The sequence below is a fragment of the Oenanthe melanoleuca genome, chromosome 4, assembly GCF_029582105.1.
Source record: "Oenanthe melanoleuca isolate GR-GAL-2019-014 chromosome 4, OMel1.0, whole genome shotgun sequence".
NCBI lineage: Eukaryota > Metazoa > Chordata > Aves > Passeriformes > Muscicapidae > Oenanthe > Oenanthe melanoleuca.
In genome coordinates, this window is record NC_079337.1 from 35,331,882 (window position 1) to 35,403,970 (window position 72,089).

General features: G+C 36.3%; 1 protein-coding gene and 2 long non-coding RNA genes across 4 annotated transcripts; 2 read left to right on the forward strand and 1 right to left on the reverse strand.

Annotated features, from left to right (window-relative positions):
• The first annotated feature begins 6,685 nt into the window (after window positions 1-6,685).
• On the forward strand, window positions 6,686-21,232 carry LOC130251993 (uncharacterized). 2 transcript variants are annotated; one of them, XR_008840284.1, is made up of 3 exons: window positions 6,686-6,820; window positions 8,178-8,275; window positions 19,198-21,232. It is a non-coding gene; the product is annotated as an uncharacterized LOC130251993 (long non-coding RNA). The 2 variants fall into 2 exon arrangements; XR_008840283.1 differs by lacking the exon at window positions 6,686-6,820 and adding an exon at window positions 7,486-7,901.
• Window positions 21,233-21,242: 10 nt separating this feature from the next.
• LOC130251992 (uncharacterized) lies at window positions 21,243-33,033 on the forward strand. The gene is made up of 3 exons (XR_008840282.1): window positions 21,243-24,695; window positions 27,761-27,879; window positions 29,774-33,033. It is a non-coding gene; the product is annotated as an uncharacterized LOC130251992 (long non-coding RNA).
• On the reverse strand, window positions 24,936-50,732 carry HPGD (15-hydroxyprostaglandin dehydrogenase). The gene is made up of 7 exons (XM_056489069.1): window positions 50,123-50,732; window positions 49,821-49,944; window positions 45,795-45,901; window positions 34,872-34,968; window positions 29,071-29,147; window positions 26,968-27,131; window positions 24,936-25,915 (listed from the first exon to the last, which is right to left on the reverse strand). Exons 1-7 carry the CDS (start codon window positions 50,213-50,215, stop codon window positions 25,777-25,779), a joined length of 801 nt encoding a protein of 266 aa, XP_056345044.1. The 5' UTR covers window positions 50,216-50,732; the 3' UTR covers window positions 24,936-25,776.
• Window positions 50,733-72,089: the final 21,357 nt, after the last annotated feature.

Sequence of the window (72,089 nt, forward strand, 5' to 3'; positions counted from 1 at the left end):
TCTTAAATAATAAAACATGGTGATTTGAAACCATTCCCTGCATTATGCTTGGGGTTTTTTTGTGGTTTTTTTTTTTTTTGTTTTTTTTTTTTTTTTGTTTTTTTTGTGGGGTTTTTGTTTTTGTTTTTTTGGTTTGGTTTGGGTTTTTTTGGTTGTTATTTTTTGTGGGTTTTTTATTTGTTTGTTTTTGTTTTTGTTTTACTAAATGCAAGGAGTTAACTTTGTGGTATTTTTCTCTATTCAGTCTAATACAATTTTTATGTTCATGAGTGCTCCAGGTGGCTTTTACACACAGTGCTAGAGCATTTGCTGTTAAGTGATCTTATTTGTATAATGTAAGTTATTAAATTTTCTGGAATTTAAATAGACTAAGCTCCCCCCACCTGTTTTCCCAAGAACTTGAAAAGGCTGGAAAAGAATAAAGGTCAAACCACAGTCAGTGTTCCAATGTCCAAATAGGGCATTAAGTGTTGAATCTCCACTATACAATTTCTGTTGATTTCAGTTTGTACAATTATCATAGAAGTAGAAGTGATAGAAAGTTTCTTAGATTTTTTTTTTTTTTTTTGAGGAATGCACGGGTACTAGATGCTTACTACACAATGCAGTCTGTCAGTGTAACAAACTCAACTGTGTTTTAAAATCCCATTAATTTGCTGTTAAGCTAGTTTGCTCCAAGTTGAGGATAGCCAGAAATATAATAATGAAAAGCCAGAATGTGAAGACTTAGGCTTCCTACAACTTGATTAGACTGCAGCCATGGGAAAGTGGAAAAAAATGGAGGGGTTCTTCAGTAAGGAGGAATCATCTTTCATCACCATGTAAATTGAATTTGGTTTATCTCTGTTGAATACCTTGCTGTGTTGTAGCTGTTCACAAAATCTATTCCACAGTCTTGGAGGCCTAACAAGTTTATTTTTGTCCTTTTGGCCTATTTCTTATCTGGCTGGCACAGCCAAATCTGTGTGGGTTCCAGGGAAGTGTTGAGGCTTTTAGTGCTTCACACAGGTATGTTACTGATTAGCAATACAGCTGTTTTGTGGATTGTATGTCTCCACAAGCGTGGTGAGGATGGAAAGAACAACTCGACAGAGTATGGAAGATAGAATATGTTTGATTAATCCTGGCTTTGTGCAAAAATGTTTATTGTTTTTGTGCTCAGTTGGATTTGTGTTATGTTACTTAGGTTATCATACAGTTTCAATATACTTCTTCAATTTGTATCACCTTGTGGTGTTCAGGGATTTTGCTAGTTGACTGGCAATTATTGTACTGAAAAGTATTTGGCAATATGTTTGTCAGTGAAGTAATGGAAATTTACTGTACAGGTTAACTACTGATGTTTGTTTAATAGATTTCAGTACCTTGTTGAGGTCTCAGTCACTGCCTGAGGAATTTACAACCAAAGATATGCAGAGATAACAAACCACATTGAGTTTACTTGGCTGAAAATTGTTAGCCAAAAAAAACATGACACATCAAGCGTGAGAGATAGCATATAACTTGCATTCCAGCGTTAGTGAGCCAGTGAAAATAATTCAAATTTATAAATTAAATACAAGAAAAATTAAATTGTAATTAGGACCAGAGGAATACTGTGGAAAACAAGGTAGCTTTCATTCCCCAGTGAAGGCTTTAAAAGGAGCAGATTTTTATATTCAAGAATGATACAGAAGTTGGACACAGGATTATTGATTATTCAGAGCAAACTGTTTACATAGAGAAGTGGCCCAGAAAGGGCTGAGCTTCAGTATTGGGTATAAAAGTCAGGATGAGAGAATTAATGTTTAAAACCAGGAGATTTTCAGTTATTCCTCAGCATTTTGATGAAAGAACTGACACGAACTTTGTGTGGAACATTACTTTTTTGATTGCCTTCAGAACAGAACATTTTCCTGGAAGCAATTTGTTTCATTTGGTTTATTGGGTCAATGAGGCCCAGTCCTGGAGCTGAGTCACAGAGTGTGCTCAATGCCAGCCTGCTTGATTCTCAGTTTTCTCTACTTCAGAACACACTACTTCATCTCATCAGTGTCAGTGCTTCACAGAGCATTCAAGTGCAGGTCCTGCATGGTTCTGTGGGCTAAAATAAACCACTGAATTTTAATCAGACTTAAAGCTGTCCTTCTGTATTTCATCCAACACTGACACTGATGTATTTTACCACTTACAGAGAATTTCTGTACATAAATTGAATGTCTTGTCAGTAAAACCATCGTTATCTATGTCACAAAATTGTTACAGATCCATTGTCAAGGTCACCTCAATTCTCATTCAATTTTACTGAACAGATTTATATTGACTTTGTGCAGTTAGATGGAAAAGATAAACAAAATACAGCAAATAATTTGTTTCTTTATTTTCAAATTTGAAGATTAATAAGGTGGATGAATTGAGTAAATCCAAAGATTTTCATTTGTTCAGATGGCAAATGCTTCATCAGAAGAGAAAAGAAATTTGAAGGGGAAAGCTATGAGCTCTAAGGAAAGAATCTTTTTAGTCTCAAAACCTTGTAAAAGGAATTTTGCATTACAAAACCCAAACAAGTAGCTCCAGCAGCTTTGGTGACGTGAATTTCAAAGGGCAAAAGCAAACTACTTTAGACACTGGTAAGTAGAAGGAAGAGCCTTCAGAAGAGTTAGAAAAGTAGGCACTGGAACAAATTGATAAGAAGGAAGAAGGAAGGCTTACAGAGCCTTTCTGAAAAGGAGACATGGTGTTTGAGGTGGAGGAAAAATCCATCACTGTCTACAATTACCTGAAGGGAGGTTGTAGCCAGGTGGGGCTCAGTCTCTTCTCCCAGGTAGCAAGTTATAGTGCAAGAGGAAATGGCCCCAAGTTGTGCCAGGGGAGGTTTAGATTGGATATGAGTAAAAATTTCCTCACCATAAAGACTCAGTGATTGGAGCAGGCTGCCCAGGGAAATGGTTGAGTCACCATCCCCAGAGGTATTTAAGAGAGGTGTAGATGTGGTGCCTGGGGTCATGGATTAGTGGTGGACTTGGAAGTGCTGGGTTAAGGATTGGAATAGATGTTCTTAAAGGTCTTTTGTGACCTAAATGATTCTATGGTTATTCAGTGATCCAGAGCATGAGAGAATATGCATGTGGTCCTTACACAGAACAGGACACCAGACTTAATGAAGGTAATTTCTTGGGATAAAATAAAGTCTGCTTTTCACCGTGAGAGGGAAGAGGGATAATTACTAGCAATTAGGTTTATCCTCTACAATAGCTATGTTTGTGAATGTTGAGTGTAATAAGACAGGCAAACCATCAGATCTAGTAATCACACTTGATGTTAAATTCAGTAGCAAATTTTTGTCTTTTCATTTACTAAAGGAGATATGAGAAGCAGTGAAAAGTGTCTGATTCCTTTTTTTAAAAGAATTAGGAACAAGTTATTTTTTCACTTTTTCTTATCCTTTCCAGCTCCATGTCCAATAGACTAGGATTATGCTATTTTATTTAATTATTTTTCATATTCAGGTCACTTCAATTAGAAGTGCTTCCAAGGGGTTTCTGCAGTCAAAGCAAGCTCAGGAGTATGTTTTAATTCAGATGACCTTCCCAGCTTGTGGAACCACATGTTATTCTCCTCTTCAGTTTCCTAGGGGCAAAATTTAGGGCAAGAAACAGGAAAATTAAATTTCATTTCAATTTAAAAAAAACCCAATGAAAAAATCCCAACACAGAAACTATCAGCAGACCCAAGAAACCATCTCTGCAGGTGTGGGATGGTAGTTTAGAGCAGAGGCCATGTAATCATTAGAGCTGGGTAGGGGTTGTGGCTGTGTTATCTGTGCCACAGATATTTTGTACCTCTTGTACTTTGATGGGAGTCACAGCAGGAGATTTGTAACTTGAAGCTAAACAGTCCATTAAGGGATCATGCTACTGCATTTTTTGCTTCTGTGGTACCTGAAATCCTAAGCAAAGGGGTGTTTAACCAATAGGTCTAAAGAATAGTGCCCTTTATTTTGCGTGTTTCTAGTGAAGTACTTCTGGAGTTGTAAAGACTCATGTAGCAATCCTGACTTGCTCTGGATCATATCATATGTGGTACAGTAGGCTTATAGCATCATCCTTTATTACCAGGAATGCACACATTTACAATATGTCCTTCAAAATTCTGGAGAAAATGGAATGACGAAAATGATCTCTAAAGGTCACAGTGCATTTCCCCTTGTTTTTCCTAAAGCAAGAGAACAGATGATGAAGCTCCTGGTTGAAGATGTCCTGCTTGCAAGTGAATGATTTCCTTCTCTGTTTCCCTAGAACTTTGTAGGACTTTTATTTCTATTTATTTCTATTTATTTCTATTTATTTCTTAATCTCAATCACGCAACAGCATTATGTTGTTGAGAGCTAGCAAGTGCCTTGTCACGTTGTTAATCTTTTAACAAATATATTTCATATTTCTGACTTTATGTTTCCATTTTCCCATACATCCTGGCATCATACAGTGTTCACAAGCAGTATGCTGTTTGGGGTGAATCACATGTGTTATGGTACTAGTAATATGGACTGGAGTAATAATAATAATAATAATAATAATAATAATAATAATAATAATAATAATAATAATAATGAGTATGAGTCAGTGCAGGAGTGGCTAAGATTAACTCAGAGTTTCGGGGAGCCAAGAGATGATTCATCCTTTGAAATAAAGAGTAGAGCTGCTAATAAACATTGATAGACATTCAGTTTTGTTTGCAGCATAGCAGCACTCACTGTAGATACTGAGGAAGCAACATGAGGAACTGAGGATGTAATACCAGCAGCAGTTTTATGATCAATGACTTATGCATGTTGATTTGTCACTGCTGTAGATATTGGCACTCTCTACTGTCAAGATACAGCAAAAATCCTTACTGGTTTTGCTACTGTGGCAGCTTTTTTTCACAGTCCTTAGTGCTGTTCTTTTGCACTTGAGATTTGCTGGGTGTTTCCTCAAATTTCTGGATGCTAAGTGCATATCAACAACAGCTCTGCTAATTTATAGTATTTAAAGTGGCAAATGGCTCAGATAACAGGAGAATGATAACAGTATGCTCAGATAACAGTAGAATGAATTTATTCTCCATAGAGTGGATGTGTTTGCTCCTCCTCTTCACATCTCTGCCAAATCATTTCAATTGGGACCTCATGCTCTCTGCCTTCTGTGACAGTCACTCTGAACCCCCTAGTGCCCTGAAGCCATCTTCACAAAAAAATGCTGAACTTTACCCGACTGTTTTCCCCGTTCTCACAGCTCATGGAGAACTAGGTGCTCCAGGTGAAAAGCAGTGTGATGCTGGCTTTGCTCAGCTGTCAGACAATGTCTTTGACTTCCTTGCTGGTGCGGCCACTTGCAAGAGAGCTTTTGTTTTCTAGTCACTGTATGTGTTTGGGCTGGTTTTATCTGGTCAAAGGAAAGACACAGCTAGGAGTCAGACTTGACAGTGTAGTGATAAACTCCAGTTGGTATCCAGTGTGATACCAGAGAGTTTTCCAGAGAGTTTCTGCCCTCAGGAATCTCGTTCCTCCCTACCCATTGCTCAGAGTGAGAGATAGTCTGGTGTGTCACAAGCTGTCATCTTTTCCTGTTGTGTTTAATGAACATACAACTGCTGCTTTTGTTGCCTGTGCGGTGCCTCAGACCATGGTAGCCACTGCTCTTTGCCCACCCAAAAGAGTTTAATTGTGTAAACTAATAACTTATCTTTCTTTTAGAAACAGAAACAGGAGAGAAAGCACTGATGATACTTCTACTGGCCATGTTTGTTCATGTCCTTGATTTTTTGAAAATTATTTATTAATTTTTTGATAGCATCAGGCATTTAAGTTGGCCAACACTGACTGCACAAAAGAATATATGACAAGCATTCTTTGGCTTCAATGAATAACCTTTGTCCTGCAGGGAAAATATTCAAACAGTAGCTAGCACATAAGATAGCACAGTGCAATTATCGATAAAACAGATGGAATTAAGAACATATAAGTATTATTTTTAACAAAAGAAATGTAAAACAATACTTTTGTGATCAGTGGAGTGATTACTACCTTTTTGTTGTGCTGAAAGTTTTATGAAATCAATAGTTTAGTCTTGTCTAAAAACTCTTCAGAAAAGAGAGTTGTATTGTTGTAATAACATGTGTAATATTAGTGGATTTCTGTCCACCATGGACACTAGGAACCCTTCTGCCTTGGAAGCTGAACTACTTTGGACAACTACTTTATTTTTTATTTCTCACTTATTACTTATTCCATGTTATTTAAGTAGCATTCAAACAGATTAACTTTCTTTCCCTTTCAGATTGGGATGCACATGCCTAACACTTCTCTTTTTTCCAGTAGAACTGGTAAGTGTTATATAAATCAGATACATCCTAAAACTGTATGTTACTCAAGAAAACTAAGCAGTTTCCCCAGGTTGAGGCATCTTTCTCCATACCTTCTTACAAAAGAACTCAACTCTATTTAATTAGCATTGACGTGATACCCACTGACAACTGTACAGAGTGTTCAGAGACCTTTGTGTTGCAATGTGTTGCTTTTCATTGTGGGATGACTCTGCACTATTAGCCTCTATCATAACAAATTAAAGTTTAACCCATTCATGTTCTGGAAATAACGGGGTTTGCCAGGTACCACTACACTTCTGTGTAGGGGTGGAAACCTTCTTTTGTGGAAAGGTTGAATAATTTAACAGGAAAAACTGTGACCATGTTAGGATTTCTGGATAAATAGCTCTCAGACAATAATTAGCAACATCTATATACACACAACAAGGTTCACATTGTTGAACATGGTGTGGGAAATAAGTGGAAGAAAAACAGGTGAGAGAAATGAGAATCCAGTTTTCTTTATGCTGAAGATATATCAGATTCCTAGTAAGGTAGAGAAAGGATCAGAAAACAGCAAGACAATTTAATATTGAGCTCTCAGGCAGATGGAGTCTATTGTGTTTTTTTCCTACTCAAAACAGTAGACTAATAGCTTCCAATTAAATGTACATTTCAGAGTGGGAACATTCCTGTGGCCTTGTGAAAGCCAGACTTGAGGTGATTCACAGTAAGGCTCTCCTTTGTGGGAATCCTGAATTAATCAACATACTTACAGAGAAAATAATGTAGTTATCCAGCATCCTGTAAGACTGAACTGTGCTGCTCAAATTCTTTTTACGTGATCTATTTTTATTTGTCTTGTTCCACATAAAATGATACTGCCACATGAAAAGGATGTGAACATTATACTCGCCCTCCTTCTGTTGTGAAATAAGCCTTCACATTGCTCTTAGTTTGGAAATTTAAAGTACATTAGTCTGTTACTAATTATTTATTAAAGATAAGAGTTAGCACTGTCAGTTTTTTGGAAGTTTGCGTTGCTGTGCTGGTTCCCAGAGTCTCTCTCACTAACTGTGAGAAATTCTCCTTCACTTTTAGAGCACTTGGTGGCCTCTCTTCTGTCTCTTTTTTTGACACTCAGCTGTGACATGGCCTTCATCTCTGTCCTGATACTATTAGTTCAGATGCAACAATGAGGAATTATTTGGTATAATCCACAGAGCTGGAATCCAGTGCAACAGGATGAAGTCTGTAATATAAAATTCAGATTTGACTATATGAAATCTTCTTGAGAGTGAAATCTGTGAAGAAAGGGACCTTTGATAGGAGTTGTGGAAATCCCAACATGGTAGATTTTTGTAGAACAAAAAATCTTGTCTGGAAAGTCCTGTCTGTATGGAGATATGCTGGATGATCTAACCCAGCAGGGTCTGTCTGGGTTTTTTTTGGAATGGCATAGAAGGACTGGATGCAAAGGATAAGGAGAAAAGTCACCTTTGAAATCCAATGTTACTGTTCTAGTCATCTGATATGATAATACCCACCAACAAGAGGAACATAAACTGGTATTAAGGTGAACTGCTAATTAAAACTTTCTCCAGAGTTTCATTTAAATCCTTCTACTAGGCTGCTTATTTCTCACCCAGTGCAAGAACACTGTTTCACTGTAACTTTTCCTAACCTTTTTTGAAAACTGTGACTTTTTCACCAGAAATTTCATTCATGTAATATCAGATATTGGTGAATAATACTTTTGAAGCTTTTGATAGAGAAAGTTACATGAGTTTGCAAAGGATGATGTTGTTATAAAGCTTATTTATACTTATTTTATGCTTAATTTTCTTTTCAGTGGAAATATTCAACATTCACATTGAAAAAGCTCCCTTTTCAATTTTCTTTTTCAAATCACATTTGAGATTACTTTGAAGGATTCATGACTTCTTTCAGGTAAGCAGAGTACTAGGGCTGTGGAAAAAAAAAGTTGAATTGTTCTTTTGGTTGGTTTCACATTATGCCTTAAGAATTATATGCATTTTTGGAAGGTGTCAAAGACTTTTCCAAATTGTGTTGTCTGATGCTGTGAAGCAGCACCAGGTTCACTAATAAAGTAAAGAGTGTGAGGGAATCTACTTTGATTGTTAGTACATTTCCATAGAAAATGGTGTCATAATATCTAATAAATTCTGAATATTTATGATGGCCAAATACATTGCATAATTTGAACATCATTGATATATCTTGGGTGGGTGGGTGTAGAGTAGAAACCTGGTACAATTTTCAATTTTTTAGTTTCTGTATGCTGCCACTGGCAATCCTGCACTAGAAGTGTGTCTTTTGCCTGGGATAAAGAACTGTCTTCTGTCATTAGGCAATAAAATTGAGTAAGAGATGGGATCTTGTGATGTGATGGAGAAATGAGATGTTCTCTTGGAAATACTCTAGGAGCTCAAGAATTTTCATGTAACATCAAAGCCAAAGGACTAAAGAACAGGCTGCTGCTTTGTAGAGGTAGCAAGATTATTTGTATTTTTTTCCAGTTGTTTTGATGTTAGTTATCTTCTAGACATGAACCAATTTCAGAGGGTGGGAACAGCTGTCCACGTTGATAGGGATATCTTGTTAGTGTTGTTTGCTTTCTCCTGACAGTGATAGCCACTGCTATCAGAAACAGGACATGGAAGTTTGACAGTTCCTGTGTACTCTCATACATCCACTGTTTACATAAATCAGAGGGAAATACTTTCACTCTGCCCTGCTTGTAGTTTTAATGGAGAAAAGATCCAAAATGAAAAGCCTGTGTGCCAGAAAAGTCCTTCATTAAACATGCAGGAGAAGCTGCATGCATTTCAGATGTGTAACTTTTTTACTACTTTTTTTCTTTCCTCAGCCTGTAGGAGGAAGGAACACAAAAAAAAAACATTGCTGTCTCAATTTCAGGGATTTCATAATAATTTTGATCCCTGTTTTTCTGTTTAAAAAAAATCCAAACACTGTAAAATAGCTGCTGAATATTCCCAGTAATGTACTCTGCCCAGCTGTAGTCAGTTTTGGAGCTTAGGATCTGCCCTGTTTACAGTCACTGAAATTGATAGGTTTTCCAAGTTTATTGGACTTGTTTCTGTATAAATTTATCACCCTGCAGTGCATTGCATCATTGCATTGCACTTTTTTTTTTTTTTTTTTTTCAATGTGGAAGTGTTTTAGGAAAAAAGAACAAGATTAGAGTAACTACTATACAGAATGTTCCCAAAAAGCCCAGCAAACAAAAGGAAGTCAAGATTGCAACAGATAAAGAATGCCATTAGGAACATAGCTCAGGGCTATTCTGACTTGTGGCCATAAATGCAGGAAGTAATTTTCCTCCTGGATCCTTTTTAAATATAGGAACAAAATAAAAGTCTGGTGATTGCAGGTACAGTGCGTGGGAGATACTGAAAGGTCACAAATATCTGGGCAATAGAATGAAGGTCCATGTGTATGAATTCATAACTCCTAACTGGTACATTTTTTAGGATGTTACCACTAATCCACCAGCATCTGTGATAAAATTACATAATTTCTTAATAGTGCTTCCTTTCTCAGCAGTCAAATGATGTAGGATGTCCCTGTTCTTATGCTCTGAACAGTATGTTCACAAAATTGCTTAGAAAAACTCTTCAGTTCTGTTTCCATTATGGCAACTACAAGAAATACATGCAGAAGCTTTAGGCATTTTAATAATTAACTGGACAACTGTCAGGATTCATTAAAAATCTCAGAGAAACACCATGTATATGAAACAAATTAACCCTGCTGAGATAATAAATAAATACATTTAAAAAAAAATTCCAGAACACTACCTTTTTCTTTAGTACAGATCAGTGTATATGTTTCTCCCTACATGCACATTTTATATGTTTATGAGGGTTTTTTTTTTCTACAATTAAAAAGTAATTGCCAGTTTTTATTTACAGCAAAACCAAGAGTACTCTCACTGCTTTCTTATGAGCATTTGTCAGCATTTACATTTATATATTGTATATATGCACATGCCCTTTAATCTCTCTATAAATATATTCTTTAGAAGGACTTTTTTTTTGGGGCTAAAATTAAATTGCAAATCTTGCTGTTGTGTTTTTGACTCAACTACATTTTTCAGTTGTATTTCACAGTTAACTCTTGCAAATTAAAATTGGCATTATGCTCAGCAGAAAAATATATTTTATTGCTTAACTGGCCATCTCATTTTCCAGTTGCTACTTCCTGCTGTTCATTGATTTTTCATTATTTTTTTAAAAAAAATATTTTATCTGTAAGTATTTTTTCCCTTACTATTTCTTCTGCATTTAAAATTAATTATTTCCCACATATTTCTTTGTGGGAAATAATTAATTTAATAACTAAACCCTGAGGGCAAACCAATTGCCTTCATTTGAGATTCAGACAAGCATCTTCCAAAACAAACAGGAGTGAAATTCTGGTGACATAAACAGTTTACACTTTACAGGAACTCTTCCTGTAAAATTCAATCTGCAAATTGAAGTTCTTAGAACATGAAATCACAGCACTTAGAGTGAAATAGTCTTCTGTCTAGCTGGGAAGGGAGTTTTGATGGTGGTGGTAATCTTGCAGGTTGTTTCATTTCTCAGTGTTTCCCGAAGAAAGTGCTGTTTTGCTTTCCTCCACTAAATAAATGCTTGCTAGGTGCAAAGAGCAGCACTGGTTTGTATAAAAAGGACAGTTAAAATGGTTAAAGAGCTACCCAGAAGTTTGTTTTTTTTACCACCCTCCATAGCCACCAAGTGCCCTTATGAATTTGTCCATACAAAATACTATGTCCTTTAAAGAAAACTGCAAAAGCTCATAGATTTATTGAAGGTGGGGCTTAATCTTTAATGTCTTCCTGTTTCAAGTGCTCCACTGTAAATTGTAGCTATTAATTTCTGCACAATCAAGCATAGAAACTAAGAGTGTGCTTCATTCATGTGAGAATAGTTACTGTAGTAAAACATAACATAGCAGTGCAGAATGTGATTACAAGGCTGAGCTTTTCTCCAATGTATTTAATTTTGCTTAAAGTTCTCTCTATCTGGATCCCCAACAAAATTCTGAATAGTAAAAAAAAAAAAATAAATTATGAAGCAATTAGCATTCCAGAAATCATACAGTGGACTCTGGGGGAAAGCATGCAAGCAAATTAAGTAATGCATATTTCATTTCATTAGGGGTTAGAAATTGTGTAGAAAAGCTGGCAGTTAATTTTTATCTCAAGTGAAGGAAAATGTTTAAGTTGAATGGTTGAATTAAAAATTAAAATTAATATGGTCCATTCACTTAAGAGTTTGATTTGGTCATCCTTCTGGGTCCCTTCCACAGACAGTTCTGTGGTTTCATGGACACTACAAGGGTGGGAATTTTGCTCTAACTCTAGGCTGCTTTTCCTAGAAAAGGCTCACCTACATAACCCATAATCAGCAAAAACTGAAAAAGGGTTCTTGGTAAGTGTTTTCTTGCTCAGAGAAAGAGTTTTGGTTCTGTTGTGGTGTTAGTCACATAAAGGTTTAGGGGCTATGTCAAAACATGAGCTGAGTAAGAGAAGAAACCAGAAAACATTGTGTAATATTTCTGTTGTAACTTCTGTTGTTGTTTGGAATTCCAGTTTTATTTATTTTGACCTCCATTTTTCACTTTGTTTTCTAGTTAGATTTTTAAGTCCCTTTCCCAATCCCAGACAGAAGCTGCTGGTGCCAACTCCTGCAAGTTCCTCTTCTTCAGTAAGGGCATTTTGAGAAAGCAGTTTAGGATCAATACCAGTGGTTTGATAGACCCAAGGATGGAGTAAAAGGCCCCAATAAGTTCCTGGATGAAAGAGGCACTTGAGTGTGTTGTAGCAAAAAAATAGGGGAAGGAAAGAGGTTGCCTGGCCCTATAAACCATTTTTCATATTCTAGTTCTGTCTTTGGCTGAGAGAAACTTGTTGGTAGAAGACAAAGAGAGGACAGTCTGCCACTGCCTAAAGACCACATAGTACTTCAGTTTTTTCTGGTTTTCCATACACAGTCTAAGAAGGTAATTTTGGCCAATCTTAGGAAGTCAAGATTTATAATGAATGCAATTTTTCTGAAGTAAACCTTTTTTACTCAAACTAGAGCTACTGATTTTACACTGTATTATTTTCATGTCTGGGACATAGAAATGTCCCAGAAAGTAAAGAGCTCACAAGGCATTTTACTTGCAATGTTTCTCTCTTATTTTCTTTTTAGTTGGTTCATAGCTCTTTTCATATATTCTTCTGGAGCATTGGCTGGTGGAAGGTTTCTAGTGAGAGAGAGAACATTCATATTTAAAAAAACCTGGTTTCATAGTGTACCAGAAATTGCAATTTTTTTTTTTAAATTAATGATACATGAAATCCTCTGATTCAGAACATGCAAGTGCAGAGAAATGAAAGATTTTTTTTTTTTTAACAAACTAACAAGAGACAGCTAAAAGGCAGAGAAAAAAAATCCTGGAGCTAAAGGAGAAAAAAGTTATAAATGTACAATTTAATTCCCTCAAAATTTCAGCAGCCATAAATCAGCAAATGCCATCTATGTTTTGGAAATGAAATATTTAGTTAATCCAATAGGCTTTTCTCCTCTGTATGCAGAGCATGCAAGCCTGGTCATGTCCTCAGAAACATCTTTCTGCGAGATCAGGATGTGGGTTTGCCAGTCATGGCTGTGCTTCCATGACCCACACCAGTGCTGATGTCAGTGTTCCCTGGTGCTGTGAGCTGGCTCAGCCTTCTGGAAGCTGACACGTGCTGTGAGGTAAAAGGGCTGTTGCAGCACTGTGGTGCTTTGCCAGCAGCTGCCTTGTTTAGAGGAACAGCTCATTGAGGAAGCCTGTGACAGGACCAGATGGGATGAGCATCTGGCAGTGGGCAGCACGGGGATAGGCAGGCTCTTGGTTCCAGTGCCTTTTCCCTTTTAACCTGTCATCCTAAATTTCAATACTACCTGTGTATTTAAGCATGTCCTCCAAAGCTGTGGCTTTTCAATAAGCCCACTTTTGTTACTTTTTTCTTTTTTTTTTACACAGAAAAAGAAGGTGGTATACTTTTGTTGAATTTTTTCTCATAGAACCTATGTAGTAAAAGTGATTATCCATGAACTGGAAAAAATCCCCAACAAACATACACACATACTGATCTATATAAGGTTTCTTTTTGAAAAAGCTTAGGAATCACAGGTGCTACAATTTTATTACTACATATTGCCACAAATGATAGCAGAAACATAGTAATTCAGCCTTTTTATGAAGCTTCATTCATAGGAATGCAATGTGACCTTTTAAAAACCTGTCTGGCTACTTCAAGTGTTTACAAGAGAGAATGGAAGGGATGGCGTGCTCTTACACAGATGTTTTTAAATATTAATAGAAAGAAAGTATCTTTCAGCTCTATACCAAATCAGTTCCTTTCCTTCTAAAATGTATTGTACTTTGAAGCCTAATCTGTTTGCAATGTAGCATGATATCTGTATGAAAACTAGTATTAATGAAAAAAAAATGGAAATTATATTTGAGTATCAGTTACTAGTTAAAAAATAAAGTTGCTACCCCTGCACAATAGGATAGTCACAGCTCTTAGTTATGCAGGATCAAAGTGAGTTTCAGTTCCAAAGAGGTCATGGATTCTTGAGAAAAAACAATATGAGTTCAGGCCAATAATGGTAGAAATGCTTTCTATGGTGAAACAGTATACATTACCATTGAAATAGAAGAATTTTGGCCTGAGCTCCCTACCTGCAAAGGGAAGTAATTAGCAGTTGCACAGTTAGTAATTGCATCTAATGCTCCTAGTCTGAAACAGATTAAAAAAACGCAGGACTGTGTCTATCACTGGCAATAAAATTTTCATATGCAGTGATTCTGGGTTTCCCCTTAATGCTAAAAGCTTTAAAAGCCTTTTCAGCATGATGCTAGGGCAGAAAATAATATTTTCTTAGAAATCACAGGGAAATCAGAGGTATGAAAATATTTAACGAATTTAGTATTTGGTGTTTTAGTGGGAGGAATCCTGCCTTAATAGAGTAATCTCATTTAATATCTTTGCTGAAAGGATTGTTAAGTACTTAAACAGGCTTCCCAGGAGTGTGGTGGAGTCACCATTCCTGGAAGTGTTCAAAAAACATGTGGAAAAACATGTGGATATGGCATGTGAGAACATGGTTTAATGGTGAATATGGTGATGTAGCTGGGTTGACAGTTAGACCTGATGATCTTAATAGACTTTTCCAACCTTAATAATTTTATGGTTGTATAATTTGTCTTCCATTTTGAAAATTGTCTGCTTGTGCAAGGACAAAAAGTGCTATATCTCCATAAATTCTGCAAGTGTCCTCTGAGTGTAAGTTCCTTCCTTAGCCCTTCAGTTCATTTTGCCCACTTGCTTTCCAAACTTGGAAATGTGGTTCTTTGGTATGATTTACAAGCTGTTTAATTAGGACCACCTAGGGATCATTTGCTTCCTAGTCCAGATCAGCTGAACAATTCCTGCTAGTTCATGGGCCAGGAAGGGGGATGAGGAAGGCAGGTACACTAAAGTCCCCAAACCTTCTTCTGGGCAGAACTGGTGTTGAAGGGACACCCAAGAATTCAGATCATTCTATTCCATCCCTGCCTGTCATGTTTAGAGTTTCCTTAGTGTAGCAGCATATCTTGCCCTAGGAAGCCCTCTGATATATTGGATACCTCCTCCCCACAACCATTTCCAGGCCAGTGTGGGACAAACCCCCATGTTTCTCAGACTAAACTAGATGTGTTCTTTCTGTTCACCAAGGGTATTTCAGAAGCAGTGAAAACATTGTGTGTGGTGCCCTTATGCTGCTAACAGCACTGGGTTCTTCTACCATAAACAGAATTTTTCCTTCTTTCATCAGGATGTGCACATGGAAGTAGAACCTCTGCTGTTTCAGGCAGAGACTGGCCTCACAGGTGGTTTCAGGTTTCTGAGTAAATTTCCCTTACCATTACATTACAGTTAGCAGTGTTATCAGCTACTCCTTACAAGATAAAATTCTGCAGCTCATTCTTCTGTACATAATTTCTAAACCTCTGGATCTGGCCATGGAAAGTAGAACTATGCAGCCACACTCAGTGATTACAAGAGAAATCAGAAAAAAGGAGAAAAATGGATAAAACTTGATTTCTCTTTAGGGAAGAAATTCCTAGCCCTACACTGTCACTGTATGGTGGGTCTTAGTGCCATTGTTTCCCCCCATTTGACACGAGCTGCTTGTCACCAGATTAGGGATCAGACTGGTTCTGGGGTGTTATGATGGTCTGAATATGAGCAGTCCCAGAAGCACCACAGTATAGCCCATACAGAGGGTATTAAAAAAGCAATGTACAGAATTGCAGAACAGGCCAGGTTAGAAGAAACAAAATCACCTGGTCCAACCTTTAATCAGAAATGGAGCATAGGTGGGATTATCAAATACTCTAGAACACCAGAGAGCTCTTTTTCCCAGAGAGGACACCCCTAAGAAGGCTTTCCTGCAGCTTGTATGGATTCTTGCCTGTCTCTTTATCCTTTATTCCCATGACTGGTACTGGTTTAGGTTTCCTCATTAGAATTATGACACTTCACCTCTCGGGCTGTGGATTAATTATCAGCTAATGGGTGACAAATTTCAAGTTCTTCTCTGTTTAGTCATCTGATGGATGTGTTTCACCGGAATTCTAGTGAAACTTACCCAATACCAGACTGAGTCTGAAGAGCAGGATAAACACTGATTCTGTGTCTCTAAGGTGCTCCCAGGCTCTACAGAGTCTTTTTCATGATGGCTTCTCATCCTTTACCATCAGACATCCTACATCAAAATGTAAAAAGATGAAGATTTAGATGCGGAAAGGTCAAATATGAAAAATAGTGTAATTTCATTTCAGCTTGGCACTAATAGAACATGAAATTAAAAACAATGCTTGATAAGGAAGAACTTACTGCATGTAGAGTCCTCAACTATCAAATGTTCTATCTGAAACCACATCATTTAGAACAGGAAGCCCAGAAAAATATGTTTCCTCCAGATCACGTTGACGTAATGGTGTATATAATGTAATAAATATTCTGGATTTCAAACTGGCCTAATTGAATCCTCCATGGCAGAATGATATGAGAAAGCAAACAAAACATTTCCTTTCTTTTCCAGAGAAAGATAAATAGGAATATCTAAGCAAGTCCTGACAAGCCTTAAAATCTGATACGAAATTGGATTGTATTATACCACTTAAACAGGACACCAGAGTTGTTGAGAGTTGGTTGTTCCACTACATAAACCTTATTTAGGAGCAAAAAAATAACAGTTGGTGACCAGGAACTCTTTCAACCCAGAGCTAAAATGTGGTGTATCAGACTAGGAAATTTAAAGTATTTTCTAGATGTTAGAGTAAGCAAAACAAATAGTCTCTCAAAGTGTTTATTGTTTGAGCCATTTAGTTGGGAAACAACTCTCAGAGGCATAAAAACTGCATGAAAATAGCAGAACAGATCTCTGAATGGTGGAGACCAATTATTTTGCTATTGCATCCAACTGAAGCTTAAAGAGCAAACAGATGTGCTTGAAGTTTATTACCCTTTGCACTTAATTCAATTAAGTAGATGGAGAGAAAGAGAGAGAGTTGATTTCTCTCTCCACATAGATATCTGGCTATCAGTATGCAGCAGGCTGAAGTCAACAGTTCTTGTGGCAATCACAATCTTGTGATTAAATTTGCTCTTTTGGTATATCTCCCAGCTTCTGCTAAAAAATAAACTATCCTCATGGATTTTAAATCTGTTCTTTTGATTAAAAGTCTGATATAAGGCAAGAAATTTGTGTCTTAGCAGCTTCAAGTTCTTTCCTTTTCTTGGGCCGCCAAGTTAGAGGGTGGTGCAGGATGTAAAAAAAATACACTGATCTCCACTGGATTTAATGAGTTCAGTTTTAAAACTAATTTTATACAAATTTGTCACTCTATTTATTTTTTTGATATGTGAGTGGAGTTATGTATCCAATGAGAGATATGCAAACCCCTCAAAAGCTGCCAAAGAATACAAGTTATACAAGCGGGCATGTCACAGGCTGACTTGGTGACTCACATCTTGGCAGCTGCCCTATAAACAAAGCTACTGAATTGGTTGAATCTGTTTAATCATGAAACCTTTTGTGCAGCTCACTTTCAAAGATAGTAAAGAATTACTAGAGAGTGAAAATTTGATCAAAATGCATGAATTACTAATGATTTGAAAAACTAGACTAGGCTTTAAAAATTCAATTATAATAGTTGAATTTCAGGCTCTGAGTTTTAATCAGATATGAATACATATTAAATCTAAACCAAAGATTTGAAAATCAAAATGCATTCTCTTAGTAATTTACATTTCTGATTTAAGCTTCAGCCAAACACCAATGCCAGAGTTTCTGATCACCTGAAAAATTTTTGAATATCAGGTAAATATTGAGGATCCAGTAGCCATACTTGCTTTAAAGGGGATTAGAGTCCTGCTTTTATATTCTGAGTGCTTTAAATATTCAAAACCTACTGAAATGCAAGGAAGAAAAAAAGTAGAATAACTATGATTCTGCAGGTCAGGTCTTCCCTCAATGTTGTAGTACTATGGAGGTAGCCAAGTTCTAAGTCAGGGTAGTCATGCTGCTGGTTAGCAGTTATTTGCCAGTTTCTAGAAGTGTAAAATATATTTATACTCCACAGTTCAAAAACAATGAGTGTCAAGCATTAACTGTTGTTGAGGATACTCAACAACTGTTGTCCTTTGCTGGATCAAAAGTCCCCTCTAGAAAATCTCAATACTGAAAATTCAGAATGATTACTATACTATAATGCAACAGTCTTTATAGGTAGATTTCTGCTAATCTGCACATGTGACTGTAAAGTCTCATTTTTCTTTCTCTTTTCAATTCTTCTGGAATGCTGATTTTTTGACTTTCAGAACTAAGGACTCAATCACCTCTGCCTGGAAGGAAGCAAAAAGTATTTGTGGTCAATTTGGCTAGACATTAACATTTCATTTAGAAATCGAGTGAGAACTAAGTTTATGCATATTTTCAACCACTCTTAGCAAATCTTCAGTTTGTCACATGCTCTGGAGCAGGATTTCCTGTTAGATGGTTCCTAAGTCCATGTTAATTAATTTCTTCTGCATTTTTCTCCAGAACTGTGCAGCTCAGAAGCTGTAACCCAATACATACGGAGATGAATTTTAGTTTTATGGGATAGGGCAAAATGACCTTTAACTGAATGTTTCTTTGAATATCAAGAAATTAAGGGACGCTGGAAGCAAAGAGCTAACAAACCAAGACAGCTAACACAGCTCACATTGATCCAGAAGGTGGAGAACAATGCCATGCAGTAGGGAGGTCTTGGAGAGAGGCTGAAAATTCCATCTTGTTTCTTTGGAGGATTATTCCATAGTTTTCACCTTCCCTGACCACAAGGGCGGTCCAAACTTCTTAGTCTTCACAGAAAGGTTTGGCAAAGAAGGAAGACTCCATCAGGACCAATTTGCAGTTAATGCAGTGAATGCCTCAGTGCCATGCCATTAGTTTTTGTCTAGCACAGAGACTTGAACACAGATTCAGCTGACTTGTAGGCTGGCTCAGGCTCACTGAAGTTGATGACATCTAAGCATTTCCCTGAAGCTTAGCATGCAAATCCTGCTTCAGTGCTGAAGTGGCATTTAACTTGAGAACAAAAGTGCTTTATTACAAATGCAGCACCAAGGCTTGAAATTTACAGAAATTAAGCACATTTAGTTTATTTAAAATTATGATGATTGCTTTTCAAGCTGTTGCTGATTGAAGAGGCCAAAACCAATGTCTAATGTCCTTATGTCTGTTAAACAGGCTCCACAGATCGTTGTTTGCACCCTGGAGTATTTTAATTTATGCTACAAATGTGTTTTCAGGGCCGAATGTTTTAAGAAACTTTCATTGGAAATGCACTTTGAATTTCACTCCAATGTGTAGAGTGAGTACTGAATCATTTTTCTTCCTTAATCTGTTTAAATAATATTTTTTCCTAACAGTATGGTACAATGACAAATTAAGGGAAAAAAAGTGGCCAATAGGAAACCTACTACCCATACTAATATTTATACAGGCTCTTCTTTGTTCATAGGAATGAACCTTACTCTTTCAGCCACAGAGTTTGTACCATGTACATGTCATTGACAAATGTCTGTACTGCAAGATACAGCTATTTATCTTCAGTTCAGTTGAATAGAACAAGCTTTGTACTTTATAGAAACATTTTGTTCTATGTTTGTGCTTTTTTCTTGGCTTTTCTTTTTTTTTTTTTTTTTTAATGTTTGACATATTAGACATAATGGGGAATGACAAAGAATAATGGGATTACTCAGATGATATATTTGATGATTTTTCAAGGAACAGAGTCCCAGGGGTTGGCCTAGTGACCACATTTTTGGTTTGGCCACAGCGTAGCACAATTATTCTTTTTAAGCAGAGCCCACTGTGCACAACTCTGTTCAATAAATGAAATGGCAATATATGTTCTTTTATGTCTTTTTTGAGTTTTGGCATTGTTTTTTCATTTTGTTTGCCCCTTCTGCAAGTGAAAATTAATAACGTTAGCAGCATAAAAAAGGAAGGAAAACCCATATGAGAAAATGTAAATTTGCCCTGCCATAACGGTGGTTGAAATGGTCTTAAATATCTTTCCCAACCTAAGTGATTCTACAGTTCTAAAGACTCTGTCATGAAGTATTTGGGTAGCATCCCATGTATAGCATCACAAGCCTTCCAGTGACTGTGATTATCTATGATAGTACATAAAGTAAAAGAAATTATAATAGATAAGTTCATAGATTTGCCTCAGCAGGTGGCATTTGAGCAATCCATAATATGTCAAAGACTATTCATCAGTTAATGTATGATCATTTAAATAAAAGAGCAAATCAAATTTTGATATATTTCAGGAACTGAGAAGAAAAATGAAACTCTAAAATTCAGCTAGGTAAAACATTCTTAATAAAATGTAATTTATACAGATTTAAGCTTACTTCATGATCTTAAGACACCAAATTTGGGAGATAAACATCACTGAGAAATAGAGCTTCACAACTTTTATAGAAGTTACTATCTCCAGGGGCATGCAGAGATAGTGACTATTGCTCTAAACCAAAAAATTTCTATTGTATGTGTAGATTGTGAGTGTGTAGTAGGTACATATACAAAAAAATATAGATAGATAGATAGATAGATAGATAGATAGATAGATAGATAGATATGTAAAAAAATTTAAGCTGCATTTTCTTTAGTCTTCCATTAACATGTACCAGGTATAGTACCTCCCTTAAATCAAACCAACAGCAATAGTTTTGATAAGTGTCAGCTAATTTGTAAGCATTGCTGAGGGCAGTCTATTTAAACAGATTTACAAATGCAGAGAAGGATAAAAGCTCCATAAAGGAGCACTATATCTGTTTGAAGTGAAATTGCCAGAAGGATTTTGTACAAGGAAGCTCTCTCATTTTTGAAGAACTGTTCCAGATTAGGTAGTAGAGAATTCAGTATTCTCTGCCCACCTCTAGATCTTTCTTGAGAACTGCACTGTTTGTGTGTATATGCTATTTAATCCTTGTAGTGTTGATTGCTGAAATAATGCTTCAAGGTCAAATGCTGTATGAGATTTTGAAGTGTTAGTAATTTAAACTAAGTAAATCCAAATAGTTAGATTAACTAAAAATACAACTGTTTTTTCTGAAGAGTTCTATATTCCTGTATTCCAAAAATATCTTTATTTCCACTTCTGTAGGTTTTGTTTGCAGCTGTGGGAAAGTGCACTGAAAGTTATCTATGTGCTTTTTGCTCCTGCAAGCAAGCAGAAGTGTGCTTATCCTCATGTCCTATAGTAGAGTTCAAAGCTTCCTATTCTTTCTTTTCCTTCTCCTGATTGTGGATGCTGAGGAAAGGTTCCATTGCAAAGAGAAAAAGACTGCTGAGATGCCTTGAGCCATTTCTTTGATGTGGAGATTGTGAGAACAAATAAACTGGCCTTACAGTTCCTCTGAAATCAGTGAAATGAGAGATGTCCAAAGTGAATGTGTTCTTGGTGGCTGCAGAAGAAGCACAGCTGTTTTGGAATAGCTGGAGTGTAGCTCACTTCAGAAATGCTTGTGTTTAAGGTAGTGCAATGTGAAGATGAAGAGAAGGAGTTGGCAGGGTCAGGGTGAAAAATAAGGGATTAAGTAGATCTTTTTCCTTCTGCTTGGATGTCACTACCATAAATCTCTGCTTGATGAGGCTAAATTTAGAGCCTTCAACCATTCACAATTCCTGGACCAGGTGTCAGACCTGTCACCAGATGATCATCCTGTCCTGTGCAGCCTCTCTTCTGTGTGAAAGGAGGAGGGCTAGGAACCCTCTCATGCTAAAAAAGTGCAATTCTTGTAGCAAGAAATTAATGCCACCTCTGAAGTAGTAATAATCTCTGTAAAGTTTGCCCAGCAGATGCCAGCAGTGAATTAACACAGAGCTTGTGAAAAATAAAAGGACTGGAATATATAACTGTTTCAAATGCTTCACTGTTTAATGATTACTTAAAATAGTTCAAATTTTTCAATTAAGATTAATTTTTACTGTGAAGATCCTGATTTTTTCCTCTCAATCCCTGAGAGAATAGTGTGTTAGGTTGTTTTTACACAAATCAGAAAACATCCAGATTTACAATTGGGCCACAGTGCATAGTAATGGCCTTTCATTCAAAAGTGGGGTTTAAGTTACTTATTTTAAAGATGTTCCTGGTTTAGCCTCTTCATACCTTATTTTTACCTGATCTGTTCTCTTTCTGTTTACTGTCCCCATCAGAATAAGAGAATAATGCTTCTTGTTTACTGTCCTTTTCTGTTATAATTTTAAATTTTACCTGACATTAAGCTGTTCCTTTATATACTGGAGGGGAAAAAATATCTAAGTCATATGGTATTATCCTTCTCTTTCATTTCACCATCTGGATTTCTGGAGCTCGAGCTGAAACCTGTCAACATCTCTTGATGCAAAGCAAATAGACTTAGCTAAAAGGGAAGTTCAAGCTGGAGAATCACCCTGTAGAAAGTTTAGAGCAGTTCAACACTGGAGGAAGGAAATCATCATCTGTCAGAAGAGCCCCATCCTGCCGAGAAGCCATAGCTTTAGGTATCTAATGCTGTTCCTTTAATCTCATATATACTATTTCAGTAGAAATCAGACTTTGCTTTTATTGAAGTTTATTTTTGGTTTACTGTTTGCAAAGCTTATGTTTCAAACACGAAGAAAAGGTCTAGTCTTTCATATCTGGGCTTCCTCAATTTCAGAAAACTACAAGAAGGATTTGTTACTCCATGGTTCACCCCATCAATAACAAAATTGATACACATATGATTTTATGGCACTCATAATACAAGTTAATTCCAGTTCATTCTGAACTCTAAAGAATGCAATGAACAATCCACATAACTTTGTAGATTATGTATCTCTTAAATGCCTTGAATTAAGGCACTAAATAATACAAATAAACTAACACTGTCATGTAACAAAGCATTTGAAAGGCCTCATGATTTTGGCTTTTGTATGGGATCATAAGCACTGAAAAAAATGGAGCTAATTACTAATATTTATATGTTACCCCTAAGAAAATTACCACTTGAAACTCTAAGGACACACCGAAAAGTAAACTTGTGCAACAGGGGTTTGATTGTTCATTCCAAACAATGATCATTATATGAGTCTAGAATATTACTTGTTATTTTATGTTCTTGGCAATTAGTGTATCTCATTTAAAATATTTATTTTTCCTTTTGGCTGAGTTTCTGTACAACACTGGAACAGTTGTCTTTAAAATTATGGTCTCTCAGGCAAAATAAATTATGTCTTGGAAATATGTCAAGACTTTGAACTGAAGATGAGATTTCAAAACAGTTTGTGCAAAAAATTAAACTCACTTTCCCTTTCAACTCATCTTTCTACCTACTGCTTCTCTGGTGTTTCTCTCTTTAAATCAAACATATGCTCTCTTTCTTTCTGACTGGAAGTCTTCCAAAGTTTGTGGGGAAATCTAACAGGAAACCTTTCCAAAACATAGGAATCAGGACTTGTTCTTCCTGTGCAGATAAAACCCTCAGATGTGTTTAAATTCAGACTATCTAAAGCTGGAAAGCTGTAGTTGGTTTGGGGCAGTTTTTAATTAAAAGGTAGAATTTTGATGGCTATTTCTCACATTATGATTTGAATCAAGGATTTTGCTTCACAGTAAATATTTCTTCCAGTAGGTTCCAGATGTGTTAATGATTTGAGATTTATCCTAGTTTAAGTATTTGTTTGATTCTGAGGCTTCTTTATCAGATTATCAGATGGAAATCAGTGCAGTGTATGCTTTTAATGAAATTTTCTGTATGGCTTTGATTTGAAAACATCTGTCCTTTGAGTTACAAAATTAATCCAGAAGAAAAGACCTATACATGGAAGATATGATTTAAATTCTTTCCCAGTATAGGCTCAGATTTTTCTGGTGTCCTGGAGTCTAATTGCATATTTTATGAATTTAATTTTTTCTTGTGTGACTATTGATATACCACAGAAATGGAATCTTAGAATAATGCCAATTCATAGAATTAGAATTTTGTAGAAGTGTAAGATCACAAGCTAATTGAGCAATGACTAAAATGATTAGCTGTAATTAACTTTACATTTCTTTCTGGTTTTCTTCCTTCAGGGAGAATACATTGGACATTGTTACATTACTTATTCTTTCACTGATTCCCTGGGAAAGTCAACCCACCCTGTTTAGCAGAAATTTTTTGGGGATTATCAAGGAGCAGAGATGAGCAAAAGCAGACAAGCAAACAATGTACCATCAACAATATTCCTATTGTTATTTGAATGTGTTACTAAGAGGAGCTGCTGAGTTACTGTCCTAGTGTGGTATTTGGTGGTTTCATGTTTTGCATGTACAACCATTATTATTAAACCTTCCCTGTTTTCTAGACTATGTTGAATCCCTGCTCAACAAGGAGACACACAGAGGTAGATGATAATCATCTTTAGGACCTAACTAACACATGCTGAATTCAAGTTTTCCTCACATCTTTTACACTATTCTGCCATGTATTGGGAAACAGTCTGATTTTAATGAGACAGTCATAGAAACTAAAACTATCAAATCAGTTAGAAGTTTTTAATCCAGACGGATATACAGATGTTGTCAGGGATGCTAAAGCATCCTGTGTATTCAAAATGGACTTTAAAAATAGTGTGAAAATACGCAGAATTGGAGGCATTGGGAGAATGAAGAGTAATTCAAAACATGTTTCTGTTTCTTTTCTTCTCCCCACTCCCTTCCACAGAAAGTAAGTACTATTTTTCCACTCTTTCAGTAACAAAAATTAGTAAAATTAAAGTCACTACTCCTAAGAAGGGTATATATTAATTTTCCAGCTTTCCCAGGAGCTATTAAATCTTCTTATCCTATAAGCCTAAGTAAATTACCAAGGAAAAAATTATTTTTGTTAGGCATGTAACCCATGAAGTATGGAGACTTTTTGCATAAATGCAGCTGAGCATTGACCTGGATTCAGAAGGTCCAGGAGGTAGGAAACTCAGTTTTTATTTTCATTGCTACTACATGGCATACTACTTCTGAGAATATGCACAGTGAAAAGTAAAGGCACATGTATATAACATTATAAAAACCAGATTATTCAGGATTGAATTGAAATTTTACTCGATGAAGGCAAGAAATTAAAGGTTTAGAAAATAAGATTTAAAAGGCAAGCAAACATTTCAATCAATGCCAAAATATTTACCCTTGTATATACAGAGTGAGAAAATTCACATATATATCTATCAAAGAAAACAAAAATATTTCTGAAATATTTTATAAATATCTAAAATCCAAAAAGTTAAAAATCTGTACTTCCTTATATGGTATACAATATACTAAGTTGCACATATGCAACATTTCACAAAGAGAAAGTTCATTCTTAACTCCTTATGGCTACATTTGTGATCTTTATTCCTGAAGTGAATTCCTGATCTGAAGAATTCAAGATGTAAATTAGTAGGCACTACAGTGGAAAGAATTATAACAAAGTAAGTCAGATTAACTAAACTATGCTTGGAGCACATAGATCAGAACAACCAGAATGAAAATAAGTGGCCCCTACTACAAAATAATTATAAAAATAGGCTTCAGAACCACATGTTTATTCTACTAAATAAATACTGTTACTAGTGCTTATAGAATCAGAATAGAGTGGTAACATCTTCCCACAACAGATTTTTTCTCCTATCTCTTTGTTATTAGGATGCAAATGTTTGAACACTGACACTGATCTAGAAACAACACTAATCCTTTTGCCCCCAAAATTACTCTTTTCAAAAATTTTTCCATTTAAGAAAAGCTAAAAGTAATTATCATAAAACAATTATTTATCTCTTTGATGATGTAAAAGGTGTTTGGCCATATTGCTGAAAATGAATTCCTTGGGATGCTGTGATCTTCATAACTTCTCCATTTAGAGTATCATCTTCAATTATTGTTATCAGTCCCTCAGCAATTATTGATGGGCTGAAAAAAGAAAAAGTCATTTCAGAGTCATGATGTAATAGAACAAGTAAAAAAGACAAGAAACTCAATATGAATTTATATATCTGAAAATTTAAAAAATTGGCATTTGAAAAAATTTAGTTTGAGGAAAATCAGAGGTGGCGTGAATGTTTCAGGAGAGATATGTATTCTCCTCAATCAGGACATACATCTAAAGTGGCTACTTTACAAATCATTATTTGTTTGCTCTAGTTTCTGATAAATGCCTGTGGACATCCAGCTGCCACTGGGCTTCCTATCAAAGTTTTCTCTGTCAGGGAAATGGACAGAAGTAATCCTTAAATCCTCTGCAGCTCTTTACTGTTGATTTATCTTGCTTCTGTAGCAGAGCTGACATACAAATTAGCATAATTTCACATGCAGTTTGCAACAGGTGCAAAATATTTTATATAAAGAAAAGTATGGATGAAACAACATAGTTATACAATTTCCTTTGCACAGAAGCATCTTGGAAGCTAATTGTTAGAAGGTAAGAAAGTGTTAAAAAATATCACTTTATGCTTGTCATGTTCTCACAGTCTGTCCAAGCTGTCTGCTTTTGGCCTTTGTTGGCAAGACTGTAATGGGCCAGGTAACTCTTTGATCTGATCCATGGTGGTTGCTACTGTGCTCTTAATCCAATTTTGTCAGTTCCTGGTCTGATTTCCATCTTGGTTCACTTGAAAATTTTGTGAAAATTCAGTGCAAATTATATATCCTGTATCCCACAACAAGTTTGAGTAAACAAATTCATGAGGGAGCACCAAAGGCTATTAAAAATTAAAATCACTATATTTAATTTGCTAATTGGATTTGGACTTTGCCGGGAAATGGAAATGCATAAAAGCATATATCACTGTGCAGATGGTGCTCTTAAAATAGGGTTAGATAGCTGCCATTTTTTTCTTTCTATACAGATAATGCATTTCATAGTCTTTTATCTGAGGCAGCATTTCCCCTTTATATTAATTTTGCTGAAAGTTTGTTCTTCATCAACAAAGTGCAAAAACTGCACTTTATCTGACTTGACTTACTCCATCACTCCATAGAACTGCATCATATTTTTTATCTCATCCTTGTATGAAAAGTATTGTCCCATATTCTCTTCTTTATCTATTGATTGGAGAATTGGTGTGTTGACAAATCCTGGACAGATTGTGTTGAGTCTCACACCGTAGTTATCCATATTGGCAGCTAACTAGAAAAGAGAAAGGGATAGGCATTTGTCAGCAACATTTTAAGACTTTTTTTGTAATTTTGTAATTTCTGTATTGTGTAAGCAAATTTTCAAAGAATGAAATTTACCACAAAGTACTTTTCAGTGTGGCTAAGTAAGGACATTTTGTTACTACTGACCGTTTTAACAACTAAGTTCGAAGCATGTTTTCTCTAGTAATCCTACTAGATTACTAGAATAAGAAGCACATTTCATTTCTTAGGAGAACAATTCTACAAGAAATCAGAACTCTTTCCAGGAAGCTGTTTTTTATGAATACTTTTTGTTCTTAGTGCTCTTTAGCATGTCATTAACAGTATTCTAGGGCAATGATATAACTCTTCTAAGCAAAAATAAGAAAAAGTTCTCCCAAATGTATGCTTCCAATCTTATAGGAGCTATTTTTTTAATTAAAAGGAAATTCTGAAATAAATAAAATTATCTTTATGATACTGTATTTACCTTCCTCACATCAGCAGAAATACAATATGTTCTCTGTCCCTACCACTGTAATGCTAAACCTTTCTAGTGGCTGTGTAGTCCATGCCAAGGTATGAATCTATCACTGAGCATCTCCAATGGAAAGTCCCTGTGACCTGATTTTTTTTCAGGAAGCAGCTCAGGAACATGATGAAAGAAAGAAGCACAAGTTGTGCTGGGAGAGGTAGGACCCCTTGTTTGTGGTTCTACCAAAGTGTGCCTGCAGCAAAGAAGTCTGATCCACATCCAGGTACGTGTCGATTAACTTTCTTAGCAATAGCACAGAACAGAGCAACTACACATGATATATCCAAGAATAACTATAACTGTTAAACACTGCATTCTATTTATTTTCACATTTAACAGGGCCCCTATGAGGTAAGTCACATGTCATTTTCATGGTATGGTAGCCTGCCATTTTGGTCTGGGGGGACAAGAAACTGAAGCCCTAGATGTAAGGTGTCTGACTCGCCCACCATCAGGCTGTACAGCTGTAGTGTAGTTCACTATGTTTATTATTGTTCTTTTCTTTCATGGCATTCTTGTGTTCCTTAGAGACTGCATTTCCTCTTATTTACTTTTGCACTTAGATGGTGATATTTGTATTTCTAATGAGAAAACAAAAATGGAAAACTAGGCATCATGTTCTTGATGTTGTGATATGTCCAAATGGTACATGTGACACTTATCCATACTATTTTCTTTATGTTAATCAGAAAAATGAGTTGTTTTTGTGGAAATGGGGGCATAAAATATGGATAGAGTGCTCAAAGTATCATTTCAGGTGATTAGTTCCTGAAATTGGATTGGAAATCTTGCATAGATTATCTGTAAGATTAATCTATTAAAATGTAATTGTATTTTGTCCCTCCAAGTTGTTTTATTACTGTGCTTGTTCAATTTAACTAGAAAGTTTTGGAGTCAGAAGCTGAGACTTACAATATGGTCATCTTACATGCCCCATCCTGAAAGTGTGATTTTGCATTTTCAGAGTATTAAGAGCTGGCAAGAATAAATAATGATTTGTTCAAGTCACTTTTGTACAGTTCAGTGCCTATAGTCATTGACTGGGCCTTAGATCATTGACCTGAGTTAGGAAATAAGGAGACCAAAATGATAAATGACTGGGACAGGGTTCTGAAAAAATTTTTTCAAAACTTGGATTAGAATTTGGCTTTTGGACTCCTCCCACTGTCCTTAAATTACTCTGCAACATCATTCTTCCACGCTCTCCAAACTTCAAATCAGTCATAGACACACAGATGCCATACTTATTCCATCTTTGGATTCCCTTCGTGAAGGAGGGAACCTCCACTGCTCCACACACTTTGATTTCTTTCATACAATTAGTTCCAGTTGTGTGGCTATAGAGAAGGAACATGAAGAACTTAAGCATTTTCTCAAGGAGCTGCTGATACCCTTTTGGAAAATGCATACTTACTGCTATGGACCGTGTGAATCCAATCACACCATGCTTTGTAGCACAGTACACAGGCTGGAATGCAGCAGGCATGAGTCCTTTAAAATAAAAAGGTAGCTGAATGAAGATGTCAAACGTTCTTAATTTGTAATTACCTTAAACACATAGGTCTATAGTATAAAAAAAATCTCTGATGGAGAGGCAGCAAAATGGATTAGTAGACATTTGTAAGTTATATTTTCTAATCTGGGATAGGCTAGGGAAAAATGAGATGGATAAAAATGTGCAGGCAAAAGAAGAGTAATAAAAAAGCATAACTTTAAAAAAAAAAAGTTGTACCTATCAAGTAGGACTTAAAATAGAGGACACAATCTGAAAAACACTCAAGAATGAGATTTTTGAGGCATCTTCTATGAATCAGTAAAATATTTAAAGTATATTGAAGAGCAAAGTATTTTAGATAGGCTTTGATATCTAATGTGTGAACTGAACACCTGAAATCATTTACAGTGTTGTTCAGAAAGTGTGGGAATAAGAGAAGCAAAATAAGAATTAAGCCCTTATGAATAACAAACATCAGCCTGTCTGAAAGCTAGAGGATAAAATGTTTTCCTGAATGTGCCATTGTAAAACTGGACAGTAATTTTAATGCCTTAATGTTTGATTCTAATGGAAGTAATTCCAATTAATAACTCATTTATTTTTTATGTCTTTCATACTTCAGATCTTAAGGTGATACTTTCAAGAGGAGGTGTGACTTACCTCAGTGGAGATGAAGAATTCACTATCTAGCTCTAAGTATGGATTTCCCAGAGAAATTATATATGCCAGACTTGCCTGGGCTCTTTGCTCTGGAATCTATTTTGTCTGAAGGAAAGAACTTTCTAAGACAGCACAAAGCTCTAATTACCAACCTGACAGCTTCAAGGTTTTATCTTGATTTAAATGCTAACTTGATGATCCTGTGAAAGCAGCATTGTTCATTACTGGGAAATAAAGAACTTAACCTATTGCCTGGTTGTTCTTTTAAAATTGTATTAATTTGCCTAACCTGAATTAATGTCTTATGCTTCTGCTAAAGAACTCTCTTTATGAAATGGCTTTTGTACTGTCCCTTTGTGATCACAACAAATGCTTAATATTCCTCTGTTTGTTGACTTTTGATGTTCACCAAATTATTGGAAACATTGGAATATTGGCACATTAGAAATAAGACAATACTAGTTTAAAAATACCCAAACCTTCAAGTACTTTTACGTGCTTTAAATGAAAGAAATTCTAATCAGGCTGCAGCTAACAGAAATGACAGACAACGTCTACTGGGAAACACAGAAGAAGAATTTAGAAGTAATTTTACTTTTATTTTTAATCACAGTATGAAAAATTACCTTTTACTTGAGAGGGAGGAGAAACAAAGTCAAGAAATAAACAAAGGAAGGGCACAGCTCACAATAATGAAGTGGAGTAAGGTTCAAAGACTTACTTATATGCCAAAGACAGCAGGAATAACTAGGCAGGAAGAGAGGAACAAATAACTTTTTTTTTTTTTGAAAACCAGTTCTTTCCTAATTGAAACTATTTTCTTTGCTGAAGTGGAGAACCAAGAAGAAATCATCTCACTTTTGGATAAAGCATCTAAGACTAGTCCTAGCACTCCTCACATGAAACAGTAACAGTCCTGTCCCACTTTTGTTCCTGAGCTCAGTACTCAGAACCACATTGTGGGCTTTCCAGCTCTGAGTCTTTTCCCTGCCTTAGGAAGAGCTGAGCCTCTGCTGGTGTGTCCCAGGGACTCTCCTAGCAAGCATTTTATGATGAACCACTGTGTCATATTGAGTCTGCTCTGCCCACATATTTATCAGTGAGCAGAAATGAGTTCCTAATGTATAAGTTAAGGCATTCATTTGGTAGAAAATCTGGATTCTATTTGCTGCTGCCATGGATATTTAATTATCTTATGCAAAGCAGAGCAGCAGTAAAACAGACTAGAGACCACTATGCACAAAATAATGGGGGGAAGAAGAGGGTGGTGATGGTGATGGGTTAGTGTACTTCTGGAAAGTGATACATTTGGGTTTTAATCTTTCTTAGACAGGGGCAGGGAGCTGCTATGGCTAGACTTTTCTCTCTAGATATTGCTGCATGGAGAATTGCAAATGACTTTGTGATGACTCAAGATGCTCTCTGGTTTACCAAAAGCAGTTCAAGCAGACCAACAATAATCCTGTGCTCCAGTGTTAACTGTTCTATTTTATTTTTCTCAGTTCCTGACAGGCTGAGTGAGACAGTTCTTGCCCTTGCTTATACTCTAGTCTCCTTGTTGGTGACAAGATCACTCTACCATTGAAGACATGGTGTTAGGTGTCTCACTACAACTCCTTATTTATCATGGTCAATAGCTTCAATAACCACATCTTGAGAAATTAGTACTGGAGGTAGAGAATTCTATCAACAAGTTTGAATTGTATCAGTAGGTTTTGTTGAAACCAGTATTACCTTTCATTGCACTTTCATGGAACAAATAACTTTGATAGAAACAGAATTAAGCATTTTTCCCCAGTTACATTCTCCCACTGAACAGGTTGCCCTCAGAGATTTAAGTTCCTTTCTTTGAATATGATTTATTAGCCTTTTTAGTTTTAAGCTGGACTTTGGCCTTTCTGGTTTTCTCTCTGCATACCCCCATGATATCATTGCAGTCTTCCTGAGTGCCAAAACAAAGGTGAAACAGAAATCCTAGCAAAAATTCTAAGCCATTTCTGTAATTTTTTTTTTATAGTGAACTGTAGTTTGAAGGGAAGAGCTTCTAACTTTTTTTAACCTCATTCTGGCACATTCTGCTGAGCATTTTCCTTTTCACAAAGGGGAGGGACCAGAAGCTCTGTCATGATGCTGAACTCAAGGCCCCAGTGGTACAGCCATTGACACTTCTGCTCCCCTGTATCACTGTGAGAGGCTCCTTGCTTGGTGATGGAACCATATACTCAATTTTGTTCCTGTACATATAGGATTTGGTCCTAAAAAATTTGTTTGCTGACACAGGTAGTTTAAGTATTTATTGTGGCTGAAGCTTTCAGTAAAGGGAAGACAAACCAACTGTTTGCAGAATCTGGATGCTTGAAGTTTAGTGCAGTCATACCACTGATATAGCTGTGCAGCAGAAAGGTATACAGATTCATTGAACAGCAGAAAGGTATCCAGACACATTGAAGAGCCTCTCAAAAAAGTAGCATGATACTATGCTAAAAATTCTAATGTTTTTTAAGCACTCTGTGAATACTTTAACCATTTTTTGTCTGCTGAAATGCAGACAGATACAAATTCAGTTTCACAGAAAACCTTCTTTGAAATACAAAAGCCATCAAAACAAAAGTGCCTATACTTGAATTCCTTTTGCCCTTTTACCTTTTGCAAAAAGGGTACAGGTACCAGCCACCACAAGCTAAAAGACCATGCTAAGTTTAATAATTTAAACAGCTTCTTGAGATAAATTTAGTTTTTTATGCTTTCTCTGTCATGACTATTAATTGCACTTAAATGTACCATGTGTGGCTTACTACAGAAAAAAATTTTAGAACATTTTATTACTTGAATTTGAAAATTAAGTCTATTCCAATGCAAAAACCTGCAATCATTAAAATTGTTTTTTATTGAGCCAAATTTGAAGTAAAACACATTTCTCATTATCTTAGTTTAGCAGAATTACTTATTGATATGAATGCACAAATCAAATAAAATTAAATTTTGTAGCTTTGAGACATAGTTGAATGCTTGCTGCATGTGCTTACATATTTGTCTCCCTCTTTTACGTCCTGTCCAGGGTCAAAACTAAAGAAAGGAAGACTCACTACTGGATAGACAGGCTCTGGCTTTGATCCAGCTGAATTAACACTTATAAGCATCCACTTCACAGAAATCATTTCGGTAGTACCATGGGTGTTTGGAAATGTAATACTCCAAGGCTTGATTCTGTCCCTAGTCCAAATAATTGGCAAAATTTCCATGGTGATACACTGGTAGTTAACTAATGTGCAAAGGAAATACTATCAAATTTTACATAAGCACTATGTGCAACTCTTTTTGTTGCTCAGAAAGACATAGGAAGATTTGCTCTGTATCTTACAGAGAACTTGGGCAGCAGGCATCAAAGCCTCTCCAAAGTTTAATGATCAACAGAAGCTAGCTCTAAGAAAACACTTGAAGGGGATGTTAAGCAAGCCAGTGGAAGTTTGTCTTTCATATATGGAATAAACTGCAGGGCTTAGGCCTTCAGACTGGAAAGGAGAATTAGAATCATAAAGCACAAATTTACGAAAGCAGTAAATAAATAAGCAATAAAAGTTAGCTTTTAAAGTGTGTTTTTCCTTATGACCTTGGAAACAATTGTTAAACACAAGCTATGCAAAACCAAAGCAAAGCAACTGTTGTTTTAACAAACAGAACAGCCAAGCTTCTAGGTATAAAAAACAAAATAATTTTTGTTCACTTGAGACCAGTCAGAAAAGGAATCAAACCACTTGCTACCCCTACCCTTTCTTAAACACTGCCTTGGGCATCAGTATTTCTATGAAAATGTTTAATCTTTTACTTGTGTTGATGACCTCTTGCATGGCAACAGCAATTTCCTTCAGGTTAATATGGACCCAATACAATGTCCATTTCAGCCTATAGAGATAAACTTACAGTGTCAGTAGGCAAAGTGTCAGGCAGTATGACAAATGCTGACTCAAAGGTACATGGAGTCTTTTAATAAGACACCCTCACCCTTTTGACATATGTGCATGTGTTGAGTCAGATCCTCAAGATCCATATGCCTGTAGGGTGAACTGGACTTTTCATCACAAAGGCTAAGGGTTTATAGGAGAACTTAAAAGTACTCAGAACATCCACACCTATGCACAATCAGGTAACTATAGCTGGTGCTATCTTAACTGGCTTTTCATTGCTAAAACACGTAGGAATATCCTGGAATGAAATGACTAGAACTTGATAATCTGCACAGATACAAAAAAAAGCCCCTCTGACAATTCAAGTGTTGGGTAGCATATGTATTATTTTTCACAGACTGACAGTAGAAAGAGAGAGCAACCTCTACAAATGAAAAAGAGAGAATGCAAGTACTTCCCCATGATATTTTTGAGGAAGGTTGCCAAGTGACTTCATTCTCCATGTATAGTTTGCTCCTCAGCTGTGCTTTTTTGCTGGTAGCCCAGTCACTGAAACATTGAGTATATCTACAGGAAATGGTGCAGAATTCTGCACCAGTCAGAAAACCAACAACGGGGCAGCATTACTCCCAACTGATGTAGGATCCATAGAATTCTGGTTTTGTACTGATGAATTGAAATACGGTTATAGCATAGATAAGCAGTGAGCAAAGAAAGTGCTTGCTTAAGCTTGGTGAAATATGACCTTTAATTTTATGACTTCTCAAGTACAGGTAGATCACATCTGAAAGGACTTGGAACACAGAGTGGGGTGTGACAATCTCTGTTAATTAAGTACGTACAGTCTAGCCTTAGATATTGCTACATTTGTTTTCCTCTGGAATTAAATGGAGGAATTTACATCAGGCTCAAGATTTTAAATACAAGAGTGATAGGTTAGGAAAATAACTATTTTTTCTATGGAATTGTGTTTAAAAAAGCAAATTAAATTTGTGGTTGTTTGATATTCCTTCTGTTGCTACAATGAAAACCAGTTCAAAATATTTCTAAACAGGGAAGAGCCATAAAGAGAAGAAAAAATAAGACTGATCAGTATGATTAATTTACTTAAAAAGAAAACTCAGCAGAGATTGTTTATGCAGAAAATTTTCTCACCTGCCAAGGATGAGATATTAATGATTACTCCTCCATCACCTCCATTTCCTTTTCTCATGTATTCTAGGCCAAGGTAGGTTCCTCTGATCACAGATGTCTGGCATAGAGAGGAAGCAATTACTGAAGATACTCAAAGATTATTTGAAATTATTAAAAATATTTTACTGAATTATTGATGTTGGTCAAAATATCCACTGTGCTTCTACAAACTGAAACGTGCTTTTATTGTGGTGCTTAGAACCTGTATTGCTTTACCAGTGATTTTATTTATAATTTGAAGTTTTTAAGCACAGAGCCACTCCACAGTATTGCAACTCAATAACTTCAGAAGCACAATTGTAATAGATAGAAGTAATAGCAGTTTACTTATTTCTCTTAATAAGATATAAATAAACAAACTAAAATATTGAAATGCAAAATAAGAGCTGTGAAGGAAATGAAAGAGTAAGTAAATAATTCATACATGAAACACATGCCTAATTTAAAAATATAAGTGGCAGATGAACTGATCTAAATCCCATAATTTTTGTTGAGATAGCCTGTTCTATGTTATAAAAAATGTACTGACTGTGTCTGAAGACAACATTAATACTTAAAAAGGCTCAAGTCAAAAGAAATTCACACTTTTTAGGATTAAGTACCATGATATATTTCTGGTCCCAGGATATTAAAAATGTGTATTATTTTCTGGCTAAAGTTACAGGAGTTTTACCATTCCTCTCAAATGAAAATTAGCCCACACAGGCAAATACAGAGAAGATAAAAAAAGCATTCTAAGAGATGTGACATGTTGTTAGCATATTAGCTATGATTTTTACAAATATTTTTCTCTCTCTTTTTTTTTTTTTTTTTTTTTTTTTTTTTTTTTTTTTTTTTTAAGACAGAACTTTGAAGAAAAAAAATTTGGAGACCTGTATCATCTTGATTCCTTAAAAACTGTTTTTGAATGCTACTGCAATCAGAAATTCTGCTGAGATTCCTCTTACTGAGCTTCAGACTTTTAAACTGAGAGGTCCAAAGACACACCAAGCCTTGGGTTACCAACCTCCTGGGTGAATCATTAGAGCTTCTCCCAGAAAGTCACTTTACCTGAGAGTGAAACTAATAGTAAGAAAAGGGCAGCAGAGCCGGCTCCTGGTGGAAGATAATAACTTTAGAGAAATGTTCCAGTATTACTGCATTATTGATGAGCTCTGTAACTCTTTACCAATTTTTTTTTGATCCCTCTATAGTAGTTTAGTATTTGCTTTACAATTCCTACTTAAAATGGACAAATGCATTGAGACACACTTTTAGTCTTTTGGAAATATTATTTCAGCTCTTAAATGACAGCTTTGTTTGTACTTTATGACTGTTTAGTGCAATGTATTGACCCAAATAAATTAGGATGTCCAAAAGATGAAGTGTATATGATTATTTCACTATTTTTAACCAGATAGGATCTGCAGAATAATGGAGACAGAAATTTCCCATTAAAAAAACACTGAAAAATCTGTATTTGCCTAAAACCTAATGGATAGTGACTAGAGAAACAGGGAGAAAAAAAAAAAAAAAAGCTTTTAAAATCAGAATGTGAACTATTTTTCGGCCACTATGCAAATTCTCAAAGCCAAATTGAAATAATCTTGAGATGGATATTGTATTTCATTTTTATTAGCTGATATTTTTAGACATGTATGTTATAAAATATAAAGTAGCACTTATAATTAAATTTCAGTTATCCTTCACGCTTTTTGGTTTTAATAGGAATCAGATTTGGAAGAGTGCATGTTCTACTTTATTAATTAAGAGTGCATGTTCTCGTTCATTTTTCAAGTAACATGAGGCTGCACATTGACAGAGATAAAACAACCTGAGACCTCATTACCAAGTTTGCTTTGGAATCTTGATAATGACTTATCTTTTCTCATTTTCTATGGTTTCAGCATTTAATGAGATATTTTTATAATACTATGTTTTCAGAATATCTATTTCCTGGAATAGTGTAAAATCCCACAAAATATGAATATTTCAAAATCATGAAATAATAGTTAAAATTTTTCTTAAAGAAAAAAATCCCATGAATAGATTTCCTTTTCTTTCCTGAAGTCTTGTTTAACGTAACATATTTTAAAAAATGTTTTGATTAATTTAAAAAGGATGCTGTTGATTAAATGCTTTAACAGAAACTTTTCAAAGAACTGTCTTTAAGTGTCGTGACACATACCAAACCAAATCAGATTTCTCTTGCATGTTCTGGAAAGTAGCAGAACCATTATAAAGGTTAATCTATTGCTGTTTAATCTTGATTTTCATATGTAAGTTTGATTTATTAAAACCAAGATTGGTTTGTGTTGTTATAAGGTATATTTATTCTGAATGTAAACTTACTGGCACCTAAGGAAGTTAGATTTGGACCTAAGCATGGAATATGTTTTTCAATATACATATATGCATAATTGACTGTACAGAAGATATTTTAGAAAGAAAGGGGTTAATGCTGTCTTTGGAGAGCAGGTGCAGGTCCTGTCATGCCCTGGAGCAGTGGCTCAGCCTGTCAGAAAAAGACAATACCACTTAGGATGATTAGAGAAAAAAAATCAGTTGTAGAAGGAAGTAGCTTGGGCTCCTTGAAGCCATTTCTATTCCTTCTAGTTTAGAGATAACAGAGCTAGATGAGCTCTTGGCCAAACCACAAATATAAACCAAGAAAAAAGTGGTAGCTTGGCTGTCTGATCAAAATTACTGTATTGTTCTTTTTCTCCCTCTGGAATCCATTAACTTAGTATTTCTTCAAGTGGCTGAAGACATGTTCTTCTTTGAATAAAAGTATTGTGAGAGGTGGTCTTCAAGATAAATGCAGACTTCCATTTGGATGTTGCCCTTTACACCTGCTATAGGCTTGTAATCCTTACCTGTGATCCTTGCAAAAACCACACTGAATGTGGCTGACCTTGGGTGAAATGGCTAGTTATGATGTTAGGGCTGATAAAATAAAGAATTATTCTGCAGGCAAATTGAATCACATACCCAGGGTGAGAAGAACCTGTCTGCACTGTCAGCAGATGGCACTTATCATCTAAACTATCACTTGTTGGATTTCCCTTTCTCTCACAACAATCCACCTCTCTCCAATCCTCTCAAATTTATGTGTTTTCTGAACCCAGTATCTTGGTTTTAGGTTATCATGAAAATGTCTGTAATTTCCTTTCAATTAAATGAAAGGAACTAAAGGTCTTTTCAGACTGTGCAGTTCCCCAGTTGTACTTTTAAGACTAGTAATTTAATCCAATGTTCTTAACCAACAATAATTTATAGATTATCTATTAAGTAAAAATTCTGGAAAACTTAATTTAAATATTACCTAATAAAAAAAATTGTCTGACTCAGTTTAAGATGAAAATATGCTGTGAGACTTTGCACAAGAAAGTGTTTTAGAGCTGAACTTTTTATGATTCCTTTGTTTACTACTGCATTTAGCTCAAGGGATGTTGTTCATAAACATGTCAAGAACAAAGAGTATCAAAGTAGTCAGCTTTATAATTAAATGTAGGTAAACAAAAAACTGGTACAGCTGAATCTTATCTTTTTTTTTTTTTTTAAATCCTGGCTATGGAAACTTAGTATTCTTGAAGTCAGAAAATAAATTACTGTTCTTCTAGATGTTGAAAAACATATGATATCTCAGTAACACTGCTGTTTATTTTCTTACCAAAATACAGTGTTTTACTACAGCACATAATGAAGATGGGCCATTAAAGTGCACTGGAGGTCTGAGTGTGCTCTCAAGGGAGGCAATTTTACTCTTCAGCTGCCAGCAGAAAATTTAGGATTCTTTCAAATAAAGTTATAGGAGTGAGTATGAGAATATCTCCTAGCACTAATTTACATAAATTACAGATTTAAATTAGAGGAGATCAGACATGCTGAAGTATCATACAGTAATAAACCTAATATTGTATCTGACAGCATGGTAAATATTGCAAAATAATTGTGCAAATCCTCAAAATATTTGCAGTTGCTTTTGAGAATAGCATATCAGTAATCAGTAACTCATGTAATGATTTCTAAAATGACAATTTAATTGCCAGTGTCAAAATCAAAAATAAAAGAAAATCTTTGATTCTTCACATTTCTATGTATCCTTTGGCTGTATAGCTTTAATATAGCTATCATTCTAAAAGATATCATATATTCAAACTCTGATTCTAATTAGGCTGAGTCTTCAGTAATGCACTAATTAACTTTTCTACCTTTAGGAACCAATGTCAGCAAATGTGTACAATGTTTTTGTATTCAAACATTATATCTGTCAGTTTTCATACTTTGTGCTTCATTTTAGATTTATCTATTAAAAAAAAAAGTGTTTTTTGGTGATGGTGCCTAGGACATCATTAATCATCATCATTTTTGTGTGACAATTGCTTTGAAAATAACTTAGGTCAAAGTGCTTTTTTTTTCCTAGTGTTTCAGGGCAGCTGTTCCAACTGACATAGTTTCTCACACCTATTTAATAAGGTTTTGCTTGCCAACTCTTGTCTGATATATCTGGTAGTTCATGCTGAGGAAATACATCAGCATCTTCAGTGCTGAAGGTGAGCACTATATTAATATTGAGGTGATATGGTAATATGAATTCCTTTGAGAAAACAAAATAGTAATCAGTCCTAATATTTTATGTAGGTTCCTGAAATAAGATAGTTCAGTGCTAGGGGTACTGAACAAAAATGAAAGAGTCACTGACTTGTGGTTTCACAAAGCAGGTTAGCACAGAGCTGGAATTTGGCCCAAGATCATTTGCCTTTCATATAGTGATGTTGTAAATCAATGACTATCTATAAGGAAACATTTAAAAGTACTTTGTGAACTGTGTAAGATGAACTTCAAAATTCTGAAACTAAAAGTGCTGCTTGTGATATCCATGGAAAGTTTTAGCATTTTGCTGTTGGACAGGAAGAAGGGACTAATTTTTTTAAATGTAGATTTTCTAGGATGTAGACAAGTTGGAACAAGCATGCAAGTTCCTTGGCAATCCTATGTATGGGTTAGTTTGATTGCTATATGAAATGAAATTGCAAGCTCTTGAGTATGGATTTGCAAACTCAAACTGTGGAAGACAAGAAGTCTTGAGTGGGAGAGGCAGAAAGGAGAAAGGAGTATATAACAGGATTTGATAATTTGCTACAAGTCAATAGATTTTTTACAAGGTGGGAACTATGCTTCAATTTTTTATGGTGCAGATTTCTTTACTTCCCTCTCCCCCTTCAATACACCTCCACATGAATGAAGGACATAGGAATAATATTCCATTTTGATAGCTGGTCTTATGTTCTTAGTTCAAAACCTTTGCTTTTCATTATACTTCAACATTAGTTACTGTAAACATACGCAAAAAAACCATAAGCCAAAAAATTCCTTGACTTGCTATGCTATTAAGGTAAGTCATTGTATCTTTCCTAGTACAATATAAACAGAAAAAATAATTATACCCAGAGGCTTCTTTATGTACATAGAGGATGGATCCTTGTGCTACTAATTTCAAGGTAAATGTCATTTCTCATTTTTTGGCCAGGTCTCTCCCTAGACACTTAGTCCTCTGACATCAAATTATGCTGAAGAATAGGCAAGTAGGCCATTGAGGTAGCCACTGGTTGTCAATAAACCAGCCACCTATGCCATTTCATCTACTACAGTAGCACTGTTTGCTTTGGTTTGTTTCTCTGTTGCTGGCACTGAGAAATGGTTCTTGCCTTTGTCCCTGCTGTGGGACCTAGTGGTTATTTCCAGCTGCTGAATCCAGCTGTGTGTCCAGGTTACATTACTCTGGGATGGAAGCTCAGTCCTCATTTCTCCTGGAACACTGGGAAAGGCCAGCAAGGTGTATGGACCAGAAGAAGGTTGCAGCACACTCCCTTGTGTGGCTTGCTCAGTGGAACAGCCTTGTGATGATCATGGAGTCTTTGTCACAAAAACAAATTAAGTTAATCACTTCTGATGTTGGCTTAGCTACCCTTCTGATTTCTGCTGAAATATTAATTGGCCTTATGATAAATAGATCCATGCTAATAAGCAAACATTTGTTTTGCAAGGTTTGCTAGTTGCTGGAAAACGTATTTCACCATGAGCTATATTGAAAGGAGTCACACATAAATATACAGTAGTGCATTATCTTCTCTGTAGTTCCAATCTAAGTATTTTGCAGGGACATACCATGATGTTGGTAGGCTTCATTTTAGTGAAAGACTTTTCTAAATTAATGGAAATTTTTTACTTCTGTCACTTATGGAAAAAAATTGAGCAAACTCATGAGAAACATAAAAACTTGGATTTGCTGCATATTTCTACATTTTTCTAGTAATGAAGAATAAGACTGTCATGCACCTGAAGAAACTTTATATGTGCCTTTGAATTCTGCTTACTTCTGGACAGCACATAAATAATTGAATCCCATATGACTGGGGTGTTTTGATGTGCTCAGGCTCTGGCCTGCAATTTAAAGTTTTGCCAGATTGTGTTAAAAACTGCAAAATTATCACATAAACAGGAGATATTTGTGATTTTGCTTTCAATTTTTTTTTTCATAATTTCATTTAAGGAATTAATATATACACAAATTTTTTTTTCATAATAAAACAATAAGGTAGTCAAAATGCTACATAAAGTACTTCTAAACTTTTTATTGAGGTAATGTTTAAAATGCAAGCATGGGTGATACCAGTACTGCTATATTTAACTGTATATTGCAACCTATGTCAGTTTTCAGAAATCTCTGACATGAACATAAAAAGAGACCCTGCATATAATTTGGATTTTCCTTAGTATAAAATGTGCTAAGTGCATTTGTAATGACAAAAGACACTGTAATTATAGCAGCCACTCTAATTACAGTGGTTCCAGAAAGCAACATCAACACAAGACAAGATCATTGAAGCTTCTTAGAACACCCAACTATTTTAAATAACATACATGTTCAAGGTTTGTAAAGATGTGGGCCCTTTCCTTGCTTCAGGGATTTGAAGAATAGAAAAACTAGGATTATAAAATTTCTGGATCCCTTAGGTAAAAATTTTTATGAATGCAATAAAGACTGTCATGCTGGAGAACTGTAGGTAGGACCCTTAAATAGAATTTATGTGCACCCTTGTGCTATTCTGTGTATACATATGTGTGTGTGACAGACTGCTGAAATTACACTGGTAATATCTCTTTAAAATGGAATTCTTGTATGTTACCAAGTTCATTTTTGTATGTGCCATAATAACAAGAGTGTACCCTTGTATGAGTACCACCAGTTCAAGCTGCTCTTGATCAAGCTGATTTAAATCTAGTAAACACCAGGAGAACTGGAGTTTTGAGGTGAGGAATAGATGGCATTGCTGGAATACTTAAGTAAAAAAAAAATAGATGTATTAATAAAATAATGAAAATATGAATGTTTGACACAAAATGTAGCAAAAATGGTGGAAAGAACTGCAGTGCTTGAGAATGATACAAATGATAGAAATGATATTTTTTTCATTTTAGCAGTCAGTACTCCTTCCTACATCCCCTCCCTGGCTTTATCAAATTGTCTTTTCTTGCTCTCAGGAAACTGTAATGGAAACCAGTAGGAATTGTGTTTGACTCCATTTTCCTTCCAAATTAAGTCCCACTTTTTCAACCTTCTTCATGCTTTCTCAAGCATTACTACCAGAGAACTTCCCTACACTCCTTTAAAAACATTCCTGAAGACCAACCGGTTCTGTGAACTGTTTTAGCCATAAAGAACACACCCCAGATGTGTTTGCTCTGATTTGTATTGCTCTGTACTGCTCTACTTTTGTACTTTGTACTTTAAACTGGGGCAGGGAATATTTGCTATATCAATATATAAATGATATCGCTAAGACAATGACTGACATGTAGACAGTTTTTATCCTGCTTTAAAATAAAAAATATGTGCATAATGTGTATCCCTTACAAGAGGGAAATTGAGACACTTTAAAAGAATGTATTTCATATCTATTTTGCTCCTTTCTACAAGAAACAGAAAAATATTTTATAAAACCAACGCATAGAAGATATTATGCGTGTCAGCTATTTTTGTTCAGTTATTTTAATTAAAAAAGCAAAAAGTAAAAAGTCTTATATCTTGTTTTACAGAAATTACAATAACTAGTTAGAAATGCTTGTGGAGATAAGCTAGTTAGTTCACTCAGTGTTAGACAGAGAAAGAATAATCAAGAGGTGAGTGGAGATATTTGGATCTTAGAGCAGCTTTGATTTAACTCACAGAACTGTACTTCTAATCTGTTTGATCATTTTAGATAATCTGCCAGTCCCTATCATGTATTTATGAAAATTTTCAACATCCAACATGTGTTAGGTCATTAGAACATTTATGGTGAACTTACATATACAATAATGTATAAACTGTATAATATTCCCTTTAAAAAAAAATTCGAGGACTAACTTGATAGTTAAGCATGTAGGTTTCTAAGACTTGGATTTCAGATTTTTTGCTACTTGAGACCACTTATGGTCTTCTTCTGCTCAATTACTTGTAATAAGAAAAAAAGCCTTGAATCATGGAATTATTTAGATTGAAAAAACCTTTAAAATCCTCAAATCCAGCTGTTAGCCCAGCTCTGCCAAGTCCACCACTAAACCACGACCCCAAGCACCACATCTGGAGGCCTTTTAAATACCTCCAGGGATAGTGACTGCCACTTTTTTGGGCAGCCTGTTCCAGTGTTTGACAATCCCTTCGGCAAAGAAATCTCTCCTCATATCCAATCTAAACCTTCCCCAGCCGTTCTGACCATTTTCTCTTTTCCTATTGCTTCTTACCTGGAAGAGGAAGCTGTCCCTCACCTTATTACAACCTCCATTCAGGTGGCTGTAGAGGGTGATAAAGCTCCTCTTAGCCTCCTTTTCTCCAGGTTAAAAAACCCCATTTTCCTCAGCTGCTCCTCATAAGACCCTTCACTGCTCTGTTGCCATTTTCTGGACATACTCCAGCACTTCAATATCCTTCTTGTAGTGAGGGGCCCAAACTGAACGTAGGATTTGAGGTGCAGCCTCAGCAGTGCTGGGTACAGAGAGACAATCCCTGGGCACACCATTGTTGATCCAGGCCAGGATGCCACTGGCCTCCCTGACCACCTGGGCACAGCTGGCTCATGTTCAGCTGCTGTTGACCAGCACCCCAGGTCCTTTCCCAATGGGCACCTTTTCAGCCACCCTGACCAAAGTGCAGCACTCAGCACTTCACCTAATTTCAGCTCAATTGGCCTTGGCCCATCAATCCAGATTTGTTCAGATCTGCAGAGCATGTACAGCACCTTCTGATCCCTCAGCAGATCAACACCCCACCCAACTTGGTGTCTTCTGCAATAGAGTAGGAGGAGGTTCTCAGCATTTTCTGCTTGAAGTTCTTGGCATTGAAAAATTATTAAGACATGACTCTAAGTTAGGATATCTATCTTGACAGCCAGTATCACAGTCAAACATATTTTCACATGGAGTTCAGTATTTCCAGTAATGACTTATTATCCGTGCTTGCAAATTTGACAGGTGTATACATCTGTATCTAACTTACTTCTCTTTACTTTTGTGCCTGGTTTTAACATAGGATATAAGTTATCTAGAACACAGTCTTCTTTTCAAGGGATCTGTACTAAGATATACAGATGTTGCCTATCACTGAGGATGATAAACTACCGTTACTTCACAATATGAAGTTTCTTAATGTTTAATTTTTCAAAACATTTCAGAAATTAAATAAAGAGGAAGAAATATATGTACTTAAATTTCAAAGAACATATAAGAAATAGATATAAAATATCAAGAGAAAGGCATTATGAAACTTAAATTTTTTCCAGATGTTTATTTTCTCATTAATTTTTCTGTAACTTGTCTCATATACAGCTCGTGTTACTTGCCCTGGAGTTGTTTTGTTAGTTTGGTTTTTTTGGAGGCATTAGGATTCAAAGATGGGTGCCTTTGTCCTTAAAATTTTTGACAAAAACGCACCTAATTTTCATATTCTGAGCTTTCTTGTTGCATGACAAATTTCAAATGAGAAAACTCCACATTTTACTTTTCAAAGCTTCATTTTTCTACTTTTTTTGCAGTATGATCATGGAGTGACTTGTTGAATCACCATTGAATTAGGACTTCACAGATGGTAGACTACAAGCTGAATTTCACTAATCTAGAAATTCTATTAATGCTAGAAAGGTCATTCCTTGGAGCTTAGGTGTCCTAAAGAGTAAAATGTACTTGAAAGTAAAAACTTTTCAGCTGAGAAACAAATACTATGGTTTCATCTGATGAGATAACAGAAAATATCAAAGAATGAGTAACAGTTTGTTTGAAAATTAATTTTACTGGCTTGTTGAATATACTGGATTTTAGTGAGTAAGTGCCCTTAAGTAGAATGCTCCTGCCAGTGATGATGGGGAAATGGCCTATATTAAAAACTCAGATTTTATGCTGGCATAGTTGGTGAGGAAAGTGTGAAGAGCAAGTTTACTTGTAGTATCAACAAATGGCAACTCTAACACAGGCCAGTTGAGCCTTGCAAGTAACTAAAATGTTAGAACATTTTATACATGTATATATACATAAACACTAATATAAACAGACTGGCCTGTTGTAGATGCAGCTCTACTGCCTTGGGCAGTCAATTCTTACACCTATTTGGGAATTAACTGGATTTTCTGGAAAGAGAATGTTGTCTGGTAATAGATAACCTGAGTACCTCTACACAGTCTGTATGTCTTGGATAGACAATTTTAGGGACCCACCACACACAGTTATGTGGTGACTGTTTCAGTAGTTGTACTTATCAATCCAATTAATGTTCTGTCATCTGGCAAAATCTGTACAAGCCACAGGCTGTTAACTGTATTTCAACATTTAATACTAAAATATAGACATGTGAAAGGAGATAATGCTTACCAAGTTAATTTGTATAGTGCTTTCCCAGTCCTTCTCATTGTTCACTCCAGCGTTATTAACCACAATATCCAGCCTTCCAAAATGTTCAATTACTTTTTTGAAAGCGCCTATAGTAAGATCCAAGAGTGATATTTCTTAAAACTTTGGAAATTTAGATATAAAAATACAAAGCATACATAAAAATGAATGTTTATTAGTCTACCAAAATTTCTTCATTATTTTCTTAAACATTAGTGAGCAGCATGCAATTAAATATTTTATCTAACATGCATCAACATTAGATATATTTAGGGAAAGTGGAAGGAGTAAGATAACATAGTTGCCTTTTCATTCAGTTTGATAATGACTGATAACTGGAGCTAATGTAAGTTCTTAACACTTATATATTTTGTATTAGATAGGATGTTTGGCACCCCTATTATATAAATTAAGCATTTATAGCTTAATTTGTAGCAGTTTGATATGTCTAATAAAGCCAAGATTTGACATCATTTAGTTTGAATGAAAAACTTCAAGTGTTCAGAAGAAATTTCTTCATTCAGTCCAACTTTAGCCTGAGAATACAGTTTTTATTTAATGAGTAACTGACATGAACATTTCAACTACAAATAATTAATCACAATTCTTATTTAGATGTACCCATTTATGGATAAGTTGCTATAAATCCTATTTGTCAGGTAACTTTAATAATGTGTTTCTCAAATTCAAATCTTCTTTTTTTCTGGGGATAAAAATAGTGACCTGTCTTCCAAAGAATTTAAAAATAAGAACTGGGAAACTTCCACAATGACATTTTGTTTTTCCAGGTGACAGTGTTAGAACTAAGATAAAAGATGTGCACAGAAAAATATGATGATGTCATATTGAAGAGCAAACTCCTCAAGCCTGGCTCTGCTTTGACAAGATGGATGAGATGAATTCCAGATGTTCATTCCAGTCTAAGATGTTCCAGGACTGAGAACATCATCTGACATGTATATATAGCTTGCTTGTTTTCCCTTCCAAATAATGTTCCTCATCACCAAATATTTACTGTTACGTAAACCAAGACACCACCTGCCCAATATTGTTTTAATAAACATTGTTTGGTGCTTGACTCAAAACTGACAGTATTTCAGGTATACCAAAATTATGCTTGACAGGCCTTGATGAAATTACTTCACTGAAAGGTGATCCCAGGAGCATTTTCCTTCTCTGATCTCTAGTGCTTGGCTCTTCATGTCACTCAGGTGAACAGCATCTGCTATCAGACATCCATCTTTTTCTGCAGCAGTTGCAGGGGTTTACAAAGCTTTTCCTGCACCAGCCTTTTCTCTGCCTCAATGCTTCCTGTCCATCACAGTCATCATCTTGTGATTAACACAAGAGCTGGGCAGCTGATGGGACAGGTTTTATTTGTCCAACTGCCTTTATTGTACAGATTTTTCTAGAACACTGTAATATTATTAAATCTTCTGGTTTGGTCTGTCTCTCTTCTTCTCTTTTCTTTTGTTTGTTGCCAATTCATGCACTGATTTCTCAACTCTTCAGTCACTTATCTTCCTAATTCTGCATCACAAGGGCAAATGAAAACCTCTGACTTTATTAGAAGCAGAAGTGAGTATTTAACTTACTTCCAATGAGTAAAATAAGTACAATTTGGGTCCTTACTTAGCTTCCAAAGTTTTGAAAACTGACTAACTTTTAAGCCTTCTCTAAATAACATATTTCTTAAGAAGATTCTAATTCTTAATAGAATCTTTAAAAACCACCATGAACAATAGTAATTTTGCCAATGATTTATAAATTATATTTATATAGACTTCACTAATCGCAGTTTTCTAATTTGCATATTGAGGAAAGACCAAATGTTTTTGCATATCTGTGTTTGGAATATTTCTGATAAAAATTTATCTGCTGACAGTAGTCCCATCTATCACCTATCCACAAAAAGAAGAATCTTATTGTAAATTCTTAGCAAAGTTGTCACCTACACATCAGTATAAGCTGATTTATTCTTCCCTCTTCAAACATAGAATATGTGTTTGCATTGCACACTAATTAGTGCTTATGGAACCATAAAAAATTAAAAGCAGATGATTGTATGAAATATTGAGTAGGGAAGGCAAAATTAAGAGAAGGATCCTTTTGAAAGGAAAGGTAAGAAAAACAATGCAAAGTCAGCACAAACACCAGTTATATGTGAGCTTCCTAAATATCCCTGGAGGGGAAAAGTAAGTATGGTGATTTTCCAAAGTGGGATGAGTTAGGAGATTTTTGTGGGGTATTAGGTGAAAGAATCACCAGAGAAAAAAGTACAGACAAGACCTGAAAATAGATTAAGCTGATGATTTCTTGCCCATAAGCCTCATGTACTCAGAAATGCTAGTTCTAGTACTTAGATTTACTTCCTACTCAAAGGGCTAAAGTTTAAAAAAAGAGGAACTTCATTCACACACATGACCTTTAACATAAAGTACTAGACTTGATTAATCCGATAAGACCTTTAAACCCTAAATGTGAAATTAATCTAAATTTGTTAAGTAGTAGTTTACAATTGCAAGTGAAAAAAATATGAAAATAAAGCAGCTAAAAACAAAAAAACCAACACCAAAACCAGCTCAGATTCCCCAAAGGATGGCGAGACATGCTTGCAAATTTATGGTAAGAAACCTGCAGCAGGACTAATGCAATGATCATAGAGGCATTAGCAGCAGCAGCTGCCTGTTCTTGCTCTTTTTCTTTGCAAGAACCGCTTCCAATTTTACTCTGATTGCTTTCTTCCGACTAGCTTGGCTCCAGAAACTCCCTTGCTGATCTGTCCTACTCACTCCAGTTCCCGGTTCACACCCTGTTGGTCCTGCACTCGCCTGGCACTAAAGAGAGGAGGAGTTGTGGGAGACAAGGCACACTGAGGTAACACCCGCCCAGCAGCACATGTTATTCCTACCTCTAGGATGCTTTTTCTTGCTCCTTACTCCTCCCACTTGGAGAAAAAGTCAATAATCAACCTAGCTGATAAAAGCTTTGCTGATTACAGCAGATCCCAGATTTAAAGTCCAGCATCTTTCTTGCAAACAGTAAAGCTATAGAATTAGGAGCAATCATGCTAGCTTGGAACATGGACAGTACTGCTGAATTTTGGAATAGCAGCAATGTTTTCTGAAAGGGGAATGGCTATGCTCAATGATCACTGTCGAGAAAGTGACCAGTGAAGTGTGATGAATAAAAACAGACCAGAACTGCTCACATCTAGCACGGCAGAAATGAATCTAGGGAAAGGGCATTGGCAAAAGAGATGTCAAAATCTGAATCTGAGTCACGACCTATGAATGTACCATTTAATAACGAAACTTTGATGAAGTGATGTGCCTGTTATGAAATATTGTGAAGGTACATCAATGTTATATGATACTCAGTAGGGAACACTGTTTATCCACTAAGTGAAAACAGAAATGCAAATCGTTTATGAGGAAAACTGCTTTTATTCCAGCTAGCTACACACATAAATGTGTGTGAACTGTTATCACCCTATAGTTAACCCCTATAGTTAAAGCATGCCACTTTTTGCCAGCTCTTTCAGCTAAGACAGCACACAATGAAAGTAAGTGTGCTGTATGGAAAGAGCACTGCAACCCAGCACAGAATTTATTACTCCTGTTACGAGGGAATGCAGCTTGGAATCTGTACTGAAACCTCATAAAAAACAAGTCCGCGCTTTAAAGCTCATATATATATTACTCATAAAATAGCAATTATCTTCTGCAGAGTCTTTCATGCAAAAATATCACACACAGCACACTCAATGGAAATGACTTTGGCTTTTCTCTCCGATGCGCCAAGGAACCAAGTGAAATTGTGGCACTAATGCTGGCAGCAATATATCACATCTGCAGGTTCAGGAACAAATGGCTAGTGGGTCAGTGCCAGAGCGCCCGGGAGCAGGCTGTCCTGCAGGACTCTGCTGAGCGCTCACCGGCGCTGCAGCCGGCGCGCTCCGCTCGCTGCGCCTTCCGCGGGTGCGCAGCGCTCAGGGCTCACCCCTACCTTTCAGCTGCTCCTGCTCCGTCACATCGCACTGGATGAACAGAGTCCTCTGCGCTTCAAACTGCTCGTCCAGGGCCGCCTTGCTCTCCTGTCCGGCCTCGGAGTTGCGGTCCAGCAGAGCTACCTAAGCGAGGAGGGAGGAAAATGAGTGGCTGGCGGGCGGGCGGATGGACAGACGGACAGATCCCCCGCCGAGCCGAGCTGAGCCGAGCCGAGCCCCGGGGCTGCCAGCACCCCCCGCCCGCGGGTGCCGGCTGGAAGCAGAGGGGAGGGAAAGGGAGGACGCGCTCCCCGGGGCTCACCTTGGCGCCCTTGCCCAGCAGCGCCTGCACGAAAGCCCGGCCGATGCCCTGCGCCCCGCCGGTGACCAGAGCCACCTTCCCATTGACGTGCATGGCCGCCGCGCTCCTGCCGAGCCGCAGCAATCCCGCGCCGTGTCACCTGCCCCGTTTCCTTTCTCCCTCCTTCGTGCCCTCCCTCCTGCCCTCCCTCCTTCCCTCCTCCTCCTCCCGCTGCAGCGGCTCATTCCCCTCCCGCTCCCCACTCGTGCGACCGAGAGCCTCCCGGAGCTGCCTGGGCGGGGGGAAGCAGGGGCGGAGCGGGTCAATAAATCGTCCTCCCGAGTGTCTGGATGAACCCTGGAGAGAAAGAGCCGGAGGGAAGACCAGCTTCATCCCTTCTTCCCACCCCCGGGCTCGCCGCGCCCCCCGGAGAAAGGGTCCCGGGCAGCTGCAGCTCCGCTCGGTGGAGAGGGGGACTTGCGTGTGCGTGCGTGTAAATCGCGTGAGAAGCTGCTACAAGCTTTGATAAGGGCTGTTGGCAGCTCCTGAGGCTGTGTGAGTTTTGGTTGGCCCAAACCGCATAAGGAGCAGGGTGAGGACAGCTTCCAAAAAAACAAACATAGGCCACTTTTTCTCACTTCAAAACAACCCACCAGCCTTCTCCCTCCCATTCCCCTAATAAGCAGAACCTATTTGCATAAAAAGGCAACCATTTAATGTTACAGATATTAGACATCTCAAGATAAGTGCTTCTGAGAATTTTTCAGGTCTGTGGTTAACGTAGCTTATATCTTAAAACATGTTTAACTGCTTTTATTTATTAGCCGAATTCTGTCTGTTATATTAACATGAACTGTTTGCAACTAAAATTCCTCAATACAAATGTGTATTACCATACAGTAGAAAAAGAGCACCCTTAACCATGTAAAAGCTGAAACAAATGCTCTTGCTCGTTAGTTAGTTGTGGGATTAACAAATGTTATCCCATAGAAAATACAATGTTGTGGAGTGTTGGGTAGGCAAGAAAAATCCATTGTTTCAGTCCTAAGCTCTATAAACGTGTACATAATGCAAGTGTGTGTGTATATTAACACACACAAGCTTGTCTTTTATGTTCTCTGTTTTCTTTTGCCTGGTGTATCAGGTTTAAACATTTTACTTGTGCTTTCAAGGCCCTAAAGTACGCTGACTCAGACTGCATCTCTATCATTAATGTCTTGTAATTTCTCCTTGTCTCTCAGTAACAGTGCTCCTATTTCGCCCTGTCACTTATCCCTCTTCTGTTCTCTACAAGTCTGCCTTTATCTATGGAATTCCCTTCTTTTGTATTACATCACTCCCAACACCCAGCAAACTGTTACAGAACCATTAAGGTAACTATGTTACCTAATTGAATAAATTAAATAACACAAGATCTCGTTATTATAACCTTTGTCCTTAAAAATGTGATCTAATATAACCCAGCTGGTAAATTGGATTACAGCCATGAAGTTTTCCTAAAGATCATGATTCATTTTACTTCACAAGAGTAGTCAAGGATGGCCTCTGGGATAAGTGATTTGTTAGAATATGATACCTGTGTTTCTGGGAGGACTCCAATTTGCTTTGGAGCTGTGAAAATTGTGCCACTTAAAGTGCCATGCCTAATGAGCTCTGTCCCAACCAGCTGAGCCAGCTTCCCTAATTTATTGGGACACAAGTACAGTGCCAGTTTAAAGTCACATCATGAGAACAGTATTACCACATAGGTACCTAACAATGGAATCTTTCACTCTCAATTTAGCCCTGATACCCCCTGCCCCTCCTTCCCCCTCCTTCCTTCTCCTATGGCAATTATCAACATCTGTCACAGTCTTTATTTCCACAATGTAATATTTTTTTAAAGAGCTATGCAAAGGAAAAGATCAATAAACCCCTCTGTATTCCAAACAGCTGTAGTTGGAATGACCTTTGGCAACAGTTTTCTAAATTGTTGATAATTTGGCATGGATATTAAGAACAATCTGGACTCTTTAGAAATGCTGGAATGCTTTAAGATCTGAGTGCACACACTGTTTCCATAAAAAAACTTATAACTCTGTGTCCAGAGATCAGCTTGGTTGAATACAATCTTGGGTATCATAGGTTGAAATTGTTCAGAAGTTTATTCTAACAAACTAAGCCAGGTTTTCTAACCTGTTTTTGTTGGCTGAACAGACTCTTGACATTATTCTATTCAAGAATCTAAATGACACATCTTCCAAGATGGCAAAAGAAAAAACAATAAAAAAGAATCCACACTGATACCCATAACCTTGAAGAAATATATTTGATATAAGAGACAGTGTTCCTAATTAGAACAGGATGTGGCAATCCTCCAAATGCAGGAGGAAGTAATAGAAGGATGGCTCTATGATTTACCCCTGGAGCCAGCAGAGATTGCTTGGCTGTAAGGGATATGTGTGCTTTGCTTTTCCAAACTACACTGGATTTGTTGCCAACTCACTATAGATACTCTTAAGAAATTTGTTGCTGCATAGTCCTTAACCACCACAAGTTTTAAATTTGACCAACTGCATAAAAGATAAAATATTGCCCATAGGAAGAATCTTCTTGTAGACATCTGTTAGAAATCTGGGGTTAGCATCTCAGACTTCTTGGTGAAACTTGGGGTGGTAGGGAGTAGTTATGAAATATTTTTTCTCTCTTATTCATAAATTGACAGTTTGTGGATCTTTCCTTCAATTTTAAAGAAAACTTTCATGGAAGCATGAGGAATTTCATTGTCAATTTTTCAGTGGTCCATCTTTTCGAATAACCTAACCTTAAGAAAAAAAAGTACCCAACCTCACATAAAAAGTTGGAAGAGTTGTCACATCAGGCAGTAACATACCATAAGTGTTCCATTTTCCTAAGTGGCCAATTTACAGAAGACTGAGCATGTGCCTTGGGTACCTTATTCTGTGTATACGGATATGCTTATTTAAGCTGGTATGCTAATTTAAGAAAATGTGAGACAGTTAATAATGATGCATTATTCAATGATCAAGAGTCAAACCAAATCTTATATTTGTGATTTTTTTTTCACCAAAGTGAAATTTGCACTAACGCTTGCCCTAAGAAGTTTTTGTGTAATACATTAGCTAGACTCAAAAGTATCACGAACAACTATTATCTGAAATCACAGGCAAGAAAAGATACTAAATGGGTCCATGATATTTGATTTTGGTGCTCTGAGAGAAAGCTAATTCCATGCATTTTCTGTTCAAAGTTAAGCAAGAATACTACTAGATAATGTCTTAGATGCTGAAGCTGCTCAGATCAAATCTTTCACACAAACTCCTGCACAAGGGTACAAAATGGAATGTTTATGAACCTTTGCATTTTGTTTGTGTACAGAATGTAATTTCATTTATTGCTTTCTAGTAAGCCTCTTGGCTAGTAAGAAGTCTTTTTTTTTGCTTTCCTTTTACGTCTGTGGTTCCTCTTCCATATACTAAGTCCATGGCTTGCTCTGCACTGTTCCTCATAGACCACATGGCATCAAAGTGAAGGAGCTCCAGGTAGTTTTATTGTATTTTTTTAGAGAAGACAGAAATATGATCTCTTAGACATATTTCACCCTGTTTATTTATTTTTTACCATCTTCTCATTCTATGCAAGGTGTTACCAGTTGCTATAAAGACTAAGTAAGTGGTATCACACCTGTGGATGAATTATCAGGCTATGTGTGTAGCAGGGCATATAAACACAGCTAATCAGCATGTGTGCTTTGGTATGTAGCTCAGTGCATTTCCACACCTTCTACTAAGAAGAACAGGTGGAAAACAAAACTAGAGAGATGCCACAAATGACCAGCTTTGCATGGGGTAATAAAGACATATTTCAGGTCACATATTGTGGTGTATTTTTTTTCATTAACAAGAAACTTACAGCAAGTATGAAACAGTTTTCCATGTCCAAGAGGCTTAATAATAATGCAATTTCTGTATTTTCTCTCTGCATATATTACACTAAAAGGCATAAATCAGTGTATAAGAAGACACGCTGATGCAGCTATGCTACATTTCAGATATTACACCTAGCTGTGTATACCAAAGAATTCAAGACATAGACTGGCTGCCAGAAATATCTAACTAACTCAGAGGGCAAGAAAATGAATGAATAACAGGCTCAGAGATTTTCCAAAATGCATTTTTAGAGGACAGCATCATATCAGCTCATGGTAGTGAGTGGCTAGGTTATTTTGTTCACACAGGACTACAGCAGGACATGCACAAAAATGTAATGTACTTGGGCTGAATGAGAGAAAACAGGGTACATCAAAGTAAAGTGCAAGAAAATAGTTGTCAAAAATATTTTTTCATAGTGCTCGGACTATATATTCAAGATTTCATTACTTTGATGGTGAGATTTGGAGCAAGATACTAAAACAGTTCTGTTGTCTGTCTTTTAAAAAGCAGCAGGCAGGATAGGAAAGCAATAATGTAGGTTTTTTTGAAAATACAAGCAATCGAGGTTGGTAGTATTGTCATAATAAAAATGGTAGTTGATGAGAATTTAAAAAAAAAAAAAAAAAAAAGGGGTCTTTGTTAATTAGCTGAAGGAGGCCCAAGCAGTGAAGACTACATCACTTTGCTTTATAAAGTAGAAAAGGGAAGTCACAGGAAATGATAAAAAAGAGAAAGAGAAACTTGTACAGTGCAATTTCCTGATTCTTGAAAATGTCTAAAAAGTATACAGTGAAAAGATGCGTCAGAACACGTGGGAGGATGTGACAGTAAATGAGACACAAGAGAGACAGTGGCTGGTTTTTAGATTGCCTCTAAATGACATTAGAGAAGGAATGTTAAGAGAGGAATTCCTGTAATTTTGGAAACATCTACTACTACTGAGAGAAAAGTTTTGAAGTAAAGAAAATAATGTAGTGTCAAATATCTAGAGAAGAGGTGAAGAAAATAGCTGCCTAGGAAACTAAGGACAAAAGATTTAGAAATCCTCTCCTGAATACCTATTCACAGAGGCTTTCTAGATCTCCAGCACACCTTTCCTTGATCAAATTACTCTGCCATGCTCAACATTAATTCAGTCTCAGACATCATAGTGATAAATATTTCAATTAATTGTCCTGCATATAGGCCATATAACTGGGGAATACTTATCTACTCGTGTTTCCCTTTAGATACTTAATTCTGTTAAAAAAATTAAAAAGCTGAAAGCAATTAAGGTAACACAATGTTCAATGAGGATAGAAGCATTATTAATAAAATCACTTTAAAAAAGTTACTAGATAGGGGAATTTGGGGTTAATCCCATGCTTGAAAATCAATAAAACATTTAAAAAAAATATAGTCTTCTGGAAGAATGAGAACATGAGCATGAGGCCTTGCTAAGAAGGCAGTTCTGCAAGGTGTTAAAACTTCTCAAGGCTCAAGACAGGCTCTAAATGAATAAGGAAAGATTCAGTGTTAAAGCATGCCCTGCCCTTTCTCTATCTGATATAATTATAGGAGAACCTTTAAAACCCTGTATTTGGCACTGTCTTTAAACACCACAGCAGTATGGCAGCTGGCAGCAAAACCAAAACAAAAATATGTGAACCCCTCCCATGCCTCTCGCAAGTTTGGCTGCACCCTATATGCAGGACTGACTGTCTTCCCTACTAATTTGATTATCAACCCATCAAGCACTGCAAATATCTATATGTTTGCAAAGAAAATGTTGTATATTTTCTTGCATTCAAATTGTAAAGGGCTTCCTAAAAAGCTAAGGTGAGCAATTAAAACCACACTAGCCACCCAGCAGAGTAACTTGAGTTTCTTGTGTAATTCTAGTACAAGTGATTTGTATATTTCTTTAAAGGATTTTAACCACAGTTACATGGATTTTGATATTTGTTGAAATCCTGGAGTCTTATTAATTATTTTATTTGATAGATACTACTAATGTGCTTTCTTTGAGTACTAGCCAGTTGAGAAATATTGTTTTGATTACGTTTATTCCAAATCTGTAAAATTAGGAATTAGCAGGGAGCTATGAAATCAGTCAATCCTCTTATTCTGCTCTCCAGTTTTATGTATGGTCTGATGGTTATAGTTAGCTCTAGGGAACATCTACTACTACTGAAAAAAAAGGTTTAGAGTAAAGAAAACAATGTACAAAAACTTGGAAGTGCTACATAAAACTTGTAGTATGCTATAGATTAAAAACTGGTCAGAATAATAACGTAGTCACACCCAGAAAAATTCACCAAAAATCAAAGAAAAGGTATCATAAGGATGTGAAAAATTGATGAGTGATGTACTTGCTAGAAATTATCACATTAAATGAAATGAAGAAATGAGTCAAAAATCCCAAATGTCAACACCATGGCACTTTTTCCTGTAGGAAGTTCATTCTTTAAAATTAAAGAATGACATATGCAAAGGGAAATTGTGTTGAAACAATTTCTGACAGAAAAGTGCCCAATACATTGTTTCCATATTTTCCTATTAGTAGTTACAATACAGAATTAAAAAACCCTCTCAATAGTTATTGGATTAATTCCATCCTGAGGTAAATCAGGCAGAAGCTGGCAACAAATATAGTTTAACCTTATTTAATTTTATATATGCACATAGAAAAATTGTTTGAAAAGACTGTCGTATATGTTTTTGAACTAGAGAAAATAAAATATTCAAAGGAAATATTTAATTTTTCTCACACACTGAATTTAATGGAGGGTAAAAATACTTTTCTTAAAATATCGTGTTCAAAAAAATTTTAAATTTTCACAATTAAAGATCTTCAAGAAAGAGAACATAAAGTATTTTCTAAGAAATTATGAGGGCAATTATAAGCAGAGTTGGTAGCACAACATAAGAAGTTGTCTCACCTTTCTCATTAGAATTTGTCTACTTAAAATTCGTTTTAGTTCTACCAGGTTAAAAGCAAGACATGTTCATATCAGATGTTTTCTTCAAATTGGAAAACTGCAAGTAAAGTCAAGTTAAGAAAGAACTGAGACTCCCTCAACTGCATGCCTCAAGTATTTGGGCTGTGTCATGCAGAGCTACATCCAGTAGTTTTCAAAAAAGTGCTCAGCCACAGCATTCCCAGGATGTTTTTGTTTTCACAGGAAAACTGTGTCACTGGCTGTTAATGTGTAAAGTGTAAAGTTTGTGTTAATCTTTGTCTAGTAAAACCTCTCAGCCTTGTGGCTGGTCCTGCATGCTGTGAGGTGAGCAAGGGAGCACAGATACTCATTTGGGGTTTGTTTAGTACCGTGGCAAGGCCTCTCTCACTAGATTATATTGTTGTGAAACTTCCTTTTCAAAATTATTCCATGGAGTAATAATTGCCTTTGTTTGGCTCGTTTCTCTTTACTGTCAAATCCACATTTCTATCTTTTGACAGGTGTCATTTACCTAAATAAATTAAAGCTGCTTTAGGGTTTAAGTGCTTCTAGCATTCTTTTGATACAGGGTAATGATGAAATTTCATTTCATTAGGTACAAAGTGAAATATAAAGGCAAAGACACAACAAATACCCTCCTCTTATTATTTCCTACTTACTGCCTTTGAAATTATTTAGAAATATGTATAGTGCATTAATTAACAATTTTGTGTTAAGACAGGCCCACTGTTTATTGGGATACTTAATTTCTCTCATAAATTTTATAATGCACTGCTGTTGATGGAGTTAACAAGTCTATAGAATGGAAATATATACATAACTACAGAGACACAGGCATTTTTTATGGATCTAGTCCTTCCTCAACTTATGACTGAATTTCATTTATTGGAATGAAGATTGTCAATACCTTTGCACTATACTATTAAATAACATTTTCAATTTTCTGAAATGCCTTGTCCATTAGGAGAGAAGTATTGCCCCTATTTGAACTATTTAATAATTTATGCAGTGTTTAATAATAGTATAATGTTTGAGATGCTAAGAATTACTTAGCCTTTTCAAAGGAAAAAAAATCCTGAACTGAGAAGCTAAAAATCCAAATTAAGGATATGAGATTAACATGAGGACAAACATGAAAATGAACATAGCCTACCAAAAATCTGTGAACTGTGTAAAACCATAATGAACCCTAATAAAAACATAAGTATTGCTGCTAATGCGACGTGCATTAGGTTGGATCATTCCAGTTTCTAGCTCCCTATACCACACCATATTTCAAGTCACTGTTCTCTGTAAGCAGGGATGTTCAGTGTTTCGATATTAAGAAAGCAGAATGTCTCACAGAATATTTATTTTGACAAATATCAAATAAAAAATCATTAGAGTGAGACTGTGCTTATTTCATTAGTAATGTTAATATTTCTTTTGGCAAAATTAATTTTATTCCTAATTTATTTTCTTGCTGTTGATTTTGACTTTTATATTCTACTAGTTGTGTTATACCTTAATACAGTTTCTGTTATATATAATATTTTTGGATGTGTTTCAGTTTTGGCAGTTCTTGTCCCCCCAAAACTTCTAATTTCATATTCCATTAATAATTTCCTGATTATGAATTCCTTTGTAGTTATAAAGGTAGTTGTGAAATATGACAATTTTCCATAACACTGAACTTCCAAAGCTCAGCCATTCTACTCAGGCTTATTACTTTTCAGTCTTATTAATGTTAAAGCTTATTAGACAAACACTTTTAGACAGACTAGCAGAAGGAAATACAAATAAAGAAAATATTACTAGACTGCATTCCCATGAGTGAAACTAGCTATTCAATACTCACATAATTTTTATTGTCTCCCAATTTTGCCCTTTTTTTTTTCTTTAAATCATGAAGCTCCCACAAGATACTCAAGTGTAGGCTGTACAAAAATGTATTAGATATAACAGGATATGAGAAGACCCTCCCAATTTTAGAGGAAAAATTTGTGTTGATTTGTGAATTGCAGCCTTAGTTTAAAGAATTATGTAATCCATTTCTAAGCAGCTGAGATAAAAAAATCTGTAAGGCAGAAGTACTGCAGTAGAAATCTATAACTGATTTTAATTAAAGTGCCCTGGTGATCTGAAGGTATTCACAATCCAGCACTGAAATTAAAAATATCCACATCAACAGAACCTTTTCTAAGGCTTACAGTGCCAGTTGGCCTTGTTACACCTATCTATCTATCTATCTATCTATCTATCTATCTATCTATCTATCTATCTATCATCTATCTATCTATCATCTATTGCTCATTTATTAATCTACAGTTAATGACCATTGTTTAACCATCTCCAAGTAAGCAAAGCAGTGCCAAGCTATGAGGCACCTGGTTCCAGCTGGCTGACTCAGATAACTCAGCTGAGGCATTCTATACATAAGCTTTTGGTACTGTTCATTGAGAGAATGACATGTGTGATCTAAATGGGAAACTTTTCTGCTGAGCTGCTTAGAGCTTGTGAGTACAAATGTTAAACATCAAATAGGGCTTATGAATAAGTCTTGTACTTTGGGTATCTGTTCATTTGGCTTCTCAACATCAGTGCAAAATTAAAAAGTAATACTTGGCTATTTAAAAGACATACTAGTGTCAATGGAAGACATACATTATCAATGGAATTTACAGAATCACAGAATAAGCTCAGTTGGGAGGGACCCAATAGGATCATCGAATCCAGCTCACAGTCCTGCACAGCACTATCCCCACCAAGAGCCCCTGAGTGCACACACCATGTGCCCAAGTATTGTCCGAACACTTCTTGAACTCTGTCAGGCTTGGTGGTCTGTCCACTTCCCTGGGGAGCCTGTTCCTGTGTCCAACCACCCTCTGGATGAAGAATCTTTTTGTTGTATCCAACTCAACCCTTCTCTTGCACAGCTTCAGGCTATTCCTTTGGGTCCTGTCTCTGGTCACCAAATGAAGAGATCAGTGCCTGCCCCTACTCTTCCCCTCATGAGGAAGCTGCAGACAGCAATGAGGTCTCCCCTCAGTCTCTTTTTCTCCAGGCTGAAACGACGACTGCATTGTCATTGTTTTTCAATACCTCCCAGAATAATCCTCTCCAAAACTTTATCAGGCACTGAAGTGAGACTGACAGGCCTGTTATTTCTGGGGTCCCCCTCTAGATCTTCTTAAAAACTGGGAAAATGTTCACTAGCTTCTGCTCAGCTGGATTCCCAAGAATGCTCAAAATCATTGAGAAAGGTTTTGCAATGACATCAGCCAGCTCTTTGAATATTCGTGGTTGAATCCCATCAGACCAAATAGATTTGTAGGGATCTAGTCAGACAAGCAGATCCTGCAAAATTTCAGGGTTGACTGGGAGTTGATCATCCTTACAGTCATGGTCCTCCAGCTCAGGGCACTGAGATTCCCCTGTTCCATCATCCATGTTGAAGATAGAGGCACAGAATATGTTAAACACCAGTGCCAAGAAAATCATATATATGTTCATCTCAAAGAGCATTTTGATGAACTAATCTGATTCTATACCTTAAAAAATTTGGCTTGTTTAAATGAGAAAAAAAAGAAATTTCAATGTGTAATATTTTTACAAGACATTAAAAATACACTTAAAAATATTCTGTGCCTCTGTAAAGCTGATTAACTTACTCTAATTCTGTAAAAAAATGAATATTCTTTGTAAAGAAGAAAAATAGTACTATGACTCTTATTATCATGCCTGTTATTATCAATATAGTCCTGAATATATTTATTTATTATTTTATTTAGGACTTTTTGCTTTTACAAGTAAATACAGTTGTTTATTTAATTCATTTATTTCTTCTGTAAGGTGAAAATATGTTCTCTTCAAATCAGTTATGCAGGGGCTTCCCAGGATTAAGCCACAAGTAAACTCCACATGTGTTGCATCAGAGTGCTCTAGTAAGTACAAAGTCTGCTGCTAGGCTGAAGCCTTCTGATTTCCTTTTTGCAATTTTTCTATGCTAATTTTTTCACAGCATTAAGCATGTACATGGAGCATTTGTTTACTCAAAGTTTTCAGTGTACCTTCTGTGCACGAGAAGTGAGGGTGGATCTTGGCACCACTGTAGAGTTTTTTTTCCATATCTGTTTTGGCCTTTTTTTTTTTTTTTTTTCTATTTTTTTTTTTTTTTTTTCTGGGCTCTAGCTCAAAGTTACTAACCACTTCTGGCATCTGGAGCAGATAAAGTTCAAGTCAGGATGTCCCAACAACTAGCAAAGATGTCCAAAAATTTGGAGAGTAACTATGTGCAAATTCAAAATAATACACTAGGAATCTAGGAACCAAGACAAATCAAATATTGCGTGACTAAATGTAATGCAATGAAGCTAAGACACACATGAATTATTTTGTGCTGATTCACTTATGTCTATGACTAATCAGGCAGAATTGACACAGTTAATTAACACAGTAGCAAACTCAAAAGGGAATGAGAGCTGGAGGAATCAGCAAACTTTGCAAAAATATCAGTAACTGGGAAAACACTTTGCTTAACACTTAATTTATTGCACAAATTCATTGCATAGCTTCCTTCTGTTGCTCTGAGAACAAATAATCAGCCTAAACAATCAGAGATGTGTCTAAACTAGCTTTTTGCCCTACATCTTTCACCCATTAGTATTAGTGAGGAGGCAGTCCTCATGGTAGCTGGTACAGCACTACTGGCACCAATAGCTCCTGGCATGCAGACAGCTTGGGGGTCAAAGGCAGTAGTATCTTTCCCATAGCAGATCCCTACAGTTTCTCATAGTACTGTTCTGGTTCAAATCAAGGCTCAGAAGGTTTCAGGCCAAGATCCAAAAAAGTGTTGTAGTGCCAAAAGTGTATCTGTAGGTGGTTTTAACTTCTAAATCCAAGCCTGTGATTCTCCAAAGTCCTGCTGAACCATGTAAGGGGCTGAATTTTTGGTGACAAAACTCCTCTGATGCAAAAGATTCCATGGTTTTCAGTGACCACCATCTTGGTAGGATTAAGACTGGCAGCTATTTAAAACTGAAATGTAACCAGTAGTTTGAAAAAGTGGCATTTTTTGGCCCAAATATTTATCTGTGCAGCTTCACATTGACTTCAATCAAAAAATATATATATGTTTTGACCACTTTTTTAAAATTTAAAAAAGAGGTGGTAGACGTGGTCTGTCTTCTGTTTTGTGGAATACCTGAACAATTAAAGCATTCACATCGAATATGGGGCTAGGGGGTTCAAGACTTTTCACAAAATGAATGAACTGAAATCCGTATCTCCCTAGAAAGTGTTTTAACCATAAGGCTGTGAAGCTGCACAGTGATACTGGTTTTGGTGTGAGGGAATGTCCTTCTTTTGAAATTAGGGCACTTTAAGTAGCCCTTCAGTAGTTCCTGAAGTATGCCTGTGTATGGTCACTAAGTGACCATTTTATGTAGCTGCAGAAACATCCAGGCTTATGTGAGATATTTTTGTTATTTGTTTACATGCATACCAACATGATTAATTTAAATTCTAGACAATATAATTTCTTGCAAAGCATTCTGTCTCACCCTGTGGGCTTAAAAAAATCCTGCAATATTTAACTCCAAATAGAAATGGAAAATTCCATGTGATAAATTTTTGCATCTAGATCCTGCAAAATTAGTCTTCAAGAAAAACACAGAATGAAATAATAGATAGAGAAGCAAAGCAGAAAGATCTGTGAGTCTGTAGAATTCTTATGGGGGATAATTTCTGGTCATTTAACGTAGAAGTTGTATCAGCAGGAGATGTAATTTATCTTGACATAAACTAGTTGGGACTAGTATTTAAAAAGGAATATTTCTGCAAAATATGAGGTAAATAAATACAGCTGAGTAACAACCTACTTTGAGACAGAGGTTCTCTGTTTTTCTGGCATCAGGCAGCATTTTTTGGTCACAGAATCTAAATGAATTTTCAATTCTGTAATTATGAAAGGCATACACAGTCAGAATTAAAGTAAAATAAGAAAAGCAGAACTAAAGAGAGAGAGAGATTGAAAATGAGAAAAGTAAATAAACACACAGTATATGGTAACCATAATTAGTATACCATAAATGTGAAATACAGATGGAGTATCCTGTGATAGGGAAGTTGCAACTAAGCATCTGTTTCTTCCAAATTTCCAGAGAAATATAGATTCACAAATTATGTTGATATGTTTAAAAACTAGACTACACAAACATGTCAGGAAATGTGAAATTCTTATTCAAATTTTAGCTGCTTAGTCTTTGTGTTTAAAGATTTCTTTAGTACAGTCAATGTCAAATTAACAGTAGTCAATAAAAATGCAGATTTACACCACACGATTATTTTTTCCTTTAGATCTGTCCCAAGAGAAAGTACATCACACACAGACTGTCTATGTGTACTAATAAAGAAGGCAAATATCCTGACTTTTGAGCAGTGGAGCCATTTGAGCTTTGAGCTATTATGGCTGTCTTCTGTTCCCTAAGAATTATTAACAGAAAGCCTCAAAATAGTTATGGCTCAAAGCTAAAGTATGGAACTAGATCTTTTGAGGTGCACTGTATTCTGCAAGACATCTTTTACCTCTGTTTAGTGACAATAGTGGGAAGGATTCTGTGGCTTAAATATTGGGATCCACACCATTTTATATGCTTTAAGGAGTAGTAGATACTCACAGGTAGATTTGAAAGAGAGCATTCAAGAAATCCAGATTTTCTGGAGCAGCAGTGAAAATATAACCACACACACAACCATGAAACCCAACTGTGCCCTATGCAACAAGTGGAGATTTCCTGTAAGTAAATTAGTTTCTCTGAGACATAAAAACTGTCCTGTCCTCTTGATAGATACAATCCTGAGATCCAAGAATTATGCTGAGGTAACAGAGTGTATAGGTGCATGTGTACATGTATTGTACATATACAGTGAGTTAATGAGTTTGTGGCAGCATGAAATGTTTGAGATCACATAAATGATTATTTCTTAATCCATTGTGAAATAATTTTAGATTAAATGTGATGCTCTCTCACCTCAGAGCAACTAATTCTAGGCCATCCTAGCCATGGAACAATATAAAGTAATAAATAAAAAAGAATTTAAATATTTTTGTGTCATACCAGGATGTTTACTGCCAACGAGTATGAAATGAGTTATTACTTCAGGATGACTCCAGGAAGATGGTATAATTGTATTTGGAAGATGGAAGATTTAAAAAAAAGAGTGTTGCCTCTGGTACATGAAAGTCTGTTTTTCATTTTGGTTTACTTTATGAATTTATTACTAGTGTAGTGACAATATGCTAATAGCTGCTATATAGATTCTTTGCAGCACAAGTACATTCTCGTGACTATTCACTTATGTGTCTTTAGCAGGATTTTAGCTCCTCAGTTTTTTCCTAAATGTTAACACCTTTATATCACCACTGAATAAATAATAGACTTTGCAATCAGTGCAAAGAATACTTTGAAGATCAGATCTCTGAGGTTTATGAATCTATTCTGCACTTTGCAAGTAGTTTTCACTAAAGTTGGTCCAAATTTTCATGAATAGCATTTTTTCCACAGAAAATACTCTTAAACCAAAGCCAATTGGTATTGGCTTCAGAAAAATTTCCAGTAGCATGCTCAAGCTAATTGAAAAATGTGTTGTCTGTTTGGTATCATTGCAGTTTTACTTTTTTATTCTGATTTGTATTCAGGAAGTTCTATTTCTCTTGCATGTTTTTGCATGTACCTGTTGACTTTGTGAGTACATATTGATGATACACCTAGTTCAGCCTGGAGAGGAGGAAACACAGGGATCTTATCAGTGTCAAGAACCAGTTCTTTCTTACTGGTGACAGGCAATAGGACAAGAGGCCACAGGCAGAAATTGGAACACAGTTTTTCACAAGAATATGGAGAAGAGCTTTTTTGCTGTTTGGGTTACTCAGCACTGGAACAAATTGTCCAGTGAGGTTGTGGAGTCTCCCTGGAGATACTCAAAAGCTGTTTGGACACAATTCTGAGTAACATGCTCTAGAGAATCCTACTTGAACAGGGAAACTCCTGGAGAACCTCCAGTTGTCCCTTACCCATTCTGTAATTCTTGAAAGTGCAATAATACTTGAAGTCTTCCCCTTGCCATAGTTGTAAGATTTTCTGATTGAAACTGTGTCTATTTTCAGCGGTGAAGGGAAGAGACTGCCCAGAGTAGCAGAAAGAACAGTCTGTAAATGATTCTCTAGAAACATAGGTTGATTGCACATATAAGTATACTTTTTGAATGATGAAAAGAGGGATGGGGACTTTCTAATTTCCCTAGTATCAAGAAAGAAAGGGAACCACCTCTGATAATGCAATATTACTACTTGATCTGGCAACTTCACAATTCCCAAAGCCACAAACTGTTTTTATGGTTCTAGGAACAGCAGTACAGGCTGTTCACAGCATTCCTCTGACCTTTACTTCAGAAGGAGAAACAGAAAGAAGTCCTCTACTTCTGGAACATTGCTAAGTGGAACAGTTAATCTGGAAGTTTTGCAACATGAATCCCAAGAATCAATGATTGTGAATTACCTAAGCCAAACTCTGTTGTAGAGGCACAGCCCTTCACTTTGAGAATGTTAATGATGTGGAAGAAGACCATTTGTAATCCACCTAGGATCACTTGAGAAAACTTCTTCAAAGTCTCAAAGTTTGCCAGCCTTTTCCCAGAGATTGTCAATTAAATCTGTAATTGTGACTGAATTTCAATTATGGAAAGAATATTGTTGCATTTTTTAGCACCAGGCTAGATGCACTCCCTGTTAGGAGATCAAGTGACATATTACTTGATAGAGATCATCACCACTTGTATTTTTTTTAACCCAGAACTATTGAGTGGCCTTTTGATGGCCATGCAGATGTTTTGACTGTGATCTGAAAAGACTGAGGACATTAGGCATGATAAAACAAATTAAAAACAATCACAGAAAAAAGTATTCCCCAGAAGGTTACTTCAGGTGAAATGGAGTCAAGCACTGTGTCTGCTGGCAATCTCAATATAACATTTAACTGCTGCTTCTCACGATTTCATCAGTTCATTCCAGCAGCATGGCTCAACACACTTTAGCAAGTCTTTTCAGAGGCAGCAAAAATATCATTGCAAACACCCTGGAGCCACAAACTTCACCAGTGAATGTGTGTGGATGCTGACCACAGTAATGCCTTCCTTTTGGCAGTAGCAGAGACATTATATGCTTTGTTGCTGCTCCTGACTTCACTGACAGGTTCCCTGTAGTCTTAAAAAGGGCATTTGCCAGGCTCTGTAGTGCCATGAGAAGAGCACTTCTGTACAGAGGTGATGTTGGTACAACTCATCATCTACCTTGTTCACAGTTGTCTGTAAAATGGCCCTGCCTCATGTATCAAACAAATAAAACATATGGTAAGGAGGACACACCCAGACAAGAGCATTTTACCAAGTAGTGCATTTTCTAACAGATGAAGAATAAAATGTTCCTAAAGATGTCTATGGAAAAGCACAGCATTGTGAATGAATGATCCTAGAAGCTTCTGCTGAGCTTTTGGAACATGAGAATAAAACTTCACAGGCAGCAAAAAAGATAACTTTTAGCATGAAAAATTAGTAGTTCTTAAAATGCGTGTAGACCTATTTTCCACGATGTTGTTTAAACCTACAAAATATGATTTGCTCTTCCAGCAAACTGCATTTCTCTGCATTCAGGAGCCAGAACACTGATTCATCAGTTGTAACTTCCTTTCCTTCATCGGGAAGCAACAATACAAGGGAAAAAGAAAACAAATGCAAGGTTCCAGAAAAACCTGACAGATGTTACTGAAATCTTTCTGAGTTCAAGACAATGTCAGACAATGTCAATTCACTCATCAGACTGAATCAGCTTTTAAATTTGTTCTCAAAACTCGTATTGAACATTTTTGGTTGTGTCTTGAGCGACATATCCCTCTTCTGAATACCGTGGATGGAACCATTGAAATGGCCTAAATAGTTGTGTTCCTATAAATCTTTTAACCTAATAGCTTTTTTTCTTTGATGAAATTACATACCCTACTGTACACACTGCAACACTGTGCTGTCAAGTCAAAGTACATTCATGCACAACCCCTTAACTGTGGAAAAGAAAATAATAATAATGAAAATAATTTTAATGAAACTTTAGTCACTACTTTGACAGGATAGCATTAATCTGTTGGTGATTTAGAACTAACATGCAATGTATTAGAATTTAAAAACATATATGTACGCCATGTTCTTAAAATAAGCTGAACTGACTTCAGCTTTAGATTTCTAGCTAAATCTACTTACCAAAGCATATTGTCTCAGCTAGAACAAAGGACAGATAACCTTCAGGACCTTGCAGAACTTTACAGAAAATAACAGGAACTAAACTGTCTCAAATTGAAAACAAAGGTCTTGCTGCTTGAGTTCGTAAAGAGCATTTCAAAAAAGAAAGTAGTGACCCTCTTTGAGGAAGTTAGGAGTGTGTTTCTTTGGGGTATGTCTGGTGCCAGAAAATATCTTTTGGATTGAAGGCATCCCAGAATACAAGCAAATAGACTGAAAGGTTGCATTTTAAAGAGCCAGATGTGTTGATGAGACAGTTCTGATCGAAATGGCCATTTTGCACAAAAATCCATACTGAATACAGAAGATGTGGTATTGTAAATGAAGATTGTTTCTTCAGTGATGTGACAAAAATGAAGAGAAGATCTAGAATTTGATCTGTGATACTAAAGTGTAAACTCCTAATATAAACTGTCAAAAGCACTCACCCTTATGTGGTATATATTTTGCCCTTAAATTTGCATGAATGCACAAGCAAACACAGTCTTGTTTTGAAATCGACGTTGTTGCGCAAATTCTAGCTGATTGTCTGCAGTTTTAGAAAGAGCTGAAGTCGGTGCCTGAGGCACAGCTCCATAATAAGTAATTGCATAATAAAAAAATTCCATAAAGAATCAGATCAAATGGCCAATATTCCCCAGTGGTAGCAACAAGCATTTTGATGTAAGAAAAAAGGTAGAGCAGAATGGTTCTTTCCTTTTTATGCACATAATGGTCTAAACAATAAGGGAATGCTGAGTTCAGTTCCCCTTTAAAAAGAATTATGTGTTCCCATGCCTCAGACAGTGCTTCCAAGTAAGAGAGTCATTCCTCGGCATTAGGCAGATCTGGAAGCATCTGTCAAAGTGTCAAAATATGCAGCTGCAGGACATTGCAATGACTAAGATATGGAAAAGGGAGCAAAAAAAAAATTGTCTGTTTTGGCTGCTTAACCAGAAAATTAAAAGAAAAACATATTTTCCATTAAATGGATATGTTTTGTTGTTTGCTGTGCTGAAATAAGCTTGATCCTTACTTTCATTCCCTACTTCTTAGCAAAACCCCTTGTTCAAAAGGAATGCTTTCCAGGTTTTGTCAGAAAAGCAAAAGGAGGGAGTGTAGTCACAAATCCAGTGAGAGGTCACCTTTTCTTTTGCCAGGAGGTTGGGATAATCAAACATAGAATACAGCGTCTGGCATTTTCTATGAGAAAGTTTTGAGATTTGAAATCATGCCCTTTACTGCCTGAAAGGGCATTCTAACTTCCTGGGTGTGGAATGGCTCTCAACTATTCCTGCTACAATATGCCTTATGGAAACTGCAGAAAGAAAAGAGTGAGATGCTAAGAACTGGAAGGAGAAGAGTGACTGTTTGGTCATTGGGACATTCACTACAGAAATAAGCACCTGGATTCCCATTTCACTGAAATACTATTGCTTGCAAGGGTAGGTAGAGAAAACCTTCCACTACTAAAGGACGACCATTTAAGAAGCAGGAGATGCAAATAGTCAGCAAGTTATGAAATTATTTTTTACAACTTTAATCTCAAACAGACTTTTCTGTAGAAGCTGATATTTTCTATGTATATGTTCAGATCTGGGGAAGTAAAAATTGTGTTTCTTTTTGCTCTTTCCTTATTTCTGAGGTATGAAAACGTACTGATTTTTAGTAAGTTCATTGTATTCAGCGCTTTGTTGTTTAACAAAAACCTTTCGAAACTTAAAAAAAACCAAAATACCAGAAAAAAAGAATGTAACCACTGTGTATTGATTTACAATATTTGTTTATATTTCTCTGTACTTGGATGCTGTCAAGTTTGACTTTTCTCTCCCTCTAAATGCTTATTATTGCATGAGGAAGCATTAAGCTTAATCCTGTTGTGGTTAAATAAGACGGTTTAGCAATTTCATTCCATGACTTCAGCTGTTCTTAGCCATGCATGCATGTCTCTTGCTACTGTTTGATCTGCTCAGAAGAGATTTGGTTCAGAATGTCATCTATATGGAGATTCAGCATAGTTATGAACACATGATTTGGGGGTTCATAACAAAGATGTTTGCTGTAAGGTTGCATCTTCTTGGTTGTAAGTAGTTAAGGAAGAGAACAATAAAGCATTTTTGATGGTCATGTCATGGATGGATGGATGGATGGAGCCATAAAAAAAGGCAAATGAAACTGAAATATTCTCCACCAGGAGAATTCCAGGGGAGCCAGTGAGCAGGACAATGGTGTTGCAGTCATCTGGAATTGTTAAAACTCCAGTCACAGATATACAAAAAATTTAAACTGAAACTAGCTCATTTGCAGAGAAGACTACAAGGGTGACATCAGGAAAGGAGAACCTAAGTAATGAAAGATAGTGGAAGCATGTGATTTATTTAACTTTGCAAAAGGAAGGCCAAGAGGGGCTAGGATTGCCCTCTAGGATAAACACCATGAGGGAACAGATCTGTTTAAGTTAAAGAACAATGCTGGCACAAGAACAAATACATATAGACTGACCCTGAAAAATCTTGGATTGGATGTTAGAAGAATGGCACTAACTATTAATAAAGTGTTCTTCAAGCCGTCACAGCCATCCCTCAGGATGGCCAGTGTACACCTGCAGGTAAAGATGAGAGGTTTACATGTCTGAGTGAGAATGCACAGTCCAGAGGCTGAAAGTGCAGCTCTGTAGGCATATTTCTCTAGAAGCACCAGTGTTTTTCTCTTTAAATTTGATTTGCCAAATGAGTCTGACGTTTTTATTACCATGGACCCAGGTGTAAAGGCTCTCTTCCAAGCTCTCTTTCCACCGTGTATTCCCAGCTCATGCTCACATTAATTTCTTAAAATGTAGCTGATAGAAGGTCAGTTCTTCTGTACTGTGACATAATGCAATTCAAGAGCAAATTTCTGACTTAATGCAGTGTTTACTTGCTGATCTGCTCTGCTGTGTGTTTCTGGTCATAACAAATGACGATAACAGCACCTCCTAGACTTAAAGCTCATTAATCTGTGGATGACCTGACCATGGGTTCACTGGAAACCAGGGTTTCATTGTTTTTTATAGATAACAAGCACATTTTTTTTAAGCAGCAAAGTATTTTTGCCAACAGGGATTTTGAGGTGCAGCTAGAAAAGCTGCCATAAGCTATATTATGACATTGCAAAGAGAAAGTAAAGGGGCTTTGAAAATTACATAATTTACAATAGATTATTTACTTTTGGCTGTCGGTAATGAAAGATTTAGAGCCTAGCCCAAGTTTTATTGCAGAACAACATTAGGGGTTATGAACTTAAAAGCACCTGGTTTTTTATGTATTAGACTAATATGACATTTGCTGTCATATGCTGTAATATTTTCCTTGTAGGTAAAGCCTCTGTTCCATTATCAGCATTTTACTGAGGAAAATAAATCCAGCTATTGAAGACTTTATCTAAAATATCTCCAGTGCCATAGGGAACATAGGTATAGGAACAAACACCTGGCATAAAAATGATAAGGTCTATTGAAAAGAGTATAGTTAGATAAAAGAAAATAATAATTTTCTACAAGAAACTAAAAGTCTTTTTGTTATCAGCTTTTTAAAATTAACGTATCAGTGAGGTCTTAGTGATTTTTTTGGTTGAGAGAGTTGAGTAGCACTTTAATGATGAAACGAGAACTGTGTTCCTAAAATGGAACAAGAAAGGATATTTGGGTTAGGAAGGAAATCCAATGGAATTTAAGGTAAACACAATCTTAAGAAGAGGGATCAATTCCTGTTCCCTTCATTGAACAGTAGGTGAAATACCTAGCACATATTTTGGTGCTTGCTTTTTTATTCTTTAATGTGCAATTGATGTAGTGTATGAACTGGGTTCCTGGAAATCAATTTTTGGTCTCCAGAAGAAAATTTTCAGGTATGCAGATTGACTCATAGACAATATTTTGTCTGTCTTTTGTCTGTCCGTGTGTGTCTGTCCTTAAAAACACCTAGCAGCAATAATAAAGAGTAAGAAGAGTATAGAATATTTGCAGTTCTGTTGCAATGTGTGGCCAGTCCTCAGTGAAGAACTCTGAGGGATTTAATGTGACCTGGCAGTGTTTTTTGGATACAAGAGCTTAAAGAAAGTAAGAGAGACTTGAAGTCATATTAGCCTGAGTTTCCCTCCCATGTGCCATTATGTTTCCACATGGGGCAGTGAGAATCTTCGTAGAAGAACTAAATGATAGGATTTCAGCTGAAAAGCATGAGGACTGAATTCTGGCATGCAGATATTTCTCTGGGACATGTTCATTATAGGTTGAAAATTTTCTTTGGTTAACTCGATAACAAGTAGGCTTCCACTGTAAAGTCATCCCAAGTATCCTGATTCATAAGATAATTTATTGCTAGAGGTCATGCTGAAAGGTGTTTACTGGCAGAAGGGAATAAAAAGCAAATATAGAACAAGTGTGCTAATAAGGGAAATGTTAGAGAGACAAACTTTTAAGAGCTTCCTGTTCTCCCCTGACATCTGGAAGAACAAGCTGTACCTCCAGCACCTGCCCTATGCTCTGTGTATCATCTCGACAAACATGCCATCTACTAAACCCTGACGCAGAGAAAAAACCTTCCTAGGGCCTGAAACAGCATTTAAAGGGCTGATTAGTAGCTCTCTATTTCAAGCAGACATTTGGAAGGCAGATTGGTGCAGAATGCACTGTTCAGCTTATGCACTTGGTTTATGAAGCACTTTTTGCTTTCTCAGTAATTTCAGTGTCAGTGATTTTTCAGTTTAGTGTAGATTAGACAGATCATTTGTGATATTTAGACACAAAAAACCCCAGAAGCCTAAGAGGTC

What these genes read in the sequence shown, in the direction of transcription:
- HPGD (XM_056489069.1), bottom strand. Translation starts at nt 50,215, where the DNA reads ATGCACGTCAATGGGAAGGTGGCTCTGGTCACCGGCGGGGCGCAGGGC. An exon ending in TGCTGGGCAAGGGCGCCAAG is followed by an intron (nt 49,945 to 50,122) that starts GTGAGCCCCGGG and finishes CTCCTCGCTTAG; the next exon opens with GTAGCTCTGCTGGACCGCAA. An exon ending in TAATATCTCATCCTTGGCAG is followed by an intron (nt 29,148 to 34,871) that starts GTGAGAAAATTT and finishes TTTATTTTAAAG; the next exon opens with GACTCATGCCTGCTGCATTC.